Source organism: Chiloscyllium plagiosum, chromosome 37 (genome assembly GCF_004010195.1).
Source record: "Chiloscyllium plagiosum isolate BGI_BamShark_2017 chromosome 37, ASM401019v2, whole genome shotgun sequence".
NCBI classification, from domain to species: Eukaryota; Metazoa; Chordata; class Chondrichthyes; order Orectolobiformes; family Hemiscylliidae; genus Chiloscyllium; species Chiloscyllium plagiosum.
The window spans coordinates 26601109-26673197 of NC_057746.1; the positions used below are offsets into that span (position 1 = coordinate 26601109).

Consider the following 72089-nt stretch of genomic DNA (forward strand, 5'->3'; position numbering starts at 1 on the left):
GTAAGAAACGGCAAGATTACCGTCGAATACTGTTTCAAAACCATTTGCTAGCGGCAATGATTAATTAGTGCAAATTGAAGAGTAAAGTACACAAGCATAATTTTTAAGTGAATTCTCTGTTATCATGCCGAGCAGTTGCAGAAATAGTCACCCGCATCGAAACTCACGCGTATTGAATGGTGTGTGGGTGCAGAGAAATGAATGTGTATGTTTTGGCGGGGAAGGGGGTGGCGGTGCGGATGGTGCCGCACAAATTACCGCGCCCTTTGGTCTGCACTGGCTCCCCTGGTTTGCTTCTTTGCAGACCCTTCCCGCTGTTGTTGCAGCCACCGCCGGGTGTTTGCATCATCTTTGACAGTTCTGATGTCAGCGCTGATCGACGGAAACTCTGACTGGCGCGCCACTTGCCGATACTTCTGGACAGGCTGTTGCTATTGTCCAGCGTTTTCGCGAGGCGCATGGTCAGAGGCGTACCGTCAGAGGTGCTATGCTCACCTCAGCCTCGGTACAACGTTGTGAAACTTCCGGCTCGTTCCCGGGCTGGAGCTGGGGGTGGTTGGTTGTTTGAGGATGTGGGGTGGGATGGTTCCTGGGAGTGCAGGTGTCATTTTCTTTTGCTCGATCTGGATCGAATGCCATTTATGTACTAAACATTTCTCCAAGGGGAATCGATCAGGAATCACAGGAAAAGCAGGACGATCATTGCATGCAGTTCAGTATTATTAGACACAAGTGGACAATTCGCCATTATTAGACACAAGTAAATCCACGGGACATTCCTATACAAGGGGAAATAAACTGTGAGCCTCATACTGAGAATTATCCTGCATTCGCTCCATTTCTCACTTTGGAGTTGATCTTAAACCTGCTGGGAGAAAGTCGCAGATGCAGCAGGGGGCGCAGTTCTCGGCGGTGCTAACACAATTTGAGGAGTTTTCTCGCACATTTTAGGGCAGGACTGAGTTTTTAGATTAGATTAGATTACTTACAGTGTGGAAACAGACCCTTCGGCCCAACAAGTCCACACCGACCCGCTGAAGCGCAACCACCCATACCCCTACATTTACCCCTTACTGAACACTACAGGAAATTTAGCATGGCCAATTCACCTTACCTGCACATCTTTGGACTGTGGAGAGAAACCGGAGCACCCGGAGGAAACCCACGCAGACACGGGGAGAATGTGCAAACTCCACACAGTCAGTCGCCTGAGGCGGGAATTGAACCCGGGTCTCTGGCGCTGTGAGGCAGCAGTGCTAACCACCGTGCCACCCACTATTAAGAGACATTAAGAATTATTAAGAGACATAGAGATATACAGAACGGAAACAGACCTTCCGGTTCAGCTTGTCCATGCAGACCAGATATTCCAACCTAAACTAGTCCCATTTGCCAGCACTTGGCCCATATCCCCTTAAACCCTTTACAATCCAGATGCCTTTTTAACGCTGTGATTGAACTAGCCTTCACCACTTCCTCTGGCAGCTCAGTTCATGCACACATCACTCTGTGTGTGAAAACTTTGCCCCTTCAGTCCCTTTTATATCTTTCCCCTCTCACTCTAAACCTATACCCTCTAGTTCTGGACTCTCCCATCCCAGGGCAAAGACCTTGTCTATTTATCCTATCCATGCTCCTTATGATTTTATAAACCTGTATAAGGTCGCCCCTCAGCCGCTCCAGGGAAAACAGCCCCAGCTTGTTCAGCCTCTCCCTATAGCACAAATCCTCCAACCCTGGCAACATCCTTGTTAATATTTTCCAAATCCTTTCAAGTTTCATAGTATCCTTCCGATAGGAAGAAGACAGAATTGCATGAAATATTCCCAAAAATAGCCTAACCAACTTCCTGTACAGCCATAACATGACCTCTCAGTTCTTTACTCAATACTCTGACCAATAAAGGAAAGCATACTAAATGCCTTCCTCACTATCCTATCCACCTACAATTCTACTTGCAAGGAACTATGAACCTGCATTCCAAGGTCACATTTTTCAGGAACACTCCCTACGACCTTTCCATTAAGTGTATAAATCCTGCTAAGATTTGCCTTTACAAAATCCTGGGGATTCACGATGGCTAAAAACATGTGGAAGTGCTCCATTGTTAGTGCTACTAAAAGGAAAAACAGGAACAGGAGCTTTTTGAAAAGAAAAATGCTTAATTGGATGTGGGCACTGCCAACTAGGACCACATTTGTTGCCCATCTCTAATTACCCTTGAACCGAATGATTATCTCAGACAGCAGTGAAGAATCAACCATGTTGCATTGGGTCCAGTGTCACATGTGCACCCGATCAGGTGAGGACAGCAGATTTCCCTCCTGAAAGGATGAACCCCTGGGACTTCTTGCAGTACTGTGGTAATGTCCCTCCCTCAGAGCTAGAAGGTCTGTGTTCAAGTCCTATCTGCTCCAAATGTGTGTCATAACATCTCTGAAGATGTTGATTTAAAATATCTAAAAGGCCAAGATGCTGCGACACCCATTCAGTCAGATAAGGGCTGTTTAGTTTCTTAACTGGTCCCCCTTTTGGTATCTATTGAAATACTTAATTCATAAAATTCTAATTGTCCTAGATCTATCATTTCAATGAACAGATGAAAATAGAGATGGGACTAGAATCGACTTAACATTTATATGAAAACAAGCATTAATCAATCACCTCTGTAAGGAAGTGTGTTGTCTTCAAACAGAGAATGAAGCTCATGAGTTGTCCTGACCTCCTATCAGGAATTCTTCCCTTGAGCAAATTAGATTTAGTTATTATGAAATGCAAGAGTCATCTATATGGTGGATCCGCACCTGCAGGAAAAAGTGGAAAATTCACTTTGCTTTGGACTTGGAAGTGACCTAGCGAGTGGAGTGAAGTATGCTCATATGCTGATACAAGTACAGAAGGAAATTTGCCATAAAATCTGTAGGATGGACCAGTTCCTGAAAGTATCTAGCCACATCCCTTGATACTGATACATAAGATGCATGAATGACTGCTGATGGAAACACACAGGGTAATTTTCACTGAATGCATCTCTCATAAATTTGACAAGATCAATCCCCCACTCCAAACCAATGTTTACCCTCACTTTGAATAAACTGGTGAAAGCAGCTAGTCTCCTTGAATTTTGTGACAGGTCATTGAATTGTCTTTGCAAGTGAGCCTGGAAGCACTTTCATTGGTGACAAACATTTGTGAGGATCGTGGCAGGTAAAGCCTTCAGAAGCCAGATATAGAAATCAGGAGCAGGAATTTGCCATTCAGCACGTTGCGTCTGCTCTATATTTCAATATGATATTAGCTGCTCTTCTATCTTAATGTCACCTTCCCGCTTTCACCAGCTATCCTTTGGTGCCTTTAGAATCTAAAATAAGTATTTACAGTCATAGAGATGTACAGCATGGAAACAGACCCTTCGGTCCAACCCGTCCATGCTGACCAGATATCCCAAAAGACTTTGCCTATTTATCCTATCCATGCCCCTCATAATTTTGTAAACCTCTATAAGGTCACCTCTCAGCCTCCAACGCTCCAGGGAAAACAGCCCCAGCCTGTTCAGCCACTCCCTGTCGCTCAGATTCTCGACCCTGGCAACATCATTGTAAATCTTTTCTGAACCCTTTCAAGTTTCACAACATCTTTCCGATAGGAAGGATGCCAGAATTGCACACAATATTCCAACAGTGACCTAACCAATGTCATGCACAGCCGCAACATGACTTCCCAACTCCTGTACTCAATACCCTGACCAATAAAGGAAAGCATACCAAACGCCTTCTTCATTATCCTATCTACCTGCAACTCCACTTTCAAGGAGCTATGAACTTGCATTCCAAGGTCACTTTGTTCAGTATCACTCTCTAGGACCTTACCATTAAGTGTATAAGTCCTGCTAAGATTTACTTTCCCAAAATGCAGTACCTCGCATTTATCTGAATTAAACTGCATCTGCCACTTCTCAGCTCATTGGCCCATCTGATCCCGATCCTGTTGTAATCTGAGGTAACCCTCTTCGCTGTCCACTACACCTCCAATTTTGGTGTCATCTGCAAACCTACTAACTATACCTCTTATGCTTGCATCCAAATCATTTATGTTAATGACAAAATAACCGAATATTTTCAGTGACTTGGCCTGCATAGCCTTCTGTGGTCAAGAGTTCCAAAGATTCACTCTCTTTCAAGAGAAGATTTTTCTTTTCTCGTCTGTTATGAAGTTGAAGGAGTATGCTGTACCTTTAAGAGAGAGTGCATGCTGTTCTGAACTGTGAGCTTACACGTACCTGTGTTTATGACTAGGTGGCAGTCGCAGAGTGAACTGGAAAATTGAAAATATATAACATATGGTTGTGAAATAGATACCTGAGTTTTAGTTGCCGTTTTGACATCAATTTAAATGTAACCAACCAGTTTAAATTATGCCCCAGGATACCAAAACCCAATTGAGTTTGAATTTATTGTTTTGTCAACATTGAACCAATGATACAATTTGATGTTGGGGGTATAAAAATGCGGGCATTTTGAAAATTAGAGGGAGAGCAACTGACATCGAGACAGATCCAAAATAAATTAAGAAACACTCTCTATAAAGATACCTTTTTATATGTGTTATGAAGGTATGGAAGCGTTCTTTATCTTTTTATATGAAACATGCTCACATTCAAAAGAAAGAAGTCGACCCAGAGAACTTAGAAACCAGAAGAGTGAAGTCACAAAAGATGACAGCTGAAGTGTGGTTTTGAAATTAAGTTGATGTAATTTTAATAAGTGTCTTATTGGAGCAGCATATTGTTATAGAGTTGGAAGCGAGTAATAAGCAGTGAAGAGAAAGAGGGGCTTAGATTTGTGAATAGTTGTTGTTTAATATTCTTTAACTTTTGGAGTTAAAAATAAATTGATGTAATCTTCTTTAAATAGTGGAATTTGTGAATTCTCTATTACTCATAATTTAGCTGATTACAAGGCGAGGTGAGTTTTTCTAGGTGTATGGTTTATCTAGCAGAGGGGTTCACTGCTGTGTCATTACACACCACAATCCTAAATGGTCTACCCCATATCTCGAGACTCTACCCGTTTCTAAAATCCCCGACCATGGGAAAAAAAATCCTTCTTGCATCTACTCTGTCTAGCCATGTTAGAGTTTTGCATAATCCAATAAGATCCTCTCTCATCCTTCCAAATTTGAGTGAATAACTGCCCAATCGAGCCAATCTCTCTTCATAGGACAATCGTACTGTCCCCACTAACAACCAAGTGAAGTTATGCTGCATTCCCTCTTTGGCAAGTATACCTTCTATGACGTGGGGAGACCAAAACAGCATGAAATACTGCAAGTGCGATCTGACCAAAGCCCTGTATAACTGTAATAAAATACCTTTATTTCTGAACTCAAACCTCTTGCAATGAATACCAATATACCATTTAGCTTCACAGTTACTTGCTGCATCTGTATGCATTCATTGACTCGTGTATAAAGACATACAGATCCCCTTTGATAATTACCAATAAATCACTCCTAAATTATGCATTTCCTTTCTGTTTTTCATGCCTAAGTGTGTAACATCAATTAGCCACACTGTACGTCAACTGCCTCGTGCTTCGCCATTCACTCAACTTGTCTATATCTCCTTGAAATTATCTTGCATTCTTTTCATAACTCATGATCACAATTCTGCCACTTTTGTGTCATCAGCAAACTTGGAAATATTGCATTTAGGTCCCTCTTCCAGACCATTTATATATATCATGAAAAATTGGGGCTCAACATTAATTTACCTGGTATCCCACTAGGCATTGCCTGCACAATTTTTCCCATTCTGTTTCCTGTCTGCCAATCAATTTGTAATCCATGCTAATGTATTTCCTCTATTTCATTGGTTTAACTTTGACCACTAAGCTCTTCACCAGGAGCCTTTTGAAATCCAAATAGACCGCAATCCAAGGTTTCCTTTATGTAATCTACTCGATACATCTCCCCAAAAACTTCTGTAGAATTGTTAACCATGAGTTGCCTTTCAAAAATTCATGCTTTTCAAACATACTAGATTTAGATTTTAGATTATATTACAGTGTGGAAACAGGCCCTTCGGCCCAACAAGTCCACACCGATCCGCAACCCACCCATACCCCTACATTTACCCCTTACCTAACACTACGTGCAATTTAGCATGGCCAATTCACCTTACCTGCACATCTTTGGACTGTGGGAGGAAACCGCAGTACGCGGAGGAAACCCACGCAGACACGGGGAGAACGTGCAAACTCCACACAGTCAGTCGCCTGAGGTGGGAATTGAGTCCCAGTCTCTGGCGCTGTGAAGTAGCAGTGCTAACTGCTGTGCCACCGTGCCGCCCCAAGTTGTGGAGTACTAGTTGTGGAGATATTTTTGTCGTAGTAATATTGAACGTTACTTTCAAACTCACAACCTTTGCTAGTTAGACGAATAAGGAAGCAGAGATATGGCAACATCATCACCTGAAAGTCTTCTCTAAGTCATACGGTAAGTTGAGTTGGAACTAATTGCCTTTTCTTCATCCACAAAAGCCTGGCAGCTCCTCAAACGACCTTCGCTCGACGGCATCCAACTGTTCAAAGAAGAGATCAACGAAAACTTCTCAACAGCAATTATGGATGGTTAATAAATGTTCATATTCCATGAAGTTCATACCCCATCGAATGAAGTCGTCTGCTGTAATAAAAGTTTGAAATTTGCCTACAGTTTTGCATTTTAATTGGAACTTGAAGTATTAAGAACATCAATGGCAGATCAACGAATTAATGCATGCTGAATAATTTACCCACCGTTTAATTAACATCTGTGTTCACCAAAAAATATCCCGTTTCCCTTTAATTTTTGTCCGATCCATTTTTTAACTCTATATTTAGTGCAGTGAGCTGAATAGCTGTAGTTTCTGCTTTACAACGGGCTCCATCTCGTGGTCAGCTGAAGAACTGACGTGAGCAGTTTTCCAGTCGTCCTCAGCGTCTGCCAGAAGATGATAACAGAGGCTCCATCAAATCAAAGACAACAAAATCTGGTTGTTTTCGTCACCAGATTAAACTCCATACAAGTTAGAGATTTATTTTTGTTTCCTGTCCAAATTATATGCTGGTTTACAGGCAGGTCCACTCTGGACACTCCTCAATCTGTGAAAGTCAGTACAACATGTTTGAGAAATGTATGGTGCAACAACCAACGCTGTGCCACAGGTAATGGGAGAAGCCCCTAGTTTTGTTTGAAGTACAATTATTAGAGCAGAAAATTGACATTGAACACCATTTCTAAATTGCACTTTTCCAGCCCGGGGAATACGGTGAAAATTACAATCCCAACTGGCGTTTGGACTGCAGGAGTACATTTTTCCGAATTCAATCTAAAAACACTTGCACCGTTCTGTTTCTTACACCACCAGTATCACAGTCTATATTTGGGTAATTGAAAACGCCCATTAAACTACTGTTGGCATTTTTCTGTCATTTCCCTTCAGATTTTTACTCTATCCTTTCATGTGTTAGATTTTTCCTTGCCCTTCCTTGATTCATGCCTGTGTCATCGCCATAACATCATAAATCAACATTGGTATCTGTGCCTGTAACACTCCAATTTTAATTACATTACACTATGACCCCTAAAATTTTTTGAACACAATTTATGCTGTCCTTTGTGAGGACAGAACCAAAATATGTATTTAATTGGTCTGGTATATCTTTAATCTCAAATATAACTTTCCATATTTCTGACTGAAAGTCACTTACATTTGTCTTCACCAATCATTTTTATTTCACAAACGTCTATAAGCTTTTACTATTAGTTTTTATGTTGCCCTACTTTCCCTCCTTTTCCAATCTATTTGGCCCCTTGTAAATTGTTGATCGCAGACAGGGGTTGGAGAATGAGGTGTTTAGCTACTTGCTGTAGAATTCCTAGATTTTGATGTGCTTTTACAACCATAATATTTATATTGCTGGTCTTGATCATTTCCTGACAGCAGTAATACCAGGCATTTGCTAGTGGAGGATTCATCTGTTGAATTAAGATTATATCTTGTTAGAGGCAGTCATTACCTAATGTGTGATTCTAAGTATTATTAAAATTACTAACCATTTATTAGCCTAGGCCTAGATATTGACCAATTGTTGTTGTATATGGACATAGGCTGCTTCCATATCTGAGATCATGATTTGGAGATGCCGGTGTTGGACTGGGGTGTACAACATTAAAAATCACAACACCATGTTATAGTCCAACAGGTTTAATTGGAAGACACTAGCTTTCGGAACGTCGGTCCTTCATCAGGTGATGGAAGGTGCTAAACATTGTGCAATTATCAGTGAACATCCCTCTCTTGACCTCATGATATAAGGAAGGCTGTTGATATATCAGCTGAAGATGGTTGGGCAATGTTTTTACCCTGACAGATTCATGTGGAGATGTCCTAGGATTAAGATGAATGACCTGGAGTGACTGCAACCATTTTACATGTGATTCTAATCAGTGGAGAGCTTAATGTTGATTCCCATTCACTCTCAGTTTTCCTATGGTTTCTTGTGTGCTCTTTGGTTGATCACAAATACCAGCCTTTCATCCTATTAAAATACTTTGCTATATATTTCTTAAGCACAAAGTGGATGACTTCATATTGTCCCCCATCAATTCTCCACCCTTAATCAATCAACATCCCCTCTGCAATGCTCTCTTCTAATTTAGTTTCCTTAGCTTCCTAATTTGCAGTCATGAGCAGACTTAGATATACTGGAGCTGAAAATGTGTTGCTGGAAAAGCGCAGCAGGTCAGGCAGCATCCAGGGAACAGGAGAATCGACGTTTCGGGCATAAGCCCTTCTTCAGGAATGAGGAAAGTGTGTCCAGCAGGCTAAGATAAAAGGTAGGGAGGAGGGACTTGGGGGAGGGGCGTCGGAAATCCGATAGGTGGAAAGAGGTCAAGGTGAAGGTGATAGGTCAGACTGGGGTGGGGGCGGAGAGGTCAGGAAGAAGATTGCAGGTTAGGAAGGCGGTGCTGAGTTCGATGGATTTGACTGAGACAAGGTGGGGGGAGGGGAAATGAGGAAATTGGTGAAATCCGAGTTCATCCCTTGTGGTTGGAGGGTTCCTAGGTGGAAGATGAGGCGCTCTTCCTCCAACCGTCGTGTTGTTGGGGTCTGGCGATGGAGGAGTCCAAAGACCTGCATATCCTTGGTGGAGTGGGAGGGGGAGTTGAAGTGTTGAGCAACAGGGTGGTTGGGTTGGTTGGTCCGGGTGTCCCAGAGATGTTCTCTGAAACGTTCCGCAAGTAGGCGGCCTGTCTCCCCAATATAGAGGAGATACACTGGACCCTAGTCATACAAATGTATAATGGAAAGCTGCACGCAACGGTCACTGGGGTGCAACAGTAGTCGCATCCGACCAACTTGAATTGATGGCCATTTTCCCTACTTTTTACCTAGTACCAAAAAAAGAAACTCCCTAATTCAACACATGCATTTCCTCCAACTTCATACAGCCCCACTTTCTTAGCAGGCTCTTATTTGGAACCTTCTCAAAAGACTATGGTGTTCATATAAGTAAATAACATAATAATTTCTTTAGCGACCACATTAATTAATTTTTGAAAAAAATTACCTAGTTGCATCAGGCATCTCTTAAATATACAAATCCAGGTTGGTCTTCCCAATCAGCTCAACTGCTTGCTCAAACGTTGAGCCCTACCCAAACTTGTCACATGTTCTAGTAATGTCCCCACATTCTAAGTTAGATTAATAGTCTCATTATATCTCATTCCTATTGTCACAAAGCTGGTTCCTTTTTTTCTAAAAACTGGTTCCTTTTCTCAAGGATACTGTGTCTTTGGTTTTTTTAGCGGGGTCATAAATGGGCCCGGCTCTGATTAGACTGGTTTGGTACAGAGATTAAAGGGTATTGAGAAATGTAAACAGATGAGACTACAGGTCAAAGTAGTCATGAGTCAGAAGTGACCTGTGTAATGAAAGGGGAGTGGTCAGCTCTCTAGCTGAGCAGTTCAGTCCAGAACTAGTTGGGAGTTCAACAGTGAGCTGTATGAAAACAGGCTCTCTCTCTCTTTCTACCCTTCTAACTTCAAACTGGATGCATCTGCTCCTTTTTTTAAACAGTGTTTTAAGAGGGTTTGCTTGTTGGGACTGTTGTGTATATTCAGAACAGCATAATTAAGGCTAGTTTGGATAGACTGAGTTCTGTAGGTGTTTTTTATTCTGTTCTTTATGTTTCATTGTGTAATTATGTGAATAAATTTTTGTCCATTTTAAAACTTAGCACTCAGCCTTACTAACTTCGGGTAATTTTCACTGTAGACTTACTGAAACAAATTGCAAAATTATGGTCTGGGTTGCCTGCTGAAGAATCTTTTGAGTGGTCTGGCCTGGTCCATAACGCTATACTTTTGGATTTCTTAAATATGTGGCACGTGGACAATTCCTGATTAGGTATGGTTTGCAATCTAACCTGTGGTGAAAAGAAAAAAAATGCTATAGCGATGTATCTATTTTCAGTCTGATGTGCTCTTTCAGCAACACGTCAAGGCAATTTTCTTGGGGTGCTGATTTCACTGGAAAGGCTGATATCCCCTACCTATCCCTTGTTTGGTCTTGAACAGAATAACTTGCTAAGCAAATGCGAAAGGCATTTCACAGTCAACCGTATTGCTGTCGATCTTGTGTCACCTGTTGGATTAACGATGCCCACTTTCCTTCCTTAAGAGATGTCAATGAACCAGACGGGTTTTCACAAATAGTAATAGTTGTCATGGTCACCATTATTGAGACCACCTTTTAATTCCAGGCTTATTAATTAAATTGAAATTCCAGAAACTACCTTTGTAAAAGTTAGGTTCATGTTCCCCGTGTGTTAGCCTGCACTTTGAGTTTCACATCTTGTCAGTTTCGCTCCCGTAACCTTTGGGGAAATTACCAGAACATGTGACAAGTTGGGGTGGGGCTGAACATTTGAGCCCCTTGACTTGTTTGAATCCTTCCTGTTATCCTGGCATTTTATTTGCATCTTCTGGCTGTGAAGACTTATGTAAAGAACGGTATTGTAAATTAGCCATGTTTTGATTCCGTAATAAAATAGAATTGCGTTTTATTAAGCACCAGCAATTGTTTAACTATACCCTTTATCGTAATACAGTTTTAGAAGGTGTTGTGGTCATCTTTCATACCATTGAAAAAAATGCTTACGTTACCATCTTGCGGCGTTAGCAATTTTAGCTGTAGCTTTAGCTGGTCTTTATATTATTTCCAGTTAGTTAGATCGGTATATACACGCCTTCAAAGTGTTTTGCTTCTTTTTACACTATGTTTCACTTCACTGATTGAGCAAGATTGTGTAATTGCACAACAATGTCCACTCAGACTTATATCATTAACGTGGCAAGGTGCTTTTCAACAGCATTATCCAAGGAGAGAGAGAGAGAGAGGAGGCTATTTTGTAAAACATCTTGGCCAAAGGAACAGGTCTCAAGATTTCCTTAAAGGAGGGAAACAAGGTAAGCAGATGGAGATGTTCAAGGGTTGAAATGATTTGTTTCCAAAAATCACATCCATCTTGAGGTCTGATTGGGTCAAGAGCTGCACCAGGTCATTAAACATGGATTGATGGATGAATTTGACTTGGTGTGTGTGTGTTTGTGTCTGTGCGCGTGTGTTAAGAAACTGCCTGCTGAAGTTTTGATGGCATTATGTTTTAAACAATGAGCCAAAATCTAGACACAGATGAAACTTTGGGCAGCAGGTTAATTTTTACAGAATTCCAAGTGTCAGATTGTTTTGTCTTGTATTGTTCTCAATTTAAATGTTCACCATGGGAATTGACTTAGTTTTTCAGATTTATGTTGCAGTTGAGAAGAGCAATAGCAGTAAACATTGAGAATGATAAACGTTTACAGTACAGAAGGAGGCCATTCAACCGATTGTGTCTGTACCAGCTCCCAAAAGAGCTACCCAGCTAGTCCCATTAATTTGTACTGATTGGGCAGCTCAAGAAGAGGGCATAACCTTAAAAGCTGAACCAGGCCATTCAAAATAGCAGTGACTAGTAGAAATGTGGCACTGTCTCCCACATATGTAGTAGTATCTGAAGTGCTGATGTCACTGGTGTGGTAATGCTTTGTGAACGTGAGCTGAAATCTCAACAAAGCAGATGGTATAAGATCTGAAAATAAAAAGCGAGACATCAGTGAATAAAAAAGCAATATCTATTGTTGCAACTCTGCACCTGGTTCGTTAATGTCCTTTAATGAACATTAAAGCATTTTTACCTGGTCTGGCCTACACTTCAGTCCAGACTGACAACAATGGATTTGGTTCTGAAATATCCTTTGAAACAGCTCCACTCAGCATCATCCCAAGCAGGTTTAATAACAATGGTCCATGTTGTGGATTCTGCATATTAACTTGTGCCAAAACTGGGAGATCTGGCTCATTAATTAGTCAAACAACAGTCTGCCACATTCATACTCACAGCATCATGTGTTATGGACAATACTCTATCACCTCTTTCAATAGCAATAGAGAAGTTTGTCAACAGTGCTTTCAAGCAGCTCTTACACAGTAATAAGCTTCTTACTGATGATCAGTTTGGGTTCTGCCAGTTTGAGATGTCGCTGCTGCTTTGATCCAGAAAAAGAGCTGATCTCCAGAGGTGATGTGAGTGACTGTTCTTTATATCAAGACAACATTTGACTGAGTGTGGTATCAAGGAGCCCAAATAAGATTGAAGTCAATTAGAATTAGGGAAATAAACTGTTCATTGGTTGAAGTCATACCTAGCATGAAGAAAGATGGATGTGATTTTTGGAAACAAATCATTTCAACCCTTGAACGTCACTGTAGTTGTTTTTCAGGTTAATGTTCTATGCCCACTCAAATTCAGCTGCTTGATCAATCACCTTAATTCAATAGTGAGGATGAAAGTGTAGATGTTCACTAATTGTTGCTCGATTTCTACACGTTTGGTGATTCCTGAAATAAGGGAGCCACCTGTGCCAATTTTTAGAATCAGCACAGAACATTCCAGACGTTGTCCTAATAAATGGCAAATAATATTTAGGTTGACAATGAATGCTGGAAATGAATCAAAGAAAACAAGACAATAGGCTCTTAGTTAGTTAATTAAATACAATCTGAAATTGATTGGATTCCAATGGACAATGCATTAAGAATACAGAGCCACATCTGGTGCACCAAATTAAGTAATAGATAGCCCACAAACTCCTTACACAGATTCCATAGTAGTAGTTTTCACATTTGCCTCACACACGAAAGTTCACTACTTCTGTCCTCGGTGGGAAGATTATTGCCTTGGTTTCTGTCCTTCTGCTTCCTCGGAGAATGAGCCAAAATTGTACAATCTCCTTAAATCGTAGAGCAGGCTAGAGGATTTGAGATATTGACCCAGTTTCCATTGTCCCTTTAACACAGAAACAAATTTTCTCCTAATCGCATTAAACTCTAAGCGAACTTATAGAACCATCCAATCACACTAATTGTGAGAACCTATCAAGCACAAACTTCAATAGTTTGGGTTGGTTTTCAGACTGGAGGCCTGTGACCAGTGCCACAAGAATCGGTGCTGGGTCCTCTACGTTTTGTCATTTACATAAATTATTTGGATGCGAGCATAAGAGGTACAGTTAGTAAGTTTGCAGATGACACCAACATTGGAGATATAGTGGACAGCGAAGAGGGTTACCTCAGATTACAACAGGATCTGGACCAGATGGGCCAATGAGCTGAGAAGTGGCAGATGGAGGTTAATTCAGATAAATGCAAGGTGCTGCATTTTGGGAAAGTAAACCTTAGCAGGACTTATACACTTAATGGTAAGGTCCTAGGGAGTGTTGCTGAACAAAGCTTCCTTGGAATGCAGGTTCATAGCTCCTTGAAAGTGGAGTCGCGGGTAGATAGGATGGTGAAGAAGGCGTTTGGTATGCTTTCCTTTATTCGTCAGGGTATTGAGTACAGAGTTGGGAGGTCATGTTGCGGCTGTATAGGACATTGGTTAGGCCACTGTTGGAATATTATGTGCAATTCTGGTCTCCTTCATATCGGAAAGATGTTGTGAAACTTGAATGGGTTCAGAAAAGATTTACAAGGATGTTGCCAGGTTTGGAGGATTTGAGCTACAGGGAGAGGCTGAACAGGCAGGGGCTGTTTTCCCTGGAGCGTCGGTGGCTGAGAGGTGACCTTATAGAGGTTTACAAAATTATGAGGGGCATGGATAGAGTAATAGGCAAAGTCTTTTCCCTGGTGTTGGGGTGTCCAGAACTAGAGGGCATATGTTTAGTATGAAAGGGGAAAGATGTAAAAGAGACCTAAGGGGCAACGTTTTCATGCAATGGGTGGTACGTATATAGAATGAGCTGGCAGAGGAAGTGGTGGAGGCTGGTACAATTGCAACATTTAAAAGGCATTTGGATGGGTACCTGAATACGAAGGGTTTGGGGGTGTGTGGGCCGAGCGCTGGCAGGTGGGACTAGATTGGGTTGGGATATCTGGTCAGCATGGATGGGTTGGATCGAAGAATCTGTTTCCATGCTATACATCTCCAAGACTCTATGATTCTAATACAGCGGGAAACTAAGGTAAATCTACAACAAAAAAGCTACTTGAATATTCGCACGAAATTGTAAACTCTAAAAAATGTTATATTTTTGATGAAGTTTTCTGTAAGTGTAATTGATGGCGAGAAAATTCAATTTGGAAGCAACAGCAGCCACATTTTCCTTTGGCCTATGTACAATGTGATCAGAGTTGCTCAACAGGAAGCAGTTTGCCAGACGAACTGTTACCCACATGTTCAGTTTGACAAGACAAGAAAGATGTACACTTTTGGTCAGGATAATGAAGATCCGATTATGAAGGTTTACAAATAAATACATGACCTCAACAGATTGAGTCATTGACATGTTTGTGTATTCTACAGTTGCAGATTTATACACATTCACAGCTAAAACATTCAACAACTATCAGTTACATGGTTGTCAGTGCCTTACACTCCCTTTACTTTTGCATAGAACAATGGTGGTCTTATTTGGAAGTGGTACGATGAGCCTGTTCAGGTTATTCACAGAGCTTCAATGGATGGTTGCATACTCGGTATAATTTGGCTCACATTCCATGGTCCTCCTCTCTTTCTCTCTTTTAATGTTTACTTTGGCATAATGGATGGAAGTTTTATGATCGCTGCCATGATTAGAATGTACCTAATAACGATTGCAACAAGGTTAAAGTTAGGTTAACCCCCAATACATGGCAATGAAGTAATACATAGAATATTGACCTTTTGAGGTTAAGCTTGAAGGTGTGTTTGGAGATGGTGCTATTTCCACCACCTGTTGTCCTGTTTCTGGTGATAGAGGGGGCAGTTTCAGGTAGTGCTGAGAAAGATGTCTTGGAGTGTATACTCCAAGCATCTGTGAGGCAGAATAAAACAAACACTTTTAAAGGAACTTGAGTGATATACATTTGGCATTAATGGAACCAGAGTCCAGATTCCATATTGGCGAAATATTGTGACAAGGAATGATAGCAATTAGTAGGGTATGATTATAGCATTGAGTAAGGTGCATAGGGAAATTGCAATAGAATTATAGATATGGTTCCAACACAGAGGGAACCCACATGGGCCATTGTCGCCATGTAAGATCTGTGCCAGAGCAACTGAAAATTGGAATAGAAACACTGATCTAGTACACACCCTTGGATTTCAGACAATTGTTCACCATGCTATCATTTACACAAATGCTTCAAAGACAAAATAGGACAAATGATGGCATATCATTGTAACCACTCTACAATTTCCACATTTCTCGAATTTCATTACCCAGTTCAAGGCCTGTAGATTATACTGACTGCTGTAATGGTGTCTATCCTTTCTTATCATTAACCAAATAGATTCTGTCATGACATCTTTAGGACATTCTTACTCTTCAGCACTATAATATTCTTGTCAATGAGTATGGTCACTCTTCGTCCTTTCCTTTCCAACGTCTCCCAAATGCTCTACATAGTTTGCAGCTAGATCACCTTTATCTTCAATTACATTCCCAAACGGTTATCTGCACCTACATCACACCGACACTATTTACTATATACAATGGATTTATAAAAATAGAGTGACTAATATAGTTGTATTCATACTCCATATTGATCTGACTCTGCTTGGTGCTTTACTATTTCTTAGATTAGTATTATGCATCTTTTCCAATATTTTGTGCATTTTATTTTTCCTCTCGAATGTTATCAACAATTTTCATTTCTTCTTGACGAGGCAATTTATGAGCACCAACCAATATCAATGGCAAATTGCCCCAGAAAAATGAGGCAAGAAAAAAAAATCCATTAGTGATGTTGTTCTGATTAAATTAGATTACAGTATTTGAAGCAAGTAAAATCCGTGTTACAACGTTGAACAATGCAAGAAGATATTTGAAGAGGAATGCTATGATCGATGTATAAACATTACAAGCAGCAGAAATAACAGAATAGAGTTTCATGCATGCTTTCATTGAACTGGCTTGAGTTTTGTGGCATGGACATCAAAATTATTTGAGGGTGTTACAGGGTTCAGTTTCAGAGGTCAGGGCAGTAAATGCCTTGGGGAGGAGTGAAGGTTTGAAGACTGAATATTTGTGAGAGGTCAAACATACACTTCAAGAATTCTCAAAGACATCTTTTTCAGCACCACCTGAAACTGCCCCCCATCGCCAGAAATGGAACAACAGGTGGTGGAAATAGTACCATCTCCAAATGCACCTTCAAGCTTAACTTCAAAAGGTTAATATTCTATGTGTGGAAGAGAAACAAAAACAGCGCAAGAACACTAAAGGCTATACCACAGCTTAGAAACGTCACAGAAAAATAAGCCAATTATATATCCATATTCTTAAAGTGGTAGGGATGTTACTCAAAACTCGTATTGAAACTACTCAGACTACGATGCCACTGAGTCTGAACTTTTAAGGAACATATCATAAAAGGAAACCGAGCCACGGGAGAAACTGCACAGAAGATTTACAGGATAATTGCAAAATGGGATGGGGGAGGTGAGTATAAATATCAGGAGGGAGTTGACAGGCTGGGTTAGTTTCTTTCTTTTGAAAAATCGAACGTAGTGGGGGTTGGCCTAACATGATTTTTAAACTTATGAAACGTTTTAATAGAAAAGATACGGGGACTATGTTCCCTCTTGTGAGGAAACACTGAACTAGAGCCTACAAATATAAAATATTGAAAAAAATAATCTAACATGGAACTCAGAAATAAGTTCTTTACCAAAGTATGCCAAGAATTTAGAACCATGGGGCATGGTTGAAGCCAATACCATAGATGTCAGACTCATGTGAGAGATGGGAATAGAGAGTTATGATGATATGGAAGAATTGCAGGAGACTCAAGTGGAGAGTAAACAATTGCATAGATTGTTTGGGTTGATAACCTGCTTAAATGATGTTTATTCAATGTGTATTCCACCAAAAAGATACGTCATCATTACTTCAACATCGCAAGACACAACCTCCCTATCTAAGAGCACTTTAGCAGTACCTTTACATAGATTGTTCAAGAGAGCAGCTTGGTGTCACTTTCTCGTAGACAGTTAGTAGTGTGCAATACGTTTTAGTCCTGTCAGTCATGCTCACGTTCTGCCAGTCAACGAATTACAAATATGGCCTGAATATTAAGATGGGATTGAAAGGTAGATGGTTGGCTTCTGTGTAAATGTAATCATGATTCATGCTAGTAAAATGAATGTCAGAATGGGATGAACCTGGTTTAGCGTGTACATCGGTCAAGAAATCAGGAAGTAGTGCTTATCATTGAGATGCATTTTTTGGGGGTGTGGGGAAAAGAGCAGAAACTAATGAGGGGCCAAGCTTCAGGGAATGATAGAGACAACACTGTGATAATACGGTGTTATAGGCAAAGGAATGTTGTCGGCAATTAGGCAGCTGAAGAGATGTCCCTTATCTTTCAGAGAAATAGATTCACCTGTTTTTCTTACAGAAGCGAGAGTCAGTGGTGGGAAAGATTGTTCAAATTGGTATGGAAAAAGAGATTATAGTGATTATTTATTTCTACAATGCTCCTATTGTGTAGCTCATTTCTAAAAAAGGAAAGCAGACTCTTTGAGAGTTTAATGGGGTATCTCGAAGTAATTAGGCAACCCATTTATGTTCTGCATATTGGATCATATTTAATCTAAAGAAGTGACTATGGGCACCATGTGAAGTTAATACTATCCAATTATAAACATTTCCACAAAACCAATTCATTGCAGAACCGAAACTTCCTGGTTCCAGAAAAATAATATCCCTTAGCTCTTGGTGTTCTCTCCAGAGGTACAGAGGCAGGAGGCGTGGAATGAAGTGGGGCGACCAGCAGGCTGAAGACCTTGGTGGAGTGGGGATAGCCAGTGGGCTGGAGTTCATGTCGAGTGGGGATGGCCAACAGGCTGGAGGCCCAGGGCAGAGCAGGAGCAGGACCAGGCAGCGACTGGAGGTGAGCAGAGTGGGAACGGCCAGGGGGCTGCAGGCCTGAGTAGAGAGGTTGGTTGTTGGACTGGGGACTGGTGTGGGTTAATGACTTGAGAGAGCCCGGGCAGACCCTTTATGGAAGCCCTCTGCACTCACCTACTGAAAGATTGTAATGCTTATCTTTTTAATTTTATTCTAATTTTTCTAACCTACTATGAACAACTGTAAGCAATGCAACTTTTTGCTGTCTTTTTGCCTTTATTTCTATTTTTTGTATCTGAGATCTATACCTAGGTACTTTATACCTAAGATGGTGCCATGTGAAGTTACACTGTAAATATTTCACTGTACCCCTGTACTTCCATACTTAAGTACATCTGACAATAAAGGATATTCTATTCAAGGTAAATTTTCCCCTATCTGCTTGACCATCACTACAAAATTAAAAAGTCATGATAGCAAGGCCCTTATGGTTGAAGTCTACTGATTTAGTAACACACCATACCACTATTTTGACTGTCTTCAACACTTAGAAGCATAGAGATTTACAGCACAGATATAGACACTTCTGTCCAACTGGTCCATCCCGACCAGATATCCTAAATTAATCTAGTCCAATTAGCCAGCACTTGGCCCATATCCCTATAAACCCTTTCTATTCATGTGCCCATCCAGATGCCTTTTAAATATTGTAATTGTACCAGCCTCCACCACTTCCTCTGGACGCTCATTCCATACACGCACCACTTTTTGTGTGAAAAAAAAAAGCCTCTTAGTTCCCTTTTAAATTTTTCTCCTGCTCTGAGTTGCCTTTCCAAAATACAGCACCTCACATTTATCTAAATAAAACTTCTCGGCCCATTGGCTCACCTGATCAAGATCCCGTTGTACACTGAGGTAGCCTTTGATGTCCACTATACCTCCAATTTTTGTATAATCTGCAAATTTACTAACTATACCTCCTATGTTCACATCTAAATCATTTACATAAATGATGGTAAGCAGTAGACCCAGCACCGATGGCACACCAATGGTCATAGGCCTCCAATCTGAAAAGCAACCCTCCTCCACCACGCTCTGTCTTCTACCTTCGAGCCAGTTCTGTATCCAAATGGCTAATTCTCCCTGTATTCTATTTGATCTAACCTTGCTAACCTGTCTACCATGAGGAACATTGATGAATAACTTACTGAAGTCCATTTAGATGATATTCATCCCTCTGCCCTCATATATCCTTTTCGTTACTTCATCAAAAACTCACTGAAGCTAGTGAGACATAATTTCCCAAGCACAAAACCATGTTGACTATCTTTTATCAGTCCTTGCCTATCCAAATACATATCAATCCTGTCCCTCAGGATTCTCTCCAACAACCTGCCCACCACTGATGTCAGGCGCACTCGTCTATAGTTCCGTGGCTTTTCCTTGCCACCTTCCTTAAATAGTGGCACCACATTAGCCAAACTCCAGTCTCTGGCACCACACCTGAGATGATTGGTGATACAAATATCTCACCAAGGGGCCGAGCAATCATTTCCCTAGCTTTCACACAGTTCAAGGGTACACCTGATCAGATCCTGGGGATTGATTTAACTTTATGTATGTTGAGACATCTAGCACCTCCTCCTCAGTTATATGGACATTTTTCAAGATCTCACCGTCTATTTCCCCACATTGTATATCTTCCATGTTCTTCTCCACAACTGGCATTCCTCCAATTTAGAACGATTCGGAGATGCCGGTGTTGGACTGGGGTGTACAAAGTTAAAAATCACACAACACCAGGTTCTAGTCCAACAGGTTTAATTGGAAGCACACTAGCTTTCAGAGCGACGCTCCTTCATCAGGTGATTGTCACCTGATGAAGGAGCGTCGCTCCGAAAGCTAGTGTGCTTCCAATTAAACCTGTTGGACTATAACCTGGTGTTGTGTGATTTTTAACCAATTTAAAACATTAGCTTTTAGATCCTGTCTATCCTTTTTCATCACTATTCTAAAACTAATAGAATTATGGTCGCTGGCTCCAAAGTCCTCTCCCACTGACACCTTAGTCACTTGTGCTGCTTTAGTTCCTAAGAGTAAGTCAACGTTTGCACCTTCTCTAGTAGATACATCCTCATACTGAAGCAGAAACTTTACTTGTCCAGACTTAACAAATTCCTCTCCATCTAAACTCTTGACACTATGGCAGTCCCAGTCTACATTGGAAAGTTAAAATTCGCTACTGTAACCAGCCTACTCCTCTTACAGATAACTGGGATCTTCTTACAAATTAGTTTCTCAATTTCCCACTGGCTATTGGGAGGTCTGTAGTACAATCCCAATAAGGTGATTATCCCTTTCTTATTTCTCAACTCCACTTAAATAACTTCCCTGGATGTATTCCCAGAAATATCATCCCTAATTACAGCTGTAATATTATCTCATATCAAAAACATTATACCCCTCCTCTCTTGCCAGCATTTCTATCCTTGCTGTAACCTTCGTATCCAGGAATATTAAGCTGCCAATCCTGTCCAACCCTGAGCCACGTCTCTGTGATTGATATGATATTCCAGTCCCTCTACACCAAATAGTTTTCTGGGGAGCATTATGGGTGCAGTGAGTCAATTTCCACTGGAAGTTACCAACCTTAAGTCTAAGAGAAGGAGAAAATGCAGCTCATTACGCTGGGCTACAGGTAATATGGGCCATAATACGAAGACAGCACGTCTCCTTAAACATTTACTAGTGCTTTTATTCGGACTTGTTTCATTTTACTGGAATTCACTATCACTGTCATCGTTGTGTTAAGTGTATGTGACAGTTGAAAACATTTGCAAGCAGATTTAGCATATATGATAGTGAGGAGAAAAACTCCATCGCTGGAGATGATCTTTGACAAATTACTGGAAGTTCATTGCACATACCAAAGCAGCTTAATATAAAAATGTTCTTACTTGTGCTGTTTGCTCTAGGTTGGGAACTGCTGTGGAAATAGAGGTTTGAGATGTGTAAGTATCAGAGTTTTACTATGGAACACATGCACAAATACAGTGCTGCACACAAGAAAATACACACTAGCACATACACACGCAAACACATGTGCCAGAAATGAAACCCAAGATCTCAGAAGAAGATAATGAGACGATGGCGAACTTATGGAAAGGTGAGCCAGAAGCAGACATCAGGATTTAAAGAAGAGTTGGATAATCTCCCAGTTGGAAAAGGAATTTGGGATTATCAGTTGTAAGATGTTTAGAAGAGTAGGTTAGATCCTCCATACATGTCACGTTATTGTTCGTAGAATGGGAGGTAGGACTATTGTTGTATTAACTCAGAATTCTTCACACGTTTGAATTTTATATCTTCAGCACAGTAGCTCTGTGGTCAGCATTGCTGCCTCACAGTGCCAGGGACCCAGGTTCGAATCCCCTGTCTATGCTGAGTTTGCACATTCTCCCTATGTCTGCGTGGATTTCCTTTGGGTACAGTGATTTCCTCTGGGTACAGTGATTTCCTCCCACAGCCCAGTGATGTGATGGTTAGGTGGACTGGCCATGGGAAATGTAGGAATAGCGCAGGGAGTGGGTCTGGGTGGGACATTCTTCAGAGGGTCGGAGTGGACTCAATGGTCCAACTGGTCTGCTTCCACACTGCAGGGATTCTATTGTACATGAACATGCTAATACTCAGGCACATGCACAAAGACACAAGAGTTGCAACAAAAAGGTGAAAACAAATCCACTTAAAAAAATCTATAAATATATGTTAATTCTTATTTTGTTTTATTAAGCAATAATGACAATTAGTGCAAAATACATCAAGTAAATGATATTTAGATTCACATACCATACGTTGTATTGGTTGCACTGTTATCTCTGTAATAAGCAAAACACTTGATATTTGAATTTAAAATTATGCAAATTATGATCTGAATAATCATCATCAAATCAATAATATAATTTAAGTCTGTGTACCTTTTCAGCCTCAAGATTACTGGAAGATAAATTAGATAGTCATTAATTTAATTGTTTTAAATTCATTATTTTAAATGTTTTAAACTCATTACTTCGCAGATGTGTTTCTTATTAACATACGGCTAAATGATCATGAACACTCCTGAGAGAAGGCAAGGCTGTGGCCTTTAAGGATTGGATTCTGGGTAATCCAAGATGGAGGACAGGAAAAACTTCTGGCTGTAAAGCTGCTCCTTTTTTTGAGGTATTTTAGGTGTTGGAGGTGATTTCCTCGAATTCCAGGAACAGCAATTATTGTTTTGTATGCACATTGTTTTGGAACTTTGGAAAAAAAAGTCCAAACAACAGCAGATTTAAAAGGGAGAAGAGCAGACAAAGGAAGCACATGGTGAGGACAGTGCAGGAGAAAGAGAGAGAGAGAGAACCTGCACAGTTACTGCCTTTGCTGTTTTTGAATTTGTGTATCGCTAGACATCGGAGTGCATCTGGGAAAATTAACAAACAGTGAAATTCACAACTAATATTGGAGGAACTGTTGGGTGAAGTTCACAGCACAGAATCAGATAAGTTAATTGTTGTTTTAAGTCTGTCCAAGAGAAAGACTGTATTAGTGAGTACAGTGGGTTCTTTCTTGATTAATGTTTTTGGAGATAATCTCTTGATTAAACTTAAAATATAAGCCATTAATAAGCTATTAATTTAACCAGGGGCAGTGTTTGAAGAGAAATAAGATGGTGTTATTTTTTGGGTCTGTAGATTGTGAAGGAGCAAAAATGGCTTTTGCAGTGATATGTACTTCTTGTCAGATGTGGGAGTTTAAAGAGAGTTTAAGGGTTACTGTGGATTATATCTGCCATAAATGCTGTTGGATGTGAATCTTATCAGATCGAGTGGATCGGTTGGAGAGACAGATAGAAGCGATGAGGAATTTGCAACAGCAACAGTATGTGATGGATGGCAGTTATAGAAACGGGGGAAAGTCTCAGATACAGTCACATAGATGGGTTAACTCCAGGAAGGGTAAGAGAGGTAGGCATCTAGTGCTGGAGTCTTTCGTGGATAAACCCATTTCAAACAGGTATGCTGTTTTGGAAAATGTAGGGGGTGATGGATTCACAGGGGAACGTAGCATGAACAGCCAATTGTCTGGTATTGAGACTGGCTCTAATTCAACAAGGAGTATGTCAGCTTCCAAGAGATCAATTGTGTTAGGGGATTCTGAAGACCGAGGTACAGACAGACGTTGCTGTGGCCAGCAGTGAAAAAGCAGAATGGTGTGTTGTTTCCCTGGTGCCAGGATCAAGGATGTCTCAGAGAGGGTGCAGAATGTTCTCACGGGGGAGAGGGGCCAGCAGGAGGTCATTGTCCACATTGGAACCAACGACATAGGAAGGACAAATGTTGAGATTCTGAAGGGAAATTACAGAGAGTTAGGCAGAAATATAAAAAGGAGGTCCTAAGGGTAGTAATATCTGGATTACTTCCAGTCCTACGAGCTAGTAAGGGCAGGAATAGGAGGATAGAGAAGATGAATGCATGGCTGAGGAGCTGGTTTACGGGAGGAGGATTCACATTTTTTGATCATTGGAATCTCTTTTGGGGTAGATGTGACCTGTACAAGAAGGGCGGATTGCACCTAAATTGGAAGGGGACTAATATATTGGCAGGGAAATTTGCGAGAACTGCTTGGGAGATTTAAACTAGTAAGGTGGTTGGGGGGTGGGTGGCCCAGGGAGATAGTGAGGAAAGAGATCGATCTGAGACGGGTACAGCTGAGAACAGAAGTGAGTCAAACAGTCAGGGCGGGCAGGGACAAGGTAGGACTAATAAATTAAACTGCATTTATTTCAATGCAAGGGGTCTAACAGGGAAGGCAGATGAATTCAGAGCGTGGTTAGGAACATGGGATTGGGATATCATAGCAATTACAGAAACATAGCTCAGGGATGGGCAGGACTGGCAGCTTATTGTTCCAGGATACAAATGCTACAGGAAGGATAGAAAGGGAGGCAAGAGAGGAGGGGGAGTGGCATTTTTGATAAGGGATACATTACTGCTATGCTAACGGAGGAAATTCCCGGAAATACATCCAGGGAAGTTATTTGGGTGGAACTGAGGAATAAGAAAGGGATGATCACCTTATTGGTATTGTCTTATAGACCCCCCAATAGTCAGAGGGAAATTGAGAAACAAACTTGTAAGGAGATCTTAGCTATCTGTAAGAATAATAGGATAGTTATGGTAGGGGATTTTAACTTTCCAAACATCGACTGGTACTGCCATAGTGTTAAAGGTTTAGATGGAGAGGAATTTGTTAAGTGTGTATAAAGACACTTTTCTGGTTCAGTGTGTGGATGTACCTACCAGAGAAGGTGCAAAACTTTACCTACTCTTGGGAAATAAGGCAGAGCAGGTGACTGAGGTTTCAGTGGGGGAGCACTTTGGGGCCAGCGACCATAATTCTATTCATTTTAAAATAGTGATGGAAAAGGATAGACCAGATCTAAAAGTTGAAGTTCTAAATTGGGGAAAGGTCAATTTTGACGGTAGTAGGCAAGAACTTTCGAAAGTTGATTGGGGGCAGGTGTTCGCAGGTAAAGGGACGGCTGGTAAATGGGAAGCCTTCAGAAATGAGATAACAAGAATCCAGAGAAAGTATATTCTTGTCAGGGAAGGCTGGTAGGTATAGGGAATGTTGAATGACTAAAGAAATTGAGGGTTTGGTTAAGAAAAAGAAGCAAGCATATGTGAGGTATAGACAGGATAGATCGAGTGAATCCTTCGAAGTGTATGAAGGAAGTAGGAGTATAGTTAACCCCAGGACCTGATCAGGTGTAGCCTTGAACTCTGTGGGAAGCTAGAGAAGTGATTGATGGTCCTCTCGCTGAGATATTTGTCCATCAATTGTCACAGGTGAGGTGCCGGAAGACTGGAGGTTGGCAAACGTGGTGCCAGTGTTTAAGAAGGGCGGTAAATGACAAGCCAGGAACTACAGACTGGTGAGCTGGACCTCAATGGTGGGCAGGTTGTTGGAGGGAGTCCTGAGGTAACAATGAAGATTGAGGAGGGCAGAGCAGTAGTTGTGATCTATATGGACTTCAGTAAGGCATTCGACTAGGTTCCCCATGGGAGACTGATTAGCAAGGTTAGATCTCATGGAATACAGGGAGAACTAGCCATTTGGATACAGAACTGGCTCAAAGGTAGAAGACGGAGAGTGGTGACGGAGGATTGTATTTCACACTGGAGGCCTGTGACCAGTGGAGTGCCACAAGGATCGGTGCTCGGTCCTCTACATTTTGTCATTTACATAAGTGATTTGGATGCAAGCATAAGAGGTACAGTTAGTAAGTTTGCAGATGACACCAAAATTGGAGGTGTAATTGAAGAGGGTTGCCTCAGATTACAACAGGATCTGGTCCAGATGGGCCAATGGGCTGAGAAGTGGCAGATGGGGTTTAATTCAGATAAATGCGAGATGCTGCACTTTGGGAAATCAAACCTAAGCAGGACTTATACACTTAATGGTAAGGTCCTAGAGAGTGTTGCTGAACAAAGATACCTTGGAGTCGAGGTTCATATTTCCTTGAAAGTAGTGTCGCAGGTAGATAGGATAGTGAATAAGGCATTGGTATGCTTTCCTTTATTGGTCAGAGTATTGAATACAGGAGTTGGGAGGTCATGTTGCGGCTGTACAGGACATTGGTTAGGCCACTGTTGGAATATTATGTGCAATTCTGGTCTCCTTCATATCGGAAAGATGTTGTGAAACTTGAATGGGTTCAGAAAAGATTTACAAGGATGTTGCCAGGGTTAGAGGATTTGAGCTACAGGGAGAGGCTGAACAGGCAGGGGCTGTTTTCCCTGGAGCGTTGGAGGCTGAGAAGTGACCTGTTCGAGGTTTACAAAATTATGAGGGACATGATAGGGTAATAGGCAAAGTCTTTTCTCTTTGGTCGGGGAGTCCAGAACTAGAGGGCATAGGTTTAGGGTGAGAGGGGAAAGATATAAAAGATTAGGGTGAGAGGGGAAAGATATAAAAGAGACCTAAGGGGCAACCTTTTCATGCAAAGGGTGGTACTTGTATGGAATGAGCTGCCAGAGGATGTGGTGGAGGCTGGTACAATTGCAACATTTAAGAGGCATTTGGATGGGTATATGAATAGGAAGGGTTTGGAGGGATATGGGCCGGGTGCTGGCAGGTGGGACTAGATTGGGTTGGAATATCTGGTCAGCATGGAGAGGTTGGACTGAAGGGTCTGTTTCCATGCTGTACATCTTTATGACTCTATGGCTTATTCTGATGACCATTTACAAATGGAGCCCAACGATTATGTGGGTTGCGCTTCCTTAAATCATGACTGGAGAAACTACAGCTACGTAGTTGGATCAGAGAGGCAGGAATAGTACACTTTAAATTAGAGAAAATTGAGAAGAAACTTGAAAAGGTATCAAAAAAAGCGGCGATAGGACATTCTAGATTTGCAAAATATTTCTAACGTTGGAAGGAAAGAGTGACAGCACAGATAGGGAGAGAGTAGGGCCTCTCAAAGATCAGCAAGGCTGACTTTGTGTGGAGATGGAGGAAATTGGAGAGACACCAAACGAGTATTTTGCATCAGTATTTACTGTGGAAAAGGACATGGAAGATATAGAATGTAGGGAAATAGATGCTGACATCTTGAAAAATGTCTATATTACAGAGGAGGAAATGCTGGATGTCTTGAAACACATAAAAATGGATAAGTCCCCAGAACCTGATCAGGTGTACCCTCGAACTCTGCCGGAATCTAGGGAAGTGATTGTTGGGCCTCTTGCTGAGATATTTGTCTCATCAACAGTCACAGGTGACGTGCTAGAAGACTGGAGGTTGGTAAAGGTGGTGCCACAGTTTAAGAAAGGTGGTAAGGACAAGCCAGGGAGCTATAGACCAGTGAGCCTGACGTCAGGGGTGGGCAAATTGTTGGAGGGAATCCTGAGGGACAGGATGTACATGTATTTGGAAAGGCAAGGACTGATTCGGGATAGTCAACATGGCTTTATGCGTGGGAAATCATGTCTCACAAACTTGATTCAGTTTTTTTGAAGAAGTAACAAAGAGGATTGATGAGGGCAGAGCGGTAGATGTGCTCTATATGTACTTCAGTGAGACATTCGACAAGGTTCCCCATGGGACACTGGTGAGCAAGGTTAGATCTCACAGAATACAGGGAGAACTAGCCATTTGGATACAGAACTAGCTCAAAGATAGAAGACGGAGAGTGGTGATGGACGGTTATTTTTCAGACTGGAGGCCTGTGACCAGTGGAGTGCCACAAAGATCGGGTCCTTTACTTTTCATCATTTATGTTAATGATTTGGATGTGAGCATAAGAGGTATAGCTCGTACGTTTGCTGTTGACACCAAAATTGGAGGTGTAGTGGACAGCGAAGAAGGTTACCTTAGATTACAATGGGATCTTGAACAGATAGGCCAATGGGCTAAGACGTGGTAGATAGAGTTTAATTCAGATAAATGTGAGGTGCTGCATTTTGGGAAAGCACATCTTAGCAGGACTTATACACTTCATGCTAAGGTCCTAGGGAGTGTTGCTGAACAAAGAGACCTTGGAATGCAGGTTCATAGCTCTTGAAAGTGGAGTCGCAGATAGATCGGATAGTGAAGAATGCGTTTGTTATCCTTTCCTTTATTGGTCAGATTATTGAGTACAGGAGTTGGGAGGTCATGATGCGGCTGTACAAGACATTCGTTAGGCTGCTGTTGGAATATTGTGTGCAATTCTGGTCTCCTTCCGATCGGAAAGATGTTGTGAAACTTGAAAGGGTTCAGAAAAGATTTACAAGGATGTTGTCAGGGTTGGTGATTTTGATCTATACGAAGAGATGGAATAGGCTAAGGCTGTTTCTCCTGGAGAGTCGGAGGCTGAGGGGTGATCTTAAAGAGGTTTATAAAATCATGAGGGGCATGGATAGGGCAAATGGACAAAACTGTTTCCCTGGGGTGGGAGAGTTCAGAACTAGAGGACATATGTTTAGTGTGAGAGGAGATAGGTATAAAAGTGACGTAAGGGGCAACTTTTTTCACTCAGAGGGTGGTACATGTATGGAATGAGATGCCAGAAGAAGTGGGGGAGGCTGGTACAATTGCAACATTTAAAAGGCATCTGCATGAGCATATGATTAGGAAGGGTTTGGAGGGATATAGGCCAAGTGCTGGCAGGTAGGAATGGATTGAGTTGGGAGCTCTGCTCGAAGGGTCTGTTTCTGTGCTGTACATCTCTATGACTCTATCGCTCTATTTAGGGTACTGGATAACAGAGCAAAGGTGGTATGAGGAGAAACCTTATTATGCAGCCAGATCACAGTTATATTCTGATATGCATTGTCTGAGAGCGCGCATTGTCTGAGGCTCAACTGAGGCATTCAAACGAGCATTGGATAATTATTTAGGTAGAAATAGTATGGTAGATACGAGGGAGAAGCAGTAGATTGGCACTAGATAATGGAACTATTGCGGGCACGATGGGTTAAATGGTCTCATTCAATGCTGTAACAAGTTTGTGATTCTGTGATAGGGACCAGGGTAATTATCCAACACTAAGACAAAAGAATATTAGTTAAAAAGGTCCCAGCATGTTTGACAGAATTGCAAACCTTTGTTTTGGTGGATAAGTCCAAACGTAAGAAACATTATAGCTATAACCAGTAAGGTCACTGCACCTCCCAGTCCTAGGAATAAGTTGGTGTTCCCGCTATTTTTCTCCAACTCCTTGCCTGAAATAAGAATTTAAAATAAATATGTCAAAATCTTATTCTAAGTATATTGAGGAAAAACTGTTTTTGTGTTATAACAAATAGCATGATTGTAAAAACATATCAGTAATCTGAGGGTTGCATTTCTGTGGCGTCTTTCATGGTTTCAGGATGTCGCAAAGTGCTTTGCAATGAATAAACTGGTTTTGAAGTGCAGACACTTCTGGAATCCAGTAAACATGACAGACAAGCTGCGCTTAGGAAGATTCCACAAACAGCAGTATGATAAATATTAGGTTAATTGGGCTTATATGTGACGTATGATGCTAGATACTAATGACCAGGCACAGAAGCCAGCTCCCCTGCAATTACTCGAAATCAAGTCATGGAAACATCTGTATTTACTTGGGATGAGAGGCGAGAAAAAGAAACGGTCACTTGTGTGTAACAACACTTCTAGATAAATACATAAAAAATAAATTGGTCTTCCATTCCAACTCATTTTAGATTTAGCTCTCTCCCCACCTCTCCCTAACCTTTCACTGTCGTCATTGCCCTTAACCATTATTCTGTTTTCAGCATTTCTGAGCTGATGTGTGCCCCAGAGGACCGCTTTTTAAATAGAAATGATTATTCTTAGTTGCCACTTACGTTTCACTTCCAGTTTGGTTCCATTTCCATGTCTTTTCCCTGCTCCAAAGAAGTTTATATTACAGTAATAGGTGTCCGAGTCTTTCTCAATCAAGTCGGAGATATTAATGAAGATCCTTTTCTTAGCAAATGAATCACTGCCCGATTTCTGCAGCCGAGCTGTGTAAAAGGGACTATCATCCAATTTGTACTCATCCGATTTACCCCGCGTCCAGTAAGCTGCACCAACTGGAGATGAAGTTCCTTCAAAGTCTAAAACACAGTTCAGTGTGACAGACTCCCCCTCTGTTACAGTTATAAAGGGAGGGAACTGGAAGACAGTGATATTCATCTTCGTACCCACTGGTAGAAAGAAAAGAGACCTTTATATTTACGTACGCACATGTATATATAAAACAAATAGGAGGTGTTAGCAATTTAACATATATCCGCCGAAAGTGCATGAAATCTTCATCATATACAATACGGTCTGAACCACGAAGCCAGATGAACAGTTTGTTGTGCTATCCCGTTTCACTGCCTTATGATCTGAACCAAGAGTTCAAATCATAAAAATGCAACTGCTGATCCATTCTCACGATCCTCTATGCTGACCATTTTTCTTTTTGATTATAATTGCTTTCTACTCATGTGGGACAACATTCACCCTTCGTTGCTCGGGGTCCTTGCTCTTAAAGAAATCGCAGCGACTTTCACAAAGCGGGACAAAAGTGAAGAGAGTTCTGTGCCGACCTGGGGACAGCGAAGCTCCGAATAAGTCAACGGTTTGATTCTGCTCAAATCGCTGACATGAAATCGCGTGCAATCTGACAACCGGTTGGCATGGACGAGTTGGTCCGAAGGGTCTGCTTCCGTGCTGTACATCACTATGAGTCTATCTGGAAACAAATTCAAGGCTGTGCAAGGTCGGTGAACATTTGCGCGAACACTCTCCCTTCTCTACTTTATTTTGATTAAGGTGTTCATATATTTATGATGGGGAGGTGCCGGTGTTGGACTCGGATGGACAAAGTTAAAGGTCACAACAACACCAGGTTACAGTCCGACAGGTTTACTTGGAAATACAAGGTTTTGGAGCGCTTCTCCTTTCTCAGGTAGCTAGTGGGGCAGGATCATAGGACACAGAATTTATAGCAAGCTATTTGTAGCTGGTGGGTCAGGATCATAGGACACTGAATTGATAGTTTGCTATAAATTATGTGTCCTATGGTCTTGCCCCATTAGATACCTGACGAAAGAGCAGTGCTTCGAAAGCTTGTACTTCCAAATAAATCTATTGGACAACAACCTGGTGTTGTGTGATTTTTAACTTCATGTATTTAAGACGAGCAGGTGATTGCGTTCCCGATAGCTGGCGAGCCCTTAATCTGACAAAGCGGTTATCCTAGGAGATGTGACAATGCACGCTGTACTGATATAACACTCTCCAGATCTCGTACTCAAGCACTACTGCTCCCTTACTATTGTTGTTGAAATGTCGAAGCGAGCTCTGAACTTCAAGGAAATGTAATTCAATTAGAAAACACACACAAGGTGCAGAGTGGTTTGCAAAGAGAAATCAAGACGGCGTTGTGATTTAGGGTAAACAGATCACGGGAGCAAGGCAATCAGAAGAAGAGCGGGGGCCAGAGTGGATATTAAATAGTGGGGAATACAAAATGAGTATGTTTCATTGGCGTAGGATCGAGTAAAGGGATAGTATAGGAGGAACAGAAAGACGGAAGATTGGCAGAAGTTTTGATAAGGGTGAAAATAAGGGAACAAACGAAGTGAGGTGACTGCCACAAATAATGTCTGTAGTTTTGGGTTGCACCGACAGTGGGTGTTGGCCGGTTGGCGTTCAGGGGAGGTTGGGAGTTGTTAGTAACAACGTGTAAGACGAATAGCTTCGTCCGACATTGTGAAGGCCACTGTTAGAATGCAGATCCACCAGACGGCTGGAAAATGCTGACTTTGCCTGATCGATGATATCAGGTCAGGAGGCTAAGATTATGGGGAAGTTCAAGGACGATCAAACAGCGCTTGTGCTGAATCCACAATTGCTCAGATATTTAAGCAATCCCCAAGCAGCAATATCTAGACAACACCAAAGCCTGGGCGAATAATCCTGTAAACAACACAAATGTCAGCGAGGTGTACATCCCTCGAACAGTATGAAAGCAAACGATTACATCATAATTATTGCACGTGCTTGTTAATTTAATAAAATCTATGAATTTACATGGCACCTCTTCACATCCTTGAATTATGCAATGTGCTTCAGAATTGAACCTTGCCTTTCAATTATTGTTGAGAAATCTAACATGGACGTCAATTCCTGTCAGCAATGCTTCACCAATCGGCTTTAGCTCAATTAAAACATTCGCCAGAAATATCTATAACCCTTCGCCGTAATTTCGATGCGAAGTAGGACGAGATAATTAAACAGTCGGTCTCCCGTCAAAGTTCCAAGCGGGAGATAGGGAGATTCTGGCAGAAACTCCATCTCTGTGCGTCCCGACTTTAGGATATAAATGCGGGAGCGGCACAGTTTAGGGCGGCACGGTGGGCTCAATGGTTAGCACTGCTGCCTCACGGCGCCAGGGACCCGGATTCGATGGGGCGACTGTCTGTGTGGAGTTTGCACATTCTCCCCGTGTCTGTGTGGGTTTCCTACGGGTACTCCGGCTTCCTCCCACAATCCAAAGATGTGCAGGTTAGGGTGGATTGACCATGTTAAAGTGCCTAGCGTATTCAGGGATATGCAGGTTAGATGCATTCGTTAGGGGTAAATGTAGAGGAATAGTGTAGGACAATGGGTCTGGGAGGGTTACTCTTCGGAGGGTCGGTGTGGACCTGTTTCCACAGCGATTCTATGATTCTACGAATGTTTCACGTATCAGCCTTCTCTGAGTTGCAGGCGCTTGACGTTCGCGTTTCTGTGGACATTTCAACCAGTCCAGGTTCTTAGAACACCATTGGTTTGCCTAATATTTGCCAAGCAAAATAACAGTACTTTCAATTCTCGATTTGGAGCGGCAAATATCAGTGGAACTCACCTGCGCTTCTCGGAAAGCTGATCGACAGCATTAGGACCAGCAGTTGTCGGAAAACCATGCTCTCTGAATTTGTGAGGAGGTTGCAGATAAGTGAATCTAGAAGGCGAGAGAAACACATTATTAATCGTTCTCGAAGCGTGAATGGAATTATTTGTGGTCTCCACGTAGATCACACAGGATGTGCAATTCGTGGCTGCAACTGAATCGCGTCGCCTTTAAAGCCATCTCCTTTAGAGTTCTGGAATTGGAGATAAACATATTGATGACAGTGTTCGATAAGTCGGAAACGCAGACCATGAAACAAGACAACTACCCACAGGTCTTGTAGGTGTGATATTATGTTTAGGTCGTGGAGAGTCCCTACCCGCCAGCTGCATATTTCTCCGTTACGATGGCCTTGATAATGCACAAAGGGGATGAAAGAAAGGACGGGTTCCCTTAAAGAGGGGACCAAAAGTTTCCATTCACCTAATCGTGGTCCTGTGATTCCAGCCACAATGGTAACCAAGACTCAGGGATGTGCAGGCCAGATGGATGGTAAATGCAATTTCCAGGGATAGTGTGGGGACTTGGCCTGGGTGGGTTGCACTTCAGAGGATCGGTGCAGATTCGATGGGCCGGATGACTTCTACCTACATTGTAGGAACTCTATGTTTCTATGCAATGTTTACGGTTATTGCTATCGTCAACATTTAGCCAGCAGCCCAGGCCCTGAGCGAAGGTTTGCAGGTTATTGGCACCTGCGCTCAATGAGCTAATCGGCGCGACAGTCAGCATTCATGACCCTTCATCAGGCGGTAGTGAACTCCCCCCACCACGCCGCCCTCAGGCGATCAAGGTTAGTGCTCTGGCATTGAAGGCGCCGCGTTTCGGGAGAAGCGTTGAACAGCGGATTGGTAGTTTGTTCAAAATGTCTGTCCGGCGGTGAAAGTGCTTTCCGCAGTCTTGCGAGGCGCTGCATAATCCTTTGCGTTTACTTTAAACGTTCGATCACTTCGTTTCAAACTACAATCCGCAGGGAGTCACGTTGCTTGTTGATGTGTGTTGAGATTGAACGTAGATTTTATGCTGGTTATGCACATATTCTCCGAGATCAATTTAAACAATTAATGATCTTTATCTGCATGCGAATCATCCGTAGAGCCCAACCGTTCATGTTAGTTATATTTGTTAATCTAACTTGATTGAAAAGGACGGATGAATGACAAATGCAATTAAGGAAGGAATGTCTTACGAGGAAAGGCTGAGGGACTTGAGGCTGTTTTCGTTAGAGTGAAGAAGGTTGAGAGGTGACTTAATTGAGACATATAAAATAATCAGAGGGTTAGATAAGTTAGACAGTGAGACCCTTTTTCCTCGGATGGCAGTGGCTAGCAGGAGTGGACATAGCTTAAAATTGAGGAGTGACAGATATAGGACAGATGTTAGAGGTAATTTCTTTACTCAGAGAGGGTAGGGGCGTGGAACGCACTGCCGGCAACAGCAGTCAGCATGTGGATGTACCTACTAGAGAAGGTGCAAAACCTGACCTACTTTTGGGAAATAAGGCAGGGCAGGTGACTGAGGTGTCAGTGGGGGAGCACTCTGGGACCATAGTTCTATTAGATTTAAAATAGTGATAGAAAAGGATGGACCAGATCTAAACGTTGAAGTTCTAAATTGGAGAAAGACAAGATTTGACGGTATTAGGCAAGAACTTTTAAAAGCTGATTGGGGGCAGATGTTCGCAGGTAAAGGGATGGCTGGAAAATGGGAAGCCTTCAGAAATGAGATAACGAGAATCGAAAGGAAGTATATTCCTGTCAGGGTGAAAGTAAAGGGTGGTAGGTGTAGGGAATGCTGGATGACAGAAGAAATTTAGGGTTTGATTAAGAAAAAGAAGCAAGCATATGTAAGGTATAGATCGAGTGAATCCTTAGAAGGCAGTAGGAGTATACTTAAGAGGGAAATCAGAGGGCAAAAAAGGGGACATGAGAGGGCTTTGATAAATAGGGTTAAGGAGAATCTAAAGGGTTTTTACAAATACATTAAGGACAAAAGGGTAACTAGGGAGAGGATAGGGCCACTAAAAGGTCAGCAAGGTGGCCTTTGTGTGGAGCCGCCAGAAAATGGGGGAGATACTAAACGAGGGGTTTGCAACAGTATTTATTGTGGAAAAGGACATGTAAGATATAGAAAGTAGGCAAATAGATGGTGACACCTTGCAAAATGTCCAAATTACAGACGAGGAAGTGTTGGATGTCTTGAAGCGCATTAAGGTGGATAAATCTCCAGGACCTGATCAGGTGTAGCCTAGAAGTGATTGCTGGGCCTTTTGCTGAGATATTTGCATCATCGCTAGTCACAGGTGAGGTGCCAGAAGACTGGAGGTTGGCTAACGTGGTGCCACTGTTTAAGAAGGGTGGTAAGGACAAGCCAGAGAACTATAGACCAGTGAGCCTGACGTTGGTGAATGGCAAGTTGTTGGAGGGAATCCTAAGAGACAGCATGTACATGTATTTGGAAAGACAAGGACTGATGAGGGATAGTCAACATGGCTTTGTGCGTGGGAAATCATATCTCAAAAGTTTGATTGAGTTTTTTTGAAAAAGTAACGAAGTGGATTGATGAGGGCAGAGCGGTAGATGTGATCTATATGGACTTCAGTAAGGCGTTTGACAAGGTTCCTCATGGGAGACTGATTAGCCAGGTTAGATCTCACAGAAGACAGGGAGAACTAGCCATTTGGATACAGAACTGGCTCAAAGGTAGAAGACAGAGGGTAGTGGTGGAGAGTTGTTTTTCTGACTGGAGGAATGCGACCAATGGAGTGCCACAAAGATTGGTACTGGGTCCTCTACATTTTGTCATTTACTTAAATGATTTGGATAAGAGCATGAGAGGTACAGTTAGTAAGTTTGCAGATGACACCAAAATTGGAGGTGTAGTGGACAGCGAAGAAGGTTACCTCAAATTACAACAGGATCTTGACCAGATGGGCCAATGGGCAGAGAAGTGGCAGATGGAATTTAATTCAGATAAATGTGAGGTGCTGCATTTTGGGAAAGCAAATATTAGCAGGACTTATACACTTAACGGTAAGTTCCTAGAGAGTGTTGCCGAACAAAGAGACCTTGGAGTCCAGGTTCATAGCTCCTTGAAAGTGGAGTTGCAGGTAGATAAAATAGTGAAGAAGGCGTTTGGTATGCTTTCTTTTATTGGTCAGAGTTTTGAGTACAGGAGTTGGGAGGTCATGATGCGGCTGTACAGGACATTGGTTAGGCCACTGTTGGAATATTATGTGCAATTCTGGTCTCCTTCACATCGGAAAGATGTTGTGAAACTTGAAAGCGTTCAGAAAAGATTTACAAGGATGTTGCCAAATTTGGAGGATTTGAGTTATAGGGAGAGGCGGGGACTGTTTTCCCTAGAGCGTCAGAGGCTGAGGGGTGACCTTATAGAGGTTTACAAAATTATGAGGGGCATGGATAGGGTAAGGAGACAAAGTCTTTTCCCTGGGGTCGGGGAGTCTAGAACTAGAGGGCATAGGTTTAGGGTGAGGGGGGAAAGACATAAAAGAGACGTACGAGGCAGCGTTTTCACACAGAGGGTGGTATGTTTATGGAATGAGCTGCCAGAGGAAGTGGTGGAGGCGAGTACAATTGCAACATTTAAGAGGCATTTGGATGGGCATATGAATAGGAAGGATTTGGAGGGATATGGTGCCAGGTGCTGGCAGGTGGGACTAGATTGGGTTGGGATATCTGATTGGCATGGACGGGTTAGACTGAAGAGTCTGTTTCCATGCTGTACATCTCTATGACTCTATGATTGTATGAGTAGAAAAGTCACTAACTTTAAGGACACTTAAATGGTCATTGGTTAGGCATATGGGACGAGAATGGAATAGTGTAGGTTAGATGGGTTTCAGATTTGTTTCACAGTTCAGTGCAGCATCGAGGACTGAGGGGCCTGTACTGCGCTGTAATGTTCTATGTTCTATTAGTGGTAAACTAGGGGATTGAGAATGTTTAAAACTTGACAAAAGATGACCAGAAAATGGAGAAAATAAACTTTTAGGGTATACTTGCAAGTAATATCAGGATGGTCAGGAAAACATTTCTTTAGATTTCTGATAGAAGCCAAACTGAACACGTCATTGACATAATAAACCTGGGGAAAGAATAATGAGGAACAAGGAAGTGGTGAGTGGGTTGAATGAAAAATAAACTTTGCATCAGGTCTTCACAGTGGAAGACACAAGCAGCACTCCACAATGAAGAACTATTTAAGGGGTAAAAGGATGAGAGGAAATACATCACCAGAGAAGAAAGTGCTAGGGCAATTAACCAGTCTTAAAGCAGATAAGATTCCCAGACATGATGCAATGCACCTTAATATATTAAATGATCACACAACCCCAGGTGTTGTGTGATTTTTAACTTTTTCCACCATAGTCCAACACTGGCACCTCCAAATCATATATTAAATGAAATAGCTAGAGAGATAATGGATGCACTGGTAATAAACTTACAGGAATCCTTAGATTCTGGAAACGTCTCAGAGATGGTAAAACTGTCAATGTAAAATCTATATTTAAAAATGGAAGGGCACAAAAAAATACCACATGGAACTGTACACCAGTTAGCCTAACGTCTGTGTTGTGAAAACCTCTAAAGTCAATGACAAAGTATGCAGTAGGATAGCATTTACAAATACATAACGCTGTCAAGCAGAGTCAGTATAGCTTAATGAAGGGAAAATCATGCCTGACAATTTTACTGGAATTGTTTGATGAGGTATCATGCAGAATAGATAGAGGTGGTGCAGTGAGTGTAATATATTTGGATTTTCAGACGGCGATTGATAATATATTACACATTAGGGTAATAAGATAAGAACCTATGGTGCTCAAGATGGTCTATTAGCATGGACAGAGGTTCAGTAAATAATAGAAGGCAGAGTTGAGGTAAGGGGGGCATTTTGGCATTGTGACCTGTTGTGAGCTAGTTGTGTGCCACAAGAATTATTGCTGGGACCACTGTTATTTACAATATATATTAGTGACTTGGATGAGGAAAGTGAATGTATTAGCGCTAATTTTGCGGATGACACAAAAATAGGTAGGAAGGCAAGTGGTGAGGATGACATAAAGAGTTTTCATAAGTATATAGAGATGTTAGGAGAGGGCAAAAACTGGGAAGATACAATGTAATGTGGGAAAATGTGAGATTTTGGCAGGTAGAACAGAGTAGGAGCTGAATATTACTTCAATGGAGAAACACTGTAGAGAGCTACTGAACAGAGACATTTGGGTATCCTCATCCATGAATCACAAAAAAACTAGCATCCAAATTCAGTGGGTATTGGGAAGGTAAACAGAACGTCCATTTTTATTTCAAAGAGAATATAATATAAAAATAAAACGATATTAAAAAACAGCTAGAATTATGCAGAGTTATGGAAAAAATATACAGTACTGGCATTGAAGGCAGCTCACATCAGGCTCACTAGACTGATACTTGGCCTGGAGGGATTAACTTTTGGGAAAAGGTGGTGTAGATTTGGTCTGTAATTGTTAGGAAAACATCTAAGAGTCCTAGGGGACTTGACAGGATAGACGCAGAAAAGTCATTTCCATTGTGAGTGAATCTAGGATAAGAGGGCATACTATCAGAATAAGGAGTCGCACATTTAGACTAAGATGAGAAGGAATTGCTTTTTTTCAAGGGTAATGAATCTGCGAATTCTTAGCTGCAGAGGGCTGTTAACATTAGATTATTAAGTATATTCAAGTGTGAGCTAGATTTTTAACCAGTAAGGGAATCGAAGTCTATGGAGAAAGCACAGGAAAATGGAGTTGAGGATTATCTGATGATCTTATAAACCGTTATCTCTTTGACATGCGGAGCCGACTCGATGGGATGAATGACCTACTTCAGCCGAGAGAGATTTATCTTTTCACTAAAGTCTCGTATAGTCTGGTGACCTTGGTGAGAAGTCTCCAGCTAAAAATAGATTCCCACTGAAACAAAGTCCGCCGAGCGCTTTACAGAGTTAGCTAATGTTAGCTATGTTGATTGAACATAAGGATCTCACCTATAAGTTTTATTATTACCAGAAAGAGTAAAACAGTTCCTTTTTGTGTGTAATCGAAACAAAACACACGGTAAGAACGAGTCTATCTACAAATTTTCAGGAATAAAACTAATAGCGCATTTGATTAGTTTAATAATGAAATGAATATTTGGCTCAGTAGATTCTTTGGAAAGCAGTTAAGAAAATGTATCATAACCTGACTTTGTAATTCTGATTACGCTTCCTTGACAACTTGATCGGCAATTATAGACAATGTTCTCAATTCTCTGTTTACTGAACGTATTTAAACCAATTTCGTGTTTGGAGAAACGTCCGTTGGTAATGTCAGTTGACCTGTAATCCAGTGTCATCCTCCAAGTAGTCCCATAGCAGTTTCGATTATATCCATTGAACCTGGAAATATTTATAGAGTCAGTGATGGTGCAACCAATTGTTGTAAAGCAGAACCCTACCGGAATGACTGATATGTTAAGGGAGGCAAATTATCTTAAATGTACTCTTAACTGCCATATAGGTAAGCTAGCAAAACATTTGGTTTCAGACCACTTAGGAATTGGAAATGCTTGTGAAAATATGTTCGCTTCTTGTTAAAATTAGCATTATAAGGGGACGGGACAGGCAAAAAGAAACTTAAGTAGAAAGAAACACAATTTATTTTTGAAGGGACATTTAATTCAGGCATTAGCCTCATGCTTGGCTCTGAGATTTTAACGTACAGAATAAATACTTAGCATTACATCACGAATAGAGTGTTCAGTGTAATGCTGAATATGCATTTTGTGGTAGAAACTCTGAAGGACATCTAAAGTTGCATCTCAGATTAGTGAGATAGAATATAGAACATAGAACAATACAGCACGGGAACAGGTCCATCAGCCAACTATGCCTATGATGACCTTGATGCTATTAGAGTCATAGAGATGTACAGCATTGGAACAGACTCTTCCATTCAATGCATCCATGCTGATCAGATATCGCAAACAAATGTTGTCCCCTTTGACCTATATCCTCTAAACCCTTCCTATTCTATACCCATCCAGATGACTTTTAATGTTACAATTTTACCAGCGTCCAACACTTCCTCTGGCAGCTCATTCCATACACGCACCACCTTCTGCTTGAAAACGCTGCCCCTTACGTCCCTTTTAAATCTTTCCCCCCTAAACTAATTCAATCTGCCTGCACATGGCTTGTATCCCCCGATTCACTTTGTCGATCTAATTTCCTCCCCTGGCAGTGCATTCCAGGCACCTCATACTCTTTTGTAAAAAATACTTTTCTCACACATCTCTTTTAAACGTTCTCCCTCTCACCTTAAACTTATGCCCCTAGTATTTGACGCTCGAAGAAAGATGTCGACTATCCACCCTATCCTTGTCTCACTTAATTTAATACACTTCTGTTAGGGAACGCCTCAACTTTTGATGCGATAGTGAAAAAAAATCCAAGTTTGTCCAACTTTCCCTTATAACTAATACAATCCAGTCCAGGTAACTGGTAAAATTATTGCACCATCTCCAAAGCCTCCACATCCTTCCTATAGTGTGTATAGAGTATACCAAATCCGTCTGACCAAAGTTATATACAGATGCAACCTGACTTGCCAACCTTTATATACAATGGCCCAACCAATGAAGGTGAGAATGCTATTTGCCTTCCTTATCACTTTATCCACTTCTGTTGTCACCTTCAAGGAGCTCTGGACATGGGCCACAATATCCCTCTCCATATCAATGCTTCTGGGTGTCCTGCCACGTACGTAATCTTTCCACCTGCATTTGACCTCCCAAAATTCATCACATCACGCTCGTTGAGATTAAATACTATCTGCCATTTCTCCATCCAATTTTTGAACTAAATCCATATCCTTCTGCATCCATTACAATCCTTCATGACTAAACACAACTCTATCAATTCTTGCATCATCTGCAAGTTTAATAATCAGACTAAGGGCATTTCATTCAAATCATTTGTATATGGATGTAGATTTGATCCCTGAGCTGGAAGGTTCATTTTCAGACATTTCGTCACCTTACTAGGTAATATCTTCAGTGAACCTCCAGACGACGCACTGCTGATGATTCTTGCTTTCTATTTATATGTTTGGGTTTGTTTGGATTAGTGAAGGCATTTCCTGTGGTGATGTCATTTCCTGTTCTTTTTCACAGGGTGTGGTAAATGGGGTCCAAATCAATGTGTTTGGTGATAGAGTTCTAGTTGAAATTCTAGAAGCATGGCATTCCAACGCTATCAACAAACCCATTGACTCGGACCAGTAATTATCAGCAGTGCCTCGTCCAGAGGCTCACTGAAGATGTTACCTAGTATGGTGATGAAACGTCTGAAAATGAATCTTCCAGCTCAACGAGCAAACCTACATCCAGACCCTCAACCTGAGTTACAAATCTTCCCAAAACTCGCTCATTTATATATACTACAAACAACAGAGGTCCCAGAACTGATCGTTGTGGAACACCACAGGTCACTTGTCTCCAGTCAGAAAAGTACCAGTCCAAACCTGTCTTCTATGACGAAGCCAATTTTGCATCAAACTTGCTTACTCACTATGCAACTCATGCAAATTGATCTTCTGGACCAGCCTACCATGAGGAACCTTGACAAATGCTTTAGTCAAGTCCACGTATGCCTTATCTTCACTAATCATCTTCGCCACTTACTCAAAAAACTCAATCAAGTTAATGAAATACACCTCCCTGCATACAATCATGATGACTATGATCTCTGTTTCCAAAATGCTCCCTCACTGGAACTTCGATTAGCTAGTTAAGCTCATTCTGCACTGGAAGATCTGATATGGTCCTTTCCCTCATTGTACAATCTACTTGTTATTTCGAGAATCCATCTTGGATGAACCCAACAAATTCTCGCTTATCTAAGCTCCAGGCATTGGGGCAGTGCCTGTGAACATTTGGGAAATAAAAATTGCCCACGAAACCAATCCTGTTGTTTTTACATTTTTTCGTGATTTGCTAACATATCTTTTCCTCTAATTTCCACTGCTGTTAGGGGGCCGAGTATGATCCGTTCGAGTGATGACAGCTTTCTTATCACTAACTTCTACCAAGTTGCATGGTTGGATGAGTCCTGCAAGATGTCCTGGCAATACTGTTGTGACATTCTCCTTAATCAGCAATGCAATTCATCCATGCCTTTAAGATCCCTCTCTAACATGCCTGACATGTCTAGATTCTGAAACGTTTAACTGTGAGCCTTGCCCTCCTTTCAACTAGCCTTCTGTAATGGCTACCATATATATCAGATGCATAAAGAATGAGACAACATCGTCATGGAATGAGATTGCAACAGACCTGCACTCACTGCGGTATGCAATATTAAGGGAATTTTAAAAAGTATAGCAAATTTGCCTGCTATGTTTTAGAATAACGTAGGAAATGCTTTCTTTTAAAGTAAAACCAAAGATATTTGTGTTTTTGCTTGATGGAACTAGGGAATAGTACAGTTAAATAAAGTAATGTTAGGTCTTGTTATGAGATTAAAAACTAATTTACGATTAATTAGTTATATTTATGGTACAATCAAGTTTTGCGTTTGAATATTTCCAAATAACAAGACTATACATGTGATCCTAGAATAAACTGGAAATGCTGGAGATATGAAGCACAAAAAACCAAAAATTGTTGAAAACTCAGCAGGTCTGGCAGTAGCCGTGAGAGAAAACAATGTTAATGTTTCGAGTTCATTGATCCTTGAAGAGATCAGGTGTTGCCAGATCTGCTGATTTTCTCCAGCATTTTCTATCTTTGTGGTTTTTTTTTGGTGTTATCAATTAATTTAATGACGTGGCTTCAGGAATAGACATTGTAAAGTATTATAATCAAACGTTGAAGTACTGAATGAGACATTTTACTTGCAATTAAAGCAGCCAATGTGTTATTGATTTAATTCCAGATTTGAAGAACTTGACTTTTTCTTTAAATTTATTCAGGGGATGTGGACTTTGCAGGCTGAGCCAACATTTATTTTCAAACCCTGGTTGGTCTTTAAAAGGTAGTGATGAGTTGCTTTCTTGTATTTCTGCAGGGGATTTGGTGTAGGTACACCCACAATACTGTGAGATTGGGAGTTCCAAAATTCTATCCAGTAGTACTGAAGCAATGGCAAGCGGATTTGAAGGGAACTGACATGTGGTAGTGTTTCATGTTCTTCTAGGTGCGAGTGGTCATGGGTTTCGAAAATACTGTCTAAGCAGCCTTGAATAATTTCTGCAGTTACTTCAACTGGGTTGTGGTAGCAGAGGGAATTAATATTTGTGGCTTTGGGACCAATATTGCAAGTTGTTTTGTCTATGTGATGACAAGATACCTGCTAAGTGTTTTTGGAGCTGCTCTCATCGAAGAAAATAAGGAAAGTCAGATTACATTCAGGTCATATGAGTTAAAGATAGTCAGCAGGCTTTGGGGAGTCAAGAAGTGAGTTGATAGCGTGCAGGGTTCCTACCTTCTGACCTTCTCTTGTAGCCACCATATCTGGTGGATCAGCTCAGTTTATAGACAATAGCAATCCCAAGGCTGATACTTACAAAAATATCTTCGTATGTTACCGGGTTAACTTTTGTAACGGGCCTTGCTCCTAGAGGGAAATATAACACCAATTAACACAAAGGAACACCTTGCTGATTGATGTAGACCAATAGGATTCTAGCATAGGTGTGAAGAAGATCCATCTCTAGGGCAGCCACATACAAAGTTGATCCGTTTCTCCATTAAAATTTCTAAAATTCCACGGAAGCAAGACGAATAGATTAACTTTGCTTGATAATTGAGTGTTAATACCTGGGTGCATGCTCGATATTTACCTCTTTGCTAGGTCAAGAGAACAGTATTTCTTGCATGGGTAGATAATTAGAACTCCATATGGGATTGCAGAAGCCATGCCTAGAACTCTATACGCTGACATATGTTTGCATTACATTACCTCTCTTATTAATTTAACCCAATGTTTAGCATTTCCATAGTTAAGAGTTAGCAACTTTGTCTTGTGCATGGAGTTATATTCAGATCATGCCACACAGATTTCATTCTCTAAGGCACTTTACAACTTCAGTGAACCAGCAGACACTGATTTGACCTGATTGGTGAAAGAACTGTCGACGTGAAGAAAGCATTTTTTAACACAGATCATGGTTAAGTCATGGAAAGCATTGCGAATAAGTGTGGTTGAGGCAGGTTTTCAAAAGCGAGATAAACAAGTAACTGAACACAGATCTATGGGAAACAAGTAAGATTGTTTGTATTTCTCTTTTATGAAATTGGAGCAAACATGATGGGTTGAACCGTCTTCTTATGTGTTCTAACCATTCGTTGGTTATATAACTTACATTAGTGAACAAAATGGCTCATTCGACAATCACATAATCTCGTTATCACCACTAACTATTTTTAACTTTTAAAAGTCCCATGGTTAAGTCCCATGGAGTTCAATGTAGCTAAGTGTGAGGTGATTCACTTTGGTAAGAGTAACAAAAAGATGGGGTACTGGGCTAATGGTCGGATACTTGGTAGTGTGGATGAGCAGAGGGATCTTGGTGTCCATGTACACAGATCTTTGAAAGTTGCCACCCAGGTAAATAGTGCGGTGAAGAAGGCATATGGCGTACTAGCTTTTATTGGTAGAGGAATTGAGTTCCGGAGTACTGAGGTCATGTTGCAGTTGTATAAGACTCTGGTGCGGCCGCATCTGGAGTATTGTGTGCAGTTTTGGTCGCTATACTATAGGAAGGATGTGGAGGCACTGGAACGGGTGCAGAGGAGGTTTACCAGGATGTTGCCTGATATGGTAGAAAGATCGTATGAGGAAAGGCTGAGGCACTTGGGGTTGTTTTCATTGGAGAAAAGAAGGTTTAGGGGTGACTTGATAGAGGTATACAAGATGATTAAGGTTTAGATAGGGTCGACAGTGAGAATCTTTTTCCACGTATGGAGTCAGCTATTTCAAGGGGGCATAGCTTTAAATTAAGGGAGGGGCAGGTTCTTTACTCAGCGAGTCGTGAGTTCGTGGAATGCCCTGCCAGTAGCAGTGGTGGACTCTCCCTCATTATGGGCATTTAAGCGGGCATTGGATAGGCATATGGAGGATAGTGGGCTAGTGTAGGTTAGGTGGGCTTGGATCGGCGCAGCATCGAGGGCCGAAGGGCCTGTACTGCGCTGTATTCTTCTATGTTCTATGTTCTATGTTATTAATCAAATCTAACGAATATTCATTTTGTAGCACAGAATTTTGAATATTGTTGAAAAAAGACACATTGTGTTGAAGCTTTTGATCTTGCACTCATCAGCAGAACCCTGTCCAAAAAAAGGAGCAAATTCTGCAGCAACACTGAGAGACTTGAACTTAGGTCATTCATCTAGGACTTTAGCTCATGACCCAAGAATATAGCTGCCATGCTACCCACAATTGAGAGTAATGAAGAAAACCTGCCATCTCTCTCCCAGTGGTCCATGAGGATTACTACATTTTATTTTGCCACATTTTCATTATTCTTAGTTTGGCATATTGAACATTTTGATTAAAAAAAACCTACGTATGATATCTCATTGATCTAGCCATCTACAACACATAGAGCTACGTGCACTCAATCTGTTCTTAACTGTCTGTTTATTCATTTGTATGTGTCACTGGCTGGGCCAGCATTTATTTCCTATCCCTAGTTGCCCTTGGGAAAGTGGCATTGAGCTATCTTCTTGAACCACTGTGGTCCACTTGCTGTGGGTTGACCCATAACACCATTAGGGAGGAAATCCCAGGATTTTGACCCAGCAACAGTGAAGGAACGCTGATATATTTCCAAGTCATGATAGTGAGTAGCTTGGAGGGGAACTGGACGGTGGTGATGCTCCCATACATTGGCTGCCCTTGTCCTTCTAAATGGAAGTGGTCATTGGTTTAGAAAATGATGTCTGAGGATCTTTGGTGAATTTCTGCAGTGCACCTGGGAGATCGTTCACACTGCTGCTATTGAGCGTTGGTGGTGGAGAAAGTGGATGATTGTGGATGCAGTGGTAATCACGTGGGCTGCTTCATGCTGGATAATGTCAAGCTTCCTGGGTGTTGCTGGAGCTGTCTTCATCCAGGCAAACGGGGAGTATTTCATCACACTCCAGACTTATGCCTTGCAGATGGTGGACAGGCTTTGGGCAGTGAAGAGATGAGTTACTCCCCACAGCAATCTTCGCCTCTGACCAGCTCATGTTACCACTGTGTTTATTTGGTGAGTCCAGTTGAGTTTCTGGTATGATGACTCCCAGGATGTTGACATTAAGGGATTTAGTGATGGTAACACAATTGAATGTCAAGAGGCGGTTGTTAGATTGTCACTTACGGTGGTAGTAATAGCCTGGCATTTGTATATTACTTTCCACTTGTGAGCCCAAGCCGAAGTAGCCCAGTTCTTATTGCATTTTAACATGAAGATGGCCTCAACGGGACTTTGGGTTCATGTCACACTACAGTTGACCCCACTGCACTACACATTCTCTCACACACATGTATACAAGTGCTTGGATGCACCCATACGTGCACGCGAGCACGGTGGCACAGTGGTTAGCACTGCTGCCTCACAGCACCAGAGACCTGGGTTCAATTCCCGCCTCAGGCGACTGACTGTGTGGACATTCTCCCCGTGTCTGCGTGGGTTTCCTCCGGGTGCTCCGGTTTCCTCCCACCGTCTAAAGATGTGCAGGTCAGGTGAATTGGCCATGCTAAATTGCCCATAGTGTTCGGTAAGGGGTAAATGTAGGGGTATGGGTGGGTTGTGCTTCGGCGGGTTGGTGTGGACTTGTTGGGCCGAAGGGCCTGTTTCCACACTGTAATCTAATCTAATCTAAAAACAACATATACATACACACAGACACACACTCCTATAGACCCATACACTCACACAGGCACTCTCTTATACACAAGTTCTCTCTCATATGCACACACCCACACATGCACCCTCTCACAGACTTATTCGCCTTTACACTTATATTCACACTCACAAACATGCGCGCACACACATCTTCTCACAGTCCCCCACCCCATACACACACACACCCGCATGCATATACATGCATATAAGTTTGTGGGGTGAATTTGAACTTGCAGAATTACATTTTATTTTGCTCTAAAACTACATGAATTCATGTAAGGTTCTGTAGATCCCTTTTTTTTAGAAATAGAATCAGTCTGAACATTGGGGCACAGACAGCCTCACACAGGACGCTTCACACCTTCAATGCATTATCTGAGCTAACATGGCACCTATTGTTAAAATTCACTTGAGAATTTAACTTTATAAAATAAGTTTTGGGATTTACATATGAAAGAACTGAAACCAACATGTTCATTCTAAAATATGGGACGCTTAATAAAAAATCCATATCTGTTTCAATGCATAATTTCAGTTGCAACACACTGTAAATTGTTTGCTCTAAATTCTGTGTCTTATGATCTTATACTCCACCTGATGAATGAACAGTGTTCCGAAAGCTAAGGCTTCCAAATAAATCTGTTGGACTATAACCTGGTATTGTGTGATTTCTAACCTTGGTCAAATGCAGCCTTGATGTCAATGACTGTTGCTCTCACTTCACCTCCAGAATTCTACTCTTTTGTCCATGTTTGAACCAAGGCTTCAATAAGGTCAGGAATTGAGTGGTCCTGGCAGAACCTAAATTGGGCGTGACTGAGCAGTTTATTGCAGAGCAGGTGCTGCTTGATAGCATTATTGATGACAACTCCCATTACATCGTTGATGAATCGTACACTGATGGGGCAGTAGTTGGTTCAGTGGGATTTATCCCGTTTTTTATTTGCACGATATACATGGGGAATTTTTCACATTGTTTTATAGATGCCATTTTGTAACTGAACTGAAACAGATTGGCTATGGGAGCAGAAAGTTGTGAAGCACAATTGTATTGCTGGAAGGTTGTCAAGGCTCATAGTCTTTGCAGCATATAATATTTTCAATCGTTTCTCGGTGTCCGGTGGAGTGAATCATATTAACTGAAGACTGGTACCTGTAAAGTTGGGGCCACTGGAGGAGAAAGAGATAAATCATCCACTCAACACTTCTGGCTGAAGATTGCTGCAAAATCTTCGGCTTTATCTTTTGCACTGATGTGCTTGGCTCTTCCAGCATTAAGGATGGAGCTATTTGTGGAGCCTCCTCCTCCAGTGAATTGTTTAATTGTCCACCACCATTCACGACTAGATATGACAGGACAGCAATGTTTACATCTGATCCATTGGTTGTGGGATCACTTAGAGCTATCTATCGCTTGCTGCTTCTGCTGTTGTTTGGCACGCAGGAAGTCCTGCTTCGTGCCTTCACAAGGTTGACACCTCATCTTCAGGTAAGCCTGGTGCTGCTCATAGCATGTCATCCTACATTCTCCATTGGACCAGAGTTGATCCTCTGGCTTGATGGTAATGGTTGAGTGGGGGATATGCCGGGCCATGAGGTTACAGATTGTGCTCCAGTGCAATTCTGCTGTTGTTGATGGCCCACAGTATCTCACTGATGCCCATTGTTGAGCTGATAGATCTGTTTGAAGTCTGTCCCACTTTGCATAGTGATAATACCACGCAACATGATCGAGATTATTGTCAACGCGAAGGCAGGACTTTGCGGTGGTCATTCTTACCAATGCTGTGATGGACAAATGCACTTGCTGCTGGCAAATTGGTAAGGATGAGGTCAACCAAAAGAGAAAATACTGGAAAACCTCAGCAGGTCTGGCAGCATCTGCAAGGAGAGAAAAGAGCTGACGTTTCGAGTCTAACTGACCCTTTGTCAAAGGATGTGATCAAGTATCTTTTTCCATCTTGTACTTTCCCTCACCACCTGCTGCAGACTTAACCTACAGCTATATCCTTCAGCAACCGACCAGCTCGATCAGTAATGCTCTGCCACTGGTAGTTGATTTTAAAATACACCACCCAGAGTAGATTTTGTGCCTTTGCCACTGTCAGTGTTTTTTCCAAGCGTAGTTCAACATGGAGAAGTACCAATTTATCACCTGAGGGAGGATGGTACGTGGTAATCAGCAGGTGGTTTCTTTGCCCGTGTTTAACCTGAAGCCACGAGACTTCATGGATTCTGGAGTCAATGTTGAGGAGTGCAAAGTCGACTCCCTGTCAACTGTATACCATGTGCCGCCACCTCTGCTGGGTCTGTCCTGCCGGTGGGGCAGGATATCTCCAGTGATGGTGATGGTGGTGTCTAGGACATTGTCTATAGGGTGTGGTTCTAAGAGTATGACTATGTTAGTTTGTTGCTTGAGTAGTCTGTGAGACAGCTCTCCCGATTTTGGCACTAGCCCCAGATGTTAGTGAGGAAAATGCGTAGGGTCGACTGGACTGTTTCTGCCGTTGTCTTTTACAGCGCATAGGTTGATGTCAGGTGATCCATCTAGTTTCGTTTCTTTGAGACTTTATAACGTATGGTACAACTGAATGGCTGATTAGGCCAATTTAGAGGGCTATTGAGAGTCAACCACATTGCTGTGGAACTGGAGTTGCGTGTAGCCCAGACCAGGTGAAGATGACAGATTTCCTTCCCTGATGGACATTAGTGAATCAGATGGATTTTCCCAAGACAAATAATAATGTTTTCATGGTCATCAGTAGATTCTTAAGTACAGATTTTAAAATCAGAATACAAATTTCACTATGTGCCATGGTAAATTTCGAACTCAGGTCCCTAGAACATGAGTTGCATTTCTAGATTAATAGTCTCGTGATAATACCACCGTTCTACACTTTTAAGTGCCTTTACTGTCAACATGCAACTGAACAGATCCGTCAGAATTTGCCAGCACTCGTCACTGAAGGGCACAAGAGGGCGCTGCTGCACGTGACACCGATGTTCCAAACCCCTGGAACAAAGTGGTTTCGTCTACTCTGCCCTTCTACAGGTTTCGCCAGCCACAACTTTATCGATGCACACTTAATTCCCGTTGTACCTAACGGTTCCTCTCAGAATTCCCGTTCTTCCCACCAGAACTAGGAATTGGTGATGTCAATGTCTGAAATTTCATATGCAATCAACGATTGATGGTGTTCCAGCCAGAAACAAGTAAAGATTAGAAAGATTGAACAGCAAATAAAGATAAATTTCAAAAATTGTTTCTGTTTTTATGGGTTTGGTTATGGTTTATGATTTGCTTTCAAGGGAGACAGAAGTTTAAAGGCCAAACATTATCTGGATGTGGTGGGATTTTGTGTCTTGATCAGTCGGTGTGATATATTTGTTCTTTCAGCATCAACGTGCATCCTGCCAGTGTGGATGGATTTAATTCTTTCTGAGAATCTACAATTAGATCTGCAGTAATGAATTATTGACGTGAACAAATACCATACTTTAAGAACCATTTTGGCGCTGTTATACAGTAAGGTGCCTTTTCTCAAATCACGTTACATTTCATTTACAGTGGGTTGCTGAATGGAAAGCACTGAAATCTTGTCAGCATACTTCTATGCATTGATTACAATGTGTTCACAAAATGTGCATGATCTGTAACTTTGTGAAAAAAGCTTAAAATGTTGCCTGAAAGCTAACATGAGAGATGAACTAGGACCAGAAACAGGCTACAAACTCCTCAAGCCCGTCCTGCCATTTAACAAGGGCATAGCTGATGTGCCGTAGGCATCAAATCCTCTTTTGTGCAGTTTGTCAGAGCTATCATAACTATTATAGATCTTCTTGTTGTTCTACCCCCTCTACCCATAATCTATTGCATGATAGTGATGGTCCAATCAAGTTTTTGCATACGTCTTCACGATTGAATTGAAATGCTACTGTTGTTCAGTTCTCCATTTCACATGCTAATTGGTTCACAGCTACAACCCTTGTATACGTGTGCATGCATGGTGGTTAGATTATTTCATGCGTGTCTGTAATTAAATGAAACCAAGTCTGTTGAAGGTGTCATTGCTGAGCACGATGGTTATTTTCGGATCAACGTTCTTATTTATAGTACTGCTCGCGACGTCTGCAAAATTTGCCCATTGCGTGCATTCGCTCAACCCACTTAATAATTGGAAAATAACGAACAGTATGAACCCAATTCTACAATTACAAACATAATTTCCCCCCCTGCTCAGTTACCCTAATTCAGAAAACTAGAATTTTGCCCTACAGACGTCAAATTTGGTGACTGACGCTGTTTGTCTTGGAAAGCGGTGTCAGACTTTCTGCTTGAATTCCTGGAACAGAGAGGATTGATAGTACAGAATTATTCGCTAGGATATGTCAGAGCCACGCTGTGAATCAAAGCTAGGTTTCAGTACAGCTGGAATTCTCTACTCCTCTTCTTAGGTCACTAGGAAACCAGTTGTATTTTTAGAACTGATTCATAGTCACTTTCGCCAGTATTGTATTTTTCCTTACAATTTCCTCACGTGCACTATTTGCTTTGGCGGTGAGGTGACTTGCAATTGTAAGTAACGTTAATGCAGGTTTTGGATTACTAGCCCAGCAAGTTAACTATTTCATAACTGTGGGCCCGCTAACATGATCTGAATTAATGTTATGTTCACAGCAAGTAGAAACCTTTTATTTAGTATTGACTTTTCTAAAAAAAAAGTTGTGAACAGCACTTCCTGACGCTTGAGACCTTAACTGAAACCTTAAATTCAGTACACACACGCAATCTCTTTCTGGAAAGCAATGGACAAATTATGACGCTGCTTATGTATCAGTTTGAGACGTCCTAACATAAAGGCCGCCGGGTACCCTCAGCGAATTGTTGCAGCATGCCGAGGAAAAGCTGTGATTCCTTGGATTTCATAATAACAGAAGTCTTTGTAACTCAAGTAGAGGTATCTCTAAGTTGTTCTGCACTTCACTGTCACTGGTTGAGTCTAACACGTCCCAATAAACTGAAAGTTGTATCCATATTTGGTGCATTCTTTTCCCTTAAATGTTAGAATATCAAGTCTTGTCCTTGTAAAACTACCAAATTGCAACCACATAGAAAAAAAAAGATTCCTGCACGAAATAACATATTTTCCAACACATGTCTCTTTTCGCCTGATTATTCGCACTCATTGCCTTTTTTTTTCCAGGCGGCAATTTGAGTTCAGCCTTTGGACATTTTAAATTCTATTTTAGAACTAAGAATCAACCTAAAAAAGAACGTTAACGATTTAGATAGGGTTTTCCTGGACTGAAGCCCAGGCAGGGTTTCACTGTCAATGCATACACTGCGTAGCCGTTTGAGACTGCGAGTAAATCGAATATTTGAATGGTTTGCCGCATCTTTTTTCACCGTGTGCACAAGTGTCTCCTTTGTCGACTTGGAGGCAATAGCTGTTTCACAGCTGGTTAGCTTGGCTGTTAAAACAAACACTTCTGTGACCTTTACAGCGTTGCAAGAAAACGAGACTCGTAGGTAAAAATAATTGCGAGGCCACTATTCTTATGCAGCCGCCACAAGGTTATGCACGTTTTATTTCATCAGATATATCAGTTTATGGGTTTTCCGTCGACAGACCTGGGATGCAAATCGGTCGGGTCTACATCCAACTCAGTTTGCGTCTGATGTGAAACCAGGAGTGGCTCTCATTGTTTTCCAGCTTGGTGGATTCACCAGCCCGTGATGGGTGGGTAAGTGAGATACTTCTGCTGAAATGATCGGTAAACCATTTAGGAATGGGTTTATTGACTGGCTCAGCTAAGAGGACAGCGGCTGAAGGGAACATGGGTGAGTGGGGCGAATGCGGATTTTCTGGAGTACTTGGAGACATGCTCAAAGAGTAACATTAGAAAGAGCAGTAAAACCTCCGAGCTGTCTCTCAGGCACCCGTTGGCAGGTAAAGCTCGCGACAAAGTGACGGCGCCGCGGCAGAACTACCCAACTAAACTCCAGAGGAGTAAGTGGCAACTGAGATTTCATGTAATCCCGTTAGGATTCTGAAAAACAAAACTAAGGCTCCACTTCAATTTGTTACCCGGCTCTAGACAGGCGGAAAGGCCGTGAGAGAAGCTGCCCAATGTCCATTCGATTAGATGGAAAATATCGCTGCAATTGAACGATGCAGTGGAACAAGTTCACGTTTTATTGGTCCAAATATTCGCCACTTCTTTGATTCCTTTCTTTTGTATCCCGAGCGAATACTAGCTTAATTCAATTTATTTACCAAGGGTCACACGGGCAATCAGAGCTCACTCCTGTTCTTCGGAAAGCACTACTGTTTTTGCCCAATTGTAAAATGTACTGTAACATTCGGGCCCAGAAACCAGCGGTGAACTCACTATGTGTGAAAAGCCAGTTTCTCAATGGGACAGCCTTCTGGTTATGCACATTTTAACTGCTGTTGTTACACAATTGTCGGGGGAATTGAATGAACAGATAAGATGAATATATTCATAAAATGACGATACTCTTTTATTTCAGGATTTTTAGCCATATCGAGGAAGTCTTAGGGCACCGAGGAAAGCCATTCGGCCCATTGCACCTGCAGCGGCTGCTCAAATGAGCATCATTATCGATTGCCAATCTGTTGCCTTCTCAATACGCTAATACTTTGCATTTATCCAAATAATCAGCTCGTCCTCTCTTGAATGACTCAATTGAACCTGCCTCCATTGTGTGTTCCGGTTGCAAAGTCGTCAACCTAACTACTCACTGAGTGAAAACATCTTTTCCCCTGTATTACTCTGACTTCTTTCGCAAATCACTTTAAGTCGGTGTCCTTCTGTTCTCGATCCTTTTCCAAGCGGGAACAGTTCCTTACTATCTACTCTATCCAGGCCGCTCCCCATTTTGAAAACCATTATCAGATCTTTCTTTAGTTTCTTCTCTCCAAGGAGAATACTCCTGATCTGCAGTGAACCTTGTAAATGGACCCTGCTGCCACAATGCATCAGTGACGAAAAGACTGATTATTGAAGGTGGTGTCTTGCGTGTCAAACAAATAGGTTTTTCCCATGTTGCCGAGCTCTTTGAATACTGTTAGAGCTGCACTTATCCAGTTACGGCACGGTGGTTAGCACTGCTGCCTCAGGCGACCGACTGTGTGGAGTTTGCACATTCTCCCCATGTCCGCGTGGGTTTCCTCCCGGTGCTCCGGTTTCCTTCCACAGTCCAAAAATGTGCAGGTCAGGTAAATTGGCCATGCTAAATTGCCCGTAGTGTTAGGTGAAGGGGTAAATGTAGGGGGGTGGGTTGCGGGTCGGTGTGGACTTGTTGGGCCGATGGGCCTGTTTCCACACTGTAAATAACAACAGAAGTTCCTCATCCCAGGAACCATTGATGTAAATTGCTTCTACCCTCTCTCCAATGCGTTCACATTCTTCCTATAGTGAGACGCCCAGAATTGTACACAATACGCCAGCTGACGTCTAGCAAGTATTTTACATGAGGCCATCATCCCATCTGGCTCTTGCATTCTATTTCCTGTTAATAAAGTCGAGGAAAGTTTTGCTTTACTGTCTGTTCTTTCCAACTGATCTGATATCTTCAATGATCTGTGCACGTAAACACCCAAGTCCCTCTGCTCCTGCACCCTTTCAGAATTTCACCCCCTATTTGTACAATGTATTTCAATGTTCTTCCTACCAATATGTGGCATTTGACATTTTGCTGCACCCAAACCCATCTACATTCAATTGACCCTCTCCACCAACTTGTCTATGTTATTTTACAGTTCATCACGCTCCTTCTCATAGTTTCTAATTCTTGTAAGTGTCATGTCATCTGCAAACTTAGAAATTGCCCTCCCCACTCCAAGATTTGGCTCATTTATACAAACGAGGAAAAGTAGAGGTTTCAATACCAGTCCCTGGGACTTCCATTACAAACTGTCCTCCAGCCCGAAAAAAAATCCCATTGCTTTCTGTTTCTTATCACCCAGTCATTTTTTAAAATCCACATTGGCATTGACCGTTTTATTCCATGACCTATAAACTTCCTCAAATATTTGTATGTGGCATTACATCAAACGTCTTCTCACACACTACATTAACAGCATCACCCTTACCGAGACTTTATGTTACCTCTTAAAATAAGCGAGCTAAATACGAATACATGCTGGCCAAATGGTCTAAAAATTTAATAACTAGTTAGTTACAATTCCACTAAAAACTTTGAATAAGGAAAATTCTAAACTGCTTTCAACATGATGATATATTTGGCATGGGGGTTTCAAAAGCAAATATAAAAAGGAACGAGAGTTCCTGTCAATCTGGAGGTTCAAGGAGATTGGTGGAGTTGATGGACTGATGATCTTTCCTTGCTCCATTTGTTTTGGTTGTTTGAATTCTGGATTTATTTGTGGCCAACGTTAAGCCAGTGATCAATATAGTTTCTTAACATTTAAATTTAGTTTGAGTCTATGTTAGTAAGACTGAGTTCTTGATTTGTCCTTTTAGTGCCTAAACAAAGTATATTTTGATTCGACGTCCCCAGGTGTCACACGCTGCTGAAAATTGATTTTAGATCAGTGACAAGACAAACTGGCGGAAGAGGCCCAGATTATTTCCAATAAATTATTAATTAATGAATTCGTTCGGCAAATCACTGCAATGCCAAATTATTGTAGCCGTGTTTGCTTTTTTTGACAGGGTGAACTGAAAGATATCATCCCTTTCAGACTTGTAGTGCCAAAAACAGTAAGGTAGATAGTTTTACTCTCTTTTAACTTTCTAAGTGAGAAATATATTTTTAAAAAGCCGTAAAGATAGCCGGAATCAAATATTAATTATGAAAAAGTCAAACACATGTTTGACGAATCTAGAATAAAATAGGGAATGAATAAAGAGAAGAGTATTATGTTATAAGTCATTTTATGCTCTCATTGGATGTAGGCGATGCCTGCAAGTTTGGTATGGCATTTGTTGCTCATCATTAACTGTCCTTGAGAAGGTAGTGGTCAGCCCTTCCTTGAACTGTTGTCATCAGTTATGATGTAGTTTTGCTTACAGTACTGTGTGTGAGGGTTTCCAGGATTTCATTCCAATGATAGCAAAGGAACAATGACATAATTCTAAACCAGCGTGTTACATCCTTGGAGAGGAACCTGTGTGATGGTGGTGGCGCTCATATGGATCTACTGTCTTTGTCCTTCTAGATGGTGATCACAGTGTTGCGATATACTGCCAAAGAAGGCCTGGTGAGAAACTGCAGTGAACCTTGCACATGGACCCTGCTACCACTATGCATCAGTGATGAAAAGACTGAATATTGAAGGTGGTGTCTTGCGTGTCAAACAAGTAGGTTTTTCATGTGGTGCCGAGCTCTTTGAATACTGTTGGAGCTGCACTTATCCAATTAATTGGATGGCATAGCATCAGACTACTGAACTGTGCCATGTAGATGGTGGACAGATTTTTGGGAATCAAAATTTGAGTGAATTGCCTCTTTTATTCCTTATCCAGTCATGGATGTGGGCGTGGACGCCAGTTATTTATTAATTCATAACTTATTTTTGGAGTGTCTGACATGTTGGTGAAGCTACAGTATTTACATAGAATCATACAGTCATAGAAATGTACAGCACAGAATAGACCCTTTGGTCCAACTTGTCCATGACGGCCAGATATCTTAAATTAACTTAGTCCCATTTGGCAGCGTTTGGCTCCTATCCCTCTAAACCCTTCATATTCATATATCCATCCATTGCCTTTTAAATATTGCAATTGTACCAGCCTCCATCACTTCCTCTGGCAGCTCATTCCATACATGCATTACACTCTGCATCAGCCTGCCCATTAGGACACTTTTCAATCTTTCACTTCTCACCTTAAACTTACGCCCTTTATTTTCGGACTCCCCCACCCCAGAGAAAAGACCTTGTCTACTTACCCTCTCCATTCACTTCATCATTTTCTAAACTTCTATAAGGCCGCTCCTCAGCCTCCAACGCTCCAGGATAAATAGCCCAGCCTACTTAGCCTCTCCATATAGCTCAAACCCTCAATCTTGGCAACATTTTGTAAATATTTTCTGAACCCTTTCAAGTTTCACTACATCCTTCCTAAAGCAGGGAGACCAGTACTGTATACAATATTTCAAAAATGGCCTCACCAATGTGCTGTGCAGCCGCAACATGACTACCCAACTTCCATATTCAATGCACTGACTAATAAGGGCAAGTATACCAAACATCTTCTTCACTGTCCTGTCGACCTGGAACTCCACTTTCTAGGAACTATGAACGTGCACTCCAAGGTCTCTTTGTTCAGCAACACTCCTCGGGATCTTAGCATTAAGGGAATAAGTCTTGCTCAGATTTGCCTTTCCAAAATGCAACACCTCGCATTTATCTAAATTAAACTCCATTTGCCACTCCTTAGCCGATTGGCCCATCTGATCAAGATCCCACTTTGAGGCAACTTTCTTCACTGTCCACTACACCTCCTATTTTGGTGTCATCTGTAAACTTACTAACCATACCTCCTATGTTCATATCCAAATCATTTATATTATAAGATGGAAAGCAGTGGACCCAGCACCAATCCTTGTGACCCACTGCTGATCACAGGTCTGGTTGCTTTAGTTAAGTATCCAGTCAATGTAAATCCCCACAATGTTGACAGTGGGTTGGTTCAGTGAACGTCATGCCATTGACTGCCAAAACTAGATGACAAATTTCTCCTTGATGCTGGGACGAACGTTAAATGCTACTTTTCAGCCAAGCCTGAACGTTGCATTTATTTCGATGTGTAAAAAGAACAGGAAAGGGATGTTACAGTATAGAATGATTGCCAAACCTACTATGGCCACGATACTCGCCTCATAAGCCAGTGATTGTGCATTTAAGTCCCCCCTTTGAGGAGGTGTAAGATTTCAGTGCTAGCTACAACTGCATGGGGTATAAATTTCGTCTCTCTGTCTGGATGTTGTCAGTCCCATTCCCAGCGGCTCGAGCACAGCCACTTTAGGTGTTACTTTGTGTGTTACTTTCACTGGTAAAGTGTAACCAGAAATAGTTCCACTTATGAGATGATGAACAAAAATTCCTGCCTGCTTTTGCAGCCGCAGGTCATTTGAGCTGAGGTGCTTTATTGCAATAATCCGGAGTTCTATGTTCTATAATAGCAATACGATAATCAGTGACAAAATACTGCTGGAGAACGTAGCAGTTCTGATTCTTCTTCAGAAGAGTCAATGGGACCCAACATGTTAACTTTATTTCTCTCTCCACAGCTGCTACCAAACGCTTTCAATTTAAATTCAGATCTCCAAAACCTGCTGCGTTCATTTTATTTCTTTGCAATGTCATCGCCAATATTTATCCTTCCAGCAGCTTCTCTGGACAATAAATTATCTGGTCATCATTACATTGCTGTTGGTGGATGGTCTTTGTGCACAAGTTGGCACAATCCACATTTTTAACGGACATTCTCTTCAATAAGTGGCTGAAAAGTGAGATGGACCATCTTGACGTCCTGCAACAGTACCAGAAAATGCTTTCTTTTTAACTCCAAAACAGTTAGGGAATTCTAATTTGTATATTTGAAAATGTATTAATGCATAATTTATCGATCATAGGTGGGAGAGGGATGTAGCAACGCTGAAATATTAAAAAAAACTTGAGAACTTTGACAACAGAAGCCATTTTTGTTTCAGAATATAATTTCGAGAGCGATTATATCAGTGATAAATTTTAACTCCTTATTTTACAAAAGCAGATCTTTTTTAAAAAAAAGAGGATCTGGCCATACTGATGTTATAACGTATCATCACATGAATTATACTCTTTTTTTGTGTTTTCCTAAATTCCTTTCAGATCATTCATAAACAACTGCAGGTAATATACCAGGTAGCTGAAAGCGTTAAATGTAGAAATAGATGTCCTAAGTGGCTAACAGTGACATAACTCATCATTGTGATAGTTCTTTTTACTTTCCCTTCTTCACGTACAGCGGATGTAATCCCCAATGGATGGAGGCTGGTTGTTCGTCCGATGAATCATATAGATTAGATAACCCACAGTGTGGGACCAGGCCCTTCGGCCCGAGAAGTCCACACCGACCATCCAAAGAATAACCCAGGCAGACCCATTTCCCTGTGAATGACGCATCTAGCACTAGGGCCACTTTATCACAGCTAATTCACCTAGCCTACACATTTTTGGATTGTGGGAGGAAACCCACGTAGACATTCACCCAAAGCTGGGTTCGAATCTGGGGCCCTGGCGCTGGGAGGCAGCAGTGCTAACTACTGAGCCACCGTGCCACCACAGCCTTTGTTGAATAACTTAAAAATAGTTTTAGATAAAAATTGGGCACCAGTTAAATGAAACGCAATTGCTTACTGCTTCTAACGGATTTAAAGTTGTGAGGCCCGGTGCTTACAATGGACAGAAATGATAGCATTCTGCACAGGTCCATAATCCTGCAATTTTACACCAATGGAATCGCAGTACTTTTTGGAAAAAAATGTTCTTTTCAATGTATAGAGTGAAATAGTATTTGTGTGCATTGCTCCCTCTTTCAATGTATTGCACTCTTTGAAAGTCTTTACAGCGAGAAATTTTACCAACTTATCACCTCAATTTCTTAGTACAATGTTGACGAGACCAGTCATCCGCACTGACGACATAGAAATGCAAACACTCCTATCTGGTTTACCTACGAATATCTTAAAGGCTTTTAAAACCCTCTATTCAATCAGTAACAGAAAATTGGACTTTATTACTCCATTAAGGTTCATTTTAGCCTATGATACTCAAAACTATTTTAATATAAGCAGGCACAGGATAAACACATCTGCATGCCACCATATAAAAGTCAGCAAGCATAATTCTTTGACGCCTTATTCACTGAGTAGCCTCCATGAATTCAATTTAGACCCTTCACCCCAAGTCCATACCGACCCTCCAAAGAGTAATGCACCCAGACGCATTCCCCTAACTATTGCACCTAACACAATGGGCAATTTAGCATGATGAATTCACCTCAGCTGCCTAACTTTGGATTGTGGGAGGAAGAGGCGAGGGATGTGTAAACTCCACGCAGACATCCACCCGAGACGGAATTCAAACCCGGGACCCTAGTACCGTGAAGTAGTAGTACTAACCACTGATCCACCACGCTGTCCTTACCATAGCTATGGCAAAAGATAAGATAACGGGCTTTTAGTTTCTTGCTTTGTGTGTCACCTCCTTTAAAATAAAGGAGTATTATTTCGTGATTTCTAATTTAATGGATCATGTTCCGACACTGGAGAATTTTAGAAAGTCACAACTAATACATGAACAACGCTACTAAATAATGCTACCAAATGTTAAGATTGTTGGATGGAGTTCATGAATATCCTGGAACTTCTCATTCTGCAACTCCAACAAGTTCCTCTGTACCTCTCTCACTGTGATTTTAACCTTGAGTTTATTCTCTCTTTGTTTTCGTGGTTCACAGTTATTTCTGGGCTATGGCTAATACTCTGAAGTGATGAGTGAAGTAGCATAACGGTATCTATCTTTGATTTGAAATAGGTGATCCTATAACGCTAGTAGAGAGAGTGTTCCAGAATTTTACCCCAGAGACACTAAAACAAAACTGCAATATTTTTCCAAGTTAGAATGCTGAGTGACTTGGAGGGGAACTTGCAGATGGTGGAGTTTCCATGCACATGCTGCTCTTATCTATCCATTGGCCGTGGGTCGCAGAACGTGTTATTTAGGGAGCCTTGCTGAATTTCTGACTTGCATTTCTAAAAATGGTACATAATGCTGCTATTGTAGGTCAATGAAGTGAATGTAGATGTGATGCCAATCAAATAAACAATTTCAAATTGAATAGTGTTAACCTCCTTCAGTGTCATTAGAGTTATTCTCTTTCAGGCAAGTATGGAAAACATTTCTGAATTGTGCCTTGGAGTTAGAGGAATAGATTTGAAGTGACATGAGGCGAGCTTTTCACCGCAGAATGCCAGTTGCCTGACCTGCTTTAGCAGTCACAATATTTATATAGCGAATTCTGTTTAGTCTCTGAATAATAGTAATTCCTGATGAAGGGCTTTTGCCCGAAACGTCGATTGTACTGCTTCTCGGATGCTGCCTGAACTGCTGTGCTCTTCCAGCATCACTCTAATCTAGACTCTGCTTTCCAGCAGCTGCAGTCTTTGTTTTTACCTAATAGTAACACTTTGACTGCTGGTAACTGTTCAGTGATGATAACATCGTGTATCATGCATCATGTACCTTCTCTTAGTTAATTCACGAACAATTATGTCAATGGCTTTTTTTAAGACTCGGTGATTTCTACAGTTTGTGCCCTACAAACGGGTAACAATATTTCATATGAAGTTGAATATTATGAAATTGGCAAACTGTGATCTTCAAAATAAAGCTTACCCAAACCCAAAATGTTGTGTGCATATACTACAACAAGGTACATTTGACGTGCCTTCTGGCTGATGTTAACCATTCTTCCTCAGATTTTTATAACAGGTTGACATCTGTCTGACGTTGCCTTTCTCTTTGTCTCTGTGTTAATTTCTGTATGAAATCTGGTTGAATTTAAATCTATGTTTGAATTTTCTGGTTCGCAATAAATCTATCTCAATGGTTTCATGAAAGTTTTCTGTAACAGCAATCTTTCAACAATATGAAAAACGATATGAGGTTTGGGGATTTGTTTGAGAGAAAACAGGGTTAAGGGTATTTTATAAATGTGGTGACTTTGAATATAAAATATGTTGATTTTGGCAAAGAAAAATTAGCCTCTAATAATCTTAACTAGGATTAGGTATCACATTGTCACATTCAGAGATCACATGGTTAACACTGCTAGATCTGGAGACAGGGAGAAGTTTATAAGTAGTTGAGTTTTGAGAGCTGGTTAGGTAACTGGATGGGAAGTGACGGTGATGACGTTTGACAGCTTTGTCAGACAATTATTACTGCTTGCAAATATTTTACTTCTGGTTATTATCCTCTGTTAAAATATGTTATTGATTTTTACGTAAAATTAAACAGTTTCCTTCGTGATCTTTTAATCGTACATTCTTTCGATTTGAGCTTCAGAAATCAATTAAATTTGATCCATTCTGTGAACAGAATATATTTATTGACAGCTTTATTAATTGTTATGGGCAATCATTTCTTGGCACAATTACATCAACTTTCGGGTGATTATGACTTGAAATTATGATATTAAAAATATTCTGAGTTATGTATGTGTCTTGCGTACTTCTTCCAAAAGAAGTGTGTTATTTAATTTTTTTCTTCTCTCTGCCGAAAGCTGCTGTCTCATACCCAGAATATTTGCAGACATTTGGCTTAAGCCTTCCAATATGAATATGTGGAAGTCTTAACGAATTGCATTACTTCTATTTTGACAAGTGCGTTGTATTTACTTTGGCTTTTTCATGAAAATAAGCAATCAAATATCTGAACAATGACATTGCAACTGGCCGAAACATGCACATGTTCCACTTAAAAAAAATTATCCAATTCAGCTCCAATTCATTGAAATACATAATTTATCAAGATTCGGAGAGCACCAGCGAAATTATTCTAATATTAATAGCATGGCGAATAGAGATGAAAATCTAGTTTGCGTAACTACAATCTATGTAAATCATTGGTAGCAGGCACGAGTGTGAGAGTTAGATATCCTCATGCAACTGATCATCGTTTCGAAATATAAAGCAATGGGTACGCTTATATGTTAGCACACTTTCTTGTGTGGATCTATTTTTGTGTGTGTGGCTCTGTGCGTGTATGATCTCTGGATTATGAAGTGATGCTTATCTGGATTAGTAGAAGTATGTATGAACTCTTTAGAGAATGCTTCACTTTCGAAAGTTCTCTGACAGCTAAGACTAGAAATAGAAAGACAGCTGGTGTAACTTAACCATCTTATTCCCGAAATATGCCACGGTTCAAAGTGAATTATCATTTAATATACATGCAGCAAATGCTCATTTAGTCATCGGACTGAGAGAATCTTCAGCATTCGGTTGTGATTTCATAATAGCATAAATTGTACAGAACGCTTGCTTAACCTGCGATAGTAACATTTTATTATTTGCTACATAAGGCTTCATCAGAATGATTCCTAGGAAGTTAGGAATAAGCAAAGATAGGACCGTTTAGACTGCACTCACTGGACTTGAATGAGACGAGGAATGCATTGCACTGCATAGAACTGAGAGAGACTGGGTGCTCAGGTAAAGATTTTCCTGTCTGGTCTTCGAAAAAAGGTGTTAAGGTTTCATAATATGGGACAGACCATTTGGATCTGTTACGAAATGGGTGTTGAACTGATAGAATTCTTTGGCACATAAAACTCTTGAGGATAAATTACTGATCATACTCAAGGAAGAAATAGATACCTTTCTAGTCTTCAGTGGTGTCAAAGGCTATGAGGAGAGCGTGCAGGTACCGCACTGAAATAGAGAATCACCTTATGTTTAAATTGAATGGTGGAGAAGGATTGATGGACCGAATAGTCTATTCTAGCTTCGTGTTTCAACAATTCAATATTAACAAATGGGAATGAATGAATGTTATTATGTATTCAGCTTCCTCGTAATACAAAGAAATCTCTGGCACCGGTCACGCCTTGATGTAGAAGCTGTGAAGTTTGAATAAAATGCAGTTCGTTGATTCTTCGAACAAAATTAAAGTGGTGTTATTTTCACCAGACCTCCTCTGGCTATTAATGGGGACCGTAGAGGGTGTAAACAGATAACTGGCAAAATATTTTATAAATGCATGAAACCAACTTTCTCATTTTGCAGATTTGGCATTAATATGTGATGAGTCACAGAACAATTGCTGCCCCACAGAATAGGAAGGTCTATTTTCATCATTTCCGGCTTTAGTTTAGCTAAAAATCAGATTGGAAACATAAGATGTTTCAAGTATTTCGAATATTTCAAGTCAATAAATTGTCCCGAACTATAATGATGAAGATTGCCCTTAAATCACATTGAATAAGATTCTTGAAAAGAATTTTAAGAAGTTTTGAATTGGAAGAATAGTTTGGAAATCTTTATGTTAGATCCCATACTACATGGTACTTGATTTGCAGTGATTTCTCAATTCACACTTTCATTCAATTAGAACGAATACACTTTGCTGAGAATAGTGAAGGATGTCTGCTATAAGAAGGAAAATGTAGCAAACCAAAGCATTTGAAGGAAAGCTTGAACAACGAGGGAGGAGTTGGTGAGAGACAAGTTAACTCATGACCAGTATTGATTTACACTGATAATCGAAACACAAATTCGATAGGTTTATTCAGTGAAGTTACATTTTGGGATCCAGTATTTGAATATTTAGGAAAATATTCTGATGTGAGTTAGTTTATTTGGAAAGTATAGTTTGAAACTAGGCCTATGGTTTAAATCTTTTCACAGTTGGGGTGCTCATTGTCTCATGTAGCGGTCTGATGTACATTAATGAACAGACATAGATAACAATGATTGGTCAAAAGTCCATCTTTACTGTGTCATGAGACAGGTAGAATTGCAGAAGTCGGATTACAAGGTCCTTTTGTCCAACAAATCCAAAATTCTTCCCATGCCCTGATAACTCACTGAAATGACCCTTGGTAATTTCGGTATGTTGTGTACCCTGTACACATCAGTTGAGGCTTTCTTGAATTCTCAAATGAAGCTGATATGAAGTTGGATGTTGAACCAAAGTGTCTGTGAAATAAAGTGCAATACTGTAGATGCTGGAAATCTGAAATAAAAAACAGAAAATGCTGGTCTGACAGTACCTAGAGAGAGAGAAACAATGCTAATATTTAATGCTTACTGTTGAAAGTGAAAATTCTGAAGAAGGATCGTACCCGACTCCAAACATTAAGTTTCTTTCCCTTTCCCCAGATGCTACCAAATGGGCTGAGTATCTCCAGCATTTTCTGCCTCTATTACCTCAGATTCTTCATTCTCTATTACAGTTTCACCAATAATTTAATTGATATGTATTATTAAAGGAGAAAGTGAGGTCTGCAGATGCTGGAGATCAGAGCTGAAAATGTGTTGCTGGAAAAGCGCAGCAGGTCAGGCAGCATCCAGGGAACAGGAGAATCGACGTTTCGGGCATTCCTGAAGAAGGGCGTATGCCCGAAACGTCGATTCTCCTGTTCCCTGGATGCTGCCTGACCTGCTGCGCTTTTCCAGCAACACATTTTCAGCACGTATTAATAAAGCCTATTATGTTTTCCTTACTAATACTCCAACGTGAATTCAACACGGAGAACATAGTCATTCCACAAGCTGTAGATAGATATACAATATGCATCGCTATCTTGCTAAGAAAGAATCTTATCCTTTTTATCGGGTTCAGTGCTGCAGCTTTGTAGGAACATTGAACTGAGGTTCGGGAATAGGGCGTTCAGTCTTTTGAGCAGGCTCCACTATTCAGTAAAATCAAGACTGATCTCGCTGTAATCTCAGCTCTACTGTGTCCCTTGCCCCAGATAGCCATTGACTGCTTTGCCCATCAAAAATCCATTTAGCGCAACTTTGTGTACAACCTCCACTACTTCCTGGGGAAGAGAATTCCAAAGACGAAGAACACTGAGAGTAAAAAGACGTTATCTTCATCTTTGTCTTATGTAGAAGACTCTTGTTTTTAATCTGTGTCCCCTGGTTCTAGAGTATATTGCAGGAATAACCGTTATTTTAATCATTACTAATTCTCTCCTTTTCCTTGTCCTGATGTCTATGTTGGTCAACTCAAAAGTAACATTTATCTGTGGAGTGGTGTCTAATGTACAAATATATAACAGTAAATACATTACGTCATGGACCAGACTAAACTTGCTCAAAATATATGAAGAAGGTACACTAAGCCATAACGTTTCTTATTTGGATGTTGTGCATAAGGCATTGTGTTCTGGATGTAATTCAATTGATCAACCTGCCAGGTATGAAACAAAACACATTTTATTCATACACTGCAATTAACACACAAAATAAAAACAAAAGAAAATAATTGGTTTCACAGTAACTCTATCAAAATGCTTAACAAAATACTAAACTATTCATTAACTTTTTCTGATATAGCAACATCCCATAAGCACACTCCTTGCCAAAGACAAATTAAGCAAAATAGATTGTCTCACATGTAATTCGAGCAGCAGGAAGAGAACACCATCTTTTATCTGTAACAGAGAGAGGAATAACTTTCCAGTTTCAAGATCCAAGGAACTGCTACAGGTAGAAACAAAAACTCTTGGTTCTTTGTGAACTTGACCCCACCCACTCAGGCTACTTCTGTTGTTATGACTTAACATAAAAGGTCTCACAATCTGTTTACTTTATTGGTTTTGGTGTAGTGCTTGCCGCCTCTGTCTCAACTTTTCTTCATAGAAGCAAAAGACAAAATATACCTCTTAAAGCCACAGTATATCGCAGGTTCTACAGTAACGCATTATTGACATGCAAAATACACTGCATCACCAACTGCTAATGTACCTTTACAAATTTTTTTTTTAAAAAGCCCATGCTGAAGGCAATAATACATTTCCTTTTCTGCACCAGTGCTGTCTGTGCATGTGGTTTTATCAATTAAAAACCAATAAGTAATTCATTGGTGAAGTCAACAGGCAAGGAGTTGACAGTTTTCAACTTAAACGCCATTGTAACTAATTCTTCCTGCAGTTTATTTTTATCGATGATGATTTTAATTTGGCAATTTATGACGATGCAGCTCATTTTCTTTCCACTAATTGTTGGTGAGTGAACTTATATTATTCGTTATTATGTACAACTCTTTATCTAGCAGTTGATGCCTTGTGATGTTCTATTGTATTTAGACAAGTAGTTAGTACGTAATGCCCTAGTTAACTATAATCACTGTTATTTTATTTGAGTGCATAATTTATATATTTGGCATTTAATTGAATAATGAGAATACAATTAACATTTTGAAAATGTTTCAGTTTAAAACCAGCGAATATACCAGCTAAAACGTTTCATCAGAAGCTATCTTATTCGCATTTTTATGCACCATAAGCTTGCTTTATAAAATGTAAAAGAGTTTTGTCTTTAATTTACTTGCGTCTTGAAAAAAAGGTATAATCGTTTTGCTTTGAACCATTTTGTTCTGTGCTCAACGTACTGGTTTTCCATTCTTTTTGTTGACATTTGGTTTGAAATGGCTTTGTTCATGTGCAATTAAATATAAATATAAAAGGATAAGATAGGCGAATAAATGTCTGGATTGATAGTGCAGGGGGTGGGATTTATATTCGAGGGCAGACTCTCAGTTTAACGGCGCCTGTGCTAGCCAAATTGAATCAGGACACATTGTGGAGGCAGGCCACACGGTCGATCGACTCTGCACCGACATTCCCAAGTGCATCCCACTCAGATCAAATCCGCTACCCCCGTGCTTCCTATGACTAACCCACTTCGCTTCCATTCTGGGATGAAACAGGAACAATCGACGAAGGTCCACGGAGACATCAGGAGAATTTGCAAACCCTACACAGACAGTTGCTCAAGGCTGGAATCGAACGCGGCTCCCTGTTGTTGTGAGGGAACAGTGCTCACCATTGAACCACCACGTTGCTCCGAAAAAAAAACTATGTCCTCAACGGGTGTTTTTCCAATATTGTTGTAGTGACAGTTGGTGGTGTTCGCGGTGGAGTTTCATAAAAGAAGAAAGAAATTGAGTCTAAATCAATTTTAGTGTAGCACATGAATATATGGCACACAGTGAAGAAGTGTGAATTGTAATCTTGTGGATATAATATAAACATGGTCTGAAGAAGGGCACAGTTGGGTGTCAAATATTTCTAGTTAGAATGTGTTCAGAAAGTGAAGAAAGGAAATAAATAAAAGGAGAAGGGTTAGCATTGGTAAACATTGTGGTGTTGCAGAAAGTCAAGTTGCAGAGGGTACAAAGTCGATTTTACTAGAAAAAAGGAACAGAAATAGCATAGCTGCATGACTCATAATTTGTACAGCACAAACCTGGAAGGAGCAAGTAGAAGAACATACCTGTAAGAGCATTGCAGCAAAATGGAAGCATTATAGAGGGGAAATGATTAGATTCCCTACAGCGTGGAAACAGGCCCTTCGAACCAAAAACATCAAAGGAACAGGAGAATCGACGTTTCGGGCATAAGCCCTTCTTCAGGAGCTCTCCTGCTCCTTTGATGCTGCCTGACCTGCTGCGCTTTTCCAGCAACACATTTTTAAGCTCTGATCTCCAGCATCTGCAGTCCTCACTTTCTCCTTCGAACCAACAAGTCCAAAGAGTAGGAAATGTGTTGCTGGAAAAGCGCAGCAGGTCAGGCAGCATCCAGGGAACAGGAGAATCGACGTTTCGGGCATAAGCCCTTCTTCGGGCTTATGCCCGAAACCTCGATTCTCCTGTTCCCTGGATGCTGCCTGACCTGCTGCGCTTTTCCAGCAACACATTTCCAGCTCTGATCTCCAGCATCTGCAGACCTCACTTTCTCCTCAAGTCTAAAGAGTAACCCACACAGACTAATTTCTCTCTGACTAATGCACCTAACGCTATGGGCAATTTAACAGGGCCAATTCACCTGGACTGCACACCTTTGGACTGTGGGAGGAAACCAGAACACACGGAGGAAACACACGCAGACACAGGGAGAATGTGCAAACTCCACACAGACAGTCGCCCGAGGCAAGAATCGAAACTTGCACCCTGGTGCTGTGAGGCAGCAGTGCCAGCCACCGTGCCACCCTCAAGAAACTTGCTCGCCTGTTTGAAAATGTAACAAAAACTTGATAAAAGATAACACTGTTAATGTGATGTATATGGAATCCAAGAAAGGTTTTGATATCGTGTCATGCAACACACTTACGAGGAAATCATCAGGTGATGATGTGTTGGTGGCATCATTGTGCAAAATTGGTTTAAAGACAGGAATAAGAGAGTAATTGTCAATAGATACTTTTGGGGCAGGAGGGAGGTTTGTAGTGGCGTTCCCCAGGTCCTGTTATTGGATCCCTTGCTTTCCTTGATATATATTAATGATATATTTCTTGGTGTGTAGGATACTTTCAAAGTTTTCAGATAACACAAAACTTAGAAAATTGTAAACTGTGCGAAAGATGTTTCAGAAAGTTAAAAGGATAGCGACAAATTGATGGAGTGGGCAGATATGTGGATGATCAGTTTCAGTGCATGGAAAACTTACGTGACACATTTTGGTAGGATAACAATGAAATGCAATATAAAACAGAGGGCATAATTCTAAGATGGGGTGAAGGTGTGATGGCAGAAAGACCTGGGTGCATACGCGCATAAATCATTGAAGGGGCGGGATAGACAGAGAGAGAGAGAGAGAAAACAGTAAGCAAAGCATAATGTATCCTCAACTGTTTTAGATTAGATTCCTAACAGTATGGAAACAGGCCCTTCAGCCTAACCAGTCCACACCCTCCGAAGAGTTAACCACCCAGATCTATTTCCCTCTTACTAATGCACCTAACGCTATTGGCAATTTAACATGGCTAATTCACCTGGACTGCACACCTTTGGACTGCGGGAGGAAACCGGAGCACCCAGAGGAAACCCATGCAGACACGGGGAGAATGTGCAAACTCCACACAGACTGTCGCCCGAGGCCAGAATCGAACCTGGGACCGTGAGGCAGAAGTGCCAACCACTGAGCCACCGTACCACCCTCAAGTAACTTGCTCGACTTTTTGAAAAGTTAACATAAAGGCTTGATAAAGGGTAACACCGTTAATGTGATGCATATGGAATCCAAGAAGGTTTTGATACCGTGTCATGCAACAGAGAGTGTAAGAGCAAGGAGGTGATGCTGAAATTGTACAAGACACTTGTCAGACTTCAGAAGGAGGATTGTATGCAGTTCTAGGCAGAATTATCAGAAGGATCTAAATGTTTCAGAAAATGTTTACAGGTATGTTTCCAGGAATGCAGACATTCACTTATGAGGAAAGAATTAAAAATATAGGACCGTTTCCTTGAAGAGAAGGAGACTAAGAGAGAACTGATAGAGGTTTCAAACTCACGAGCAGATTGGATAGAGCAGATAGTGAGAATGCGTTCCAGTTTATAAACGGACCAAGAGCAAAAGGACATAGATTTGGCATGGTCTGCAAAAGAAGTGAGGGTGTTGTAAACCACAACCTTTCCACTCAGTGTATAGTTAGGGCAGATGGTGGAGGTAGGTACAATTGAGTCATTGAGCAGAGCATTGGATGATGAGTTGGATTAAAAAAAAATAAGCTGAAAATGTATGGGGAGAAAACCCCAAGAGGTTGTATGTTGGCAATGATGCTCAACTAACATGTCTGTGCAGTCACAATTGACGAATGGCCTTCTTCTGCACTTTACAATTGTGTTATACTCCAGAAGGTCCCGTGCCTCGGAGACCAACTAGGTTAGGCCACTCTCTGGTAGTTACTTTTAAAAAAAGTTAACTGACCCATCCAGCTTTGAAATCCAACGATTAAACCTAATATATATCTGTATACCCTACACCTCTCACCATGATACATAACTTGGAAGCATTGCAAACCGTGCTAAGTATTGTGTAAAAGGACATTGACAACTTGTTGGAGTGACTAGCTGTTTATTGCAGAGAAGTGTGAGATAATACACGGAGAGATAGTATAAAATCAAGTTTACCATTCAAAGACGTCTGCAATAGCAGAGAACTCTGGATGTGTACCGTATGTGTATAAAATATTACACTTATCGGACAGGTGCATAGCACAGTCAATAACGCATATTTTGTCTCAGAGCTGATTGATCGGAGATGTGTATAGGAACAAGGGTTTAATGTTAACAAGGTACAATCCAGCTTTATTTCATTCTCAGACTAGAACAAATTAATCGTGAAAGTTCTTTTTTTGTTTACTTGTCAGCAATTTATCCCCCAGTTTTCTTGGCTCACTAGTAATATCCCAGTGTATAGTATGATAATTGAATTCTCCACTTTCACTCGTCCTTTGCTCTCCCATTTTCTGCAACCAGCTTGTAAATTCACTCACAACAATTAGTTATGTTGATCGGATTCCCCTACAGTATGGAAACAGGCACCTTAGGCCAACAAGTCCACACCGACCCTCCAAAGAGTAACCCACCCTCTTACTAAATGCACCTAATACTATAAGTGATTTCGCTTAGCCAGTTCCCCTGACCTGCACATCTTTGGACAGTGGGAGAAAACGCACAGAGAGAATATGCAACCTCCAAGCAGATAGTTGCCCGATGCTGGAATCGAACCTTGGCCCTTGTTGCTGTGAGGTAGTAGTGCTAACCACTAAGCCACAGTACGGCAGAAAAACTGCATCAGAAGTTTTGTGATGCAGTGGTAGCGTCCCTTTCTGAGGTGTCAGTCCCACTCCAGCGTATGAATGCCTCGATAGTACGTTCATAACATTAGCAAAACAGGTTAGTGAAAGACGGCGAATCTCCTCCTAAGCCATGCTTGTTGAAGGGTGATGTCCTTCAAGCTGCAGCTTCTATGACAGGCTGGCCACTTCCTGGAGAAAAAAAAGCGATGAAAATACCCATAAATATGGACTTTATCAAGCCCAGTTGTTATTATATAAAGGAACAGCTCAAAGTCAAATATAGCAACTTAATTCTAAGAAAGTGGATTTCGTCTTTGTCTCCTCAGTATACCCCATCCCTACTCATACTATACATCATTACGTTCATCCTTCATTTTTCTACTTCTCCTACCTTTTAGACAACTTTCTAGCCACGGATATCAGGCTTTCAGTCGTCGTCCTGTTGAGGAAAGGCCTGTATTCTTGGCATTATAATATAGTTCCACCCGCCAACGTCTGTCTGCAGAACATCGAACTTACTTGCATGTGCATTTCGAACACGGTCCCCAAAACCATATTGCACTTCCTCGGATTTCTCTGCTTCCTGATCCTCAACCATTAAACAAAATTCTCTTTAGCCCTCCGTTCAATAGTTTCCCATTTCTAGTTTTCCATGTTTATGCAATCCAGATTCCCACCTCTCCTGCTATATCAGTTAAATTCAAGTGGCAAATTCTTGCTTCTTGTGGGAGCTATATATTTGTAGCGGATTTTACAAATGTGGGCCATTGTTTGTCAATTGAGGGGCTCCGTTTGCGAAATGTAGCAAGAACATTCTCAAATTGCTCGAAAATGTTACGAATTAGAAAATAACCATCCAGAGA

At 41.1% G+C, this 72089-nt stretch overlaps 1 protein-coding gene across 1 annotated transcript; it reads right to left on the bottom strand.

Moving 5' to 3' along the window:
- Positions 1–15030: 15030 nt before the first annotated feature.
- On the bottom strand, positions 15031–41645 carry LOC122541531. Its single transcript, XM_043678359.1, has 8 exons — positions 41546–41645; positions 32903–32998; positions 29865–30206; positions 29115–29234; positions 22461–22479; positions 22333–22361; positions 21441–21469; positions 15031–15231 (listed from the first exon to the last, which is right to left on the bottom strand). The coding sequence occupies exons 1-8, from the start codon at positions 41643–41645 to the stop codon at positions 15103–15105; spliced, it is 864 nt and encodes a 287-aa protein (XP_043534294.1). The 3' UTR covers positions 15031–15102.
- Positions 41646–72089: the final 30444 nt, after the last annotated feature.

Bases quoted from the DNA above. Each gene is read 5' to 3' on its own strand.
- LOC122541531 (XM_043678359.1), bottom strand. From the start codon at position 41,645: ATGATTAGTGAAGATAAGGCATACGTGGACTTGACTAAAGCATTTGTC. The intron at 32,999-41,545 runs GTGAGTAAGCAA...CTCGCCTTCTAG, and splicing joins CAATTTGCATGAGTTGCATA to ATTCACTTATCTGCAACCTC. The intron at 29,235-29,864 runs GTAAGTGGCAAC...TTCTTATTTCAG, and splicing joins AACCAAACTGGAAGTGAAAC to GCAAGGAGTTGGAGAAAAAT.